This window comes from Aptenodytes patagonicus, unplaced genomic scaffold, assembly GCF_965638725.1.
Source record: "Aptenodytes patagonicus unplaced genomic scaffold, bAptPat1.pri.cur scaffold_43, whole genome shotgun sequence".
NCBI lineage: Eukaryota > Metazoa > Chordata > Aves > Sphenisciformes > Spheniscidae > Aptenodytes > Aptenodytes patagonicus.
Window position 1 is genome coordinate 806,838 of NW_027472001.1, and position 68,454 is coordinate 875,291.

The 68,454-nt window shown below is 56.8% G+C and overlaps 2 protein-coding genes and 2 long non-coding RNA genes across 4 annotated transcripts in view; 2 read left to right on the top strand and 2 right to left on the bottom strand.

The window, feature by feature from the left end:
- Positions 1-10,491: 10,491 nt before the first annotated feature.
- Positions 10,492-12,131, bottom strand: LOC143173277 (uncharacterized). Its single transcript, XR_012997507.1, has 3 exons — positions 12,070-12,131; positions 10,697-10,799; positions 10,492-10,594 (listed from the first exon to the last, which is right to left on the bottom strand). It is a non-coding gene; the product is annotated as an uncharacterized LOC143173277 (long non-coding RNA).
- A 3,145-nt stretch (positions 12,132-15,276) lies between these two features.
- LOC143173269 (adenylate cyclase type 10-like) lies at positions 15,277-33,655 on the top strand. The gene is given in 26 exon segments (XM_076363484.1): positions 15,277-15,429; positions 15,633-15,749; positions 15,751-15,907; positions 16,177-16,281; positions 17,146-17,184; positions 17,814-17,957; positions 18,721-18,926; positions 19,363-19,456; positions 19,774-19,862; positions 20,432-20,623; positions 20,738-20,859; positions 21,506-21,582; positions 21,886-22,075; positions 22,938-22,990; positions 24,461-24,614; positions 25,332-25,524; positions 26,073-26,159; positions 26,596-26,879; positions 27,518-27,654; positions 28,514-28,630; positions 29,620-29,874; positions 30,558-30,896; positions 31,685-31,893; positions 32,287-32,394; positions 32,553-32,731; positions 33,411-33,655. Coding segments are annotated over 26 exon segments (3,978 nt in total). The 3' UTR covers positions 33,589-33,655.
- Positions 33,656-50,206: 16,551 nt separating this feature from the next.
- LOC143173275 (uncharacterized) lies at positions 50,207-51,846 on the bottom strand. The gene is made up of 3 exons (XR_012997506.1): positions 51,785-51,846; positions 50,412-50,514; positions 50,207-50,309 (listed from the first exon to the last, which is right to left on the bottom strand). It is a non-coding gene; the product is annotated as an uncharacterized LOC143173275 (long non-coding RNA).
- A 3,145-nt stretch (positions 51,847-54,991) lies between these two features.
- Positions 54,992-68,454, top strand: part of LOC143173270 (adenylate cyclase type 10-like) — an 18,379-nt gene continuing 4,916 nt past the window's right edge. Inside the window, 20 exon segments of the mRNA XM_076363486.1 lie at positions 54,992-55,144; positions 55,348-55,464; positions 55,466-55,622; positions 55,892-55,996; positions 56,861-56,899; positions 57,529-57,672; positions 58,436-58,641; positions 59,078-59,171; positions 59,489-59,577; positions 60,147-60,338; positions 60,453-60,574; positions 61,221-61,297; positions 61,601-61,790; positions 62,653-62,705; positions 64,176-64,329; positions 65,047-65,239; positions 65,788-65,874; positions 66,311-66,594; positions 67,233-67,369; positions 68,229-68,345. Of these exon segments, the coding sequence (XP_076219601.1) occupies positions 54,992-55,144; positions 55,348-55,464; positions 55,466-55,622; positions 55,892-55,996; positions 56,861-56,899; positions 57,529-57,672; positions 58,436-58,641; positions 59,078-59,171; positions 59,489-59,577; positions 60,147-60,338; positions 60,453-60,574; positions 61,221-61,297; positions 61,601-61,790; positions 62,653-62,705; positions 64,176-64,329; positions 65,047-65,239; positions 65,788-65,874; positions 66,311-66,594; positions 67,233-67,369; positions 68,229-68,345 (2,710 nt within the window).

Consider the following 68,454-nt stretch of genomic DNA (forward strand, 5'->3'; position numbering starts at 1 on the left):
CACATACCAAATTAGGCTCAAGGCCACTGCTTTTATCGTCATTCTCCCAGGTAAAACACCGCCAAGTGCTACACAGCACAGCAAAGAAGGGAGCATGGCACGGATCAGATAACCGATGTCGGGAACAGGTAAGTCAACATCACGACCAGCAACTGTTAAACAGATGTAATCATTATAGGTTCCCTGCAATAGGCTCTGGTCAAATCTTTTGTTACTCCAGACCCTTTGAGCCCCACGTTGGCTTTAACTGCGGTAGGCAGCTGAGCACCACATAGCTGCTCAATCGCTTGCCAACCCGCAGTGGGATGGGGAGAGAATCGGAAGGGTAAAAGTGCAAAAACTTGTGACTTGAGATGAGGACAGTTTAATTAAAAGGGGGGGGGGGGGAGGGGCGGGGGGCGGGAAACAACAAAGAAAAACAAAACCAAGAAAAGTACGTGACGCAAAAAACCCCAGTTGCTCACCACCAACCAACTGATGCCCAGCCAGTTCCTGAGAAACAGCAGCCCCCCGCAAATATCCCCTCCCCACCCACCCCACCCCACCCCACCCCACCCCGATTTTATTGCTGAGCACAACATCATATGGTGTGGAATACCCCTTTGGTCAGCTGGGGTCAGCGGTCCCAGCTGTGTCCCCTCCCAACTTCTTGTGCACCCCCAGCCTGCCCGCTGGCGGGGCACTGGGAGAAGCAGAAAAGGCCTTGCTGCCGTCTAAGAACTGTTCAGCAGTAACTAACACGTCCCTGTGTTATTCACTGTTGTAATAACAAATCCAAAACATAGCACCGTACAAGCTGCCGTGAAGAACTTTAACTCTATCCCAGCTCAAACCAGCACACAGAGGCACCGTTACAATTAAAGACACACACACATTCAATTGCAGATACAGGCATAAACCCTATAGAATGACAGATACAGTTAGAGCCACAGACACCGTAACATGCACAACTGCAGGCACATGAACAGCCACACCAGTTATTACACGTACAGTTGCAGACACAATTACAGATAAGGATACAATTATATGTACAACTGCAGAGCCAAGTACAGTCACAGGCACAAGCACACATTCCATTACACCTACAACTACAGCTACCGCTTGTGACACCGTTACCAGTAGAGGTGCCGTTAAACAAACAGGTACTGCTCCACATGCAGTGTGTGAAGGTACACATACAGATACCAGTACGGACGCAGATACAGGTACAATTAGACATGCAGGTACCCATATAGATACCGTTACAGACACCGATACCAACAGAGGCAGAGACACCGATACTGATACCATGAGAGATACCACTGCCGATTCCATTGCAGATGCAGATGCCATTGGAGACGCCACGGCAGACACAGACGCCACTGCAGATGCAGTGTTGCAGAAACACGTAATATTTCAGATGCAACTGCAAATGGAGATGCCCTTGGAGAGACAGATGCCACTCCAGATACCCTTGCATACGCCGCTGCAGATGTTCACAAAACTGGAGGTGCAGAGAGCGTTGCAGATTCCCTTGCAGACAGAGGTAGCATTGCTGATGCCGATACCATTTCAGAGGAAGGTATCTCTGGGGATGCCGTTGCAGATGCAGATAACATTTAGGATGCCAATGCAGATGAAGATAACATTGCAGATGCTACTGCAGATGCAGTTAGCATGGCAGATGCAGCTACCAATGCAAATACCACAGCAGATGGAGACGCCAGTGCTCATGCAGATACGACTGCGCGTACAGAGACAATAGCGAATGCCAAAAAAGATGCAGAGATGGCTGGAGATGCAGATACCAGTACAGATGCAGATACAGGTACTCTCAGACATACAGGTACTCGTATAGATACCATTACGGACACCGATACCAACAGAGGCAGAGACACCGATACCGAGACCTTTCATTGCATCTGAAATTGTATCTGCATCTGCCATCGTACCTTCAATGGCACCTGCATCTCCTATGGCATCTGCCACGGCATCTGCAGTAGCATCTGCATCTGAAATGGCATGTGCATGCCGTTCCTGACAATGATGAAGATGCAGACACCAAACCAATGCAATTGCAGATACAGACGCCATTTCAGACGCTGCAGCTGCAGATTCTGCTGCAGCTGCAGCTACCATTGGAGAAATCACTGCAGACGCCATTGCTGAGGCAAAGTCAGGTGCAGAGACCTTTGCAGATGCAGATATCTTTGCAGCTGCAGGCAGCGTTGCAGATGCAGAGGCCATTGCAGATTTCATTGACAATGCCATTGCAGATACACCCACGGACAGAATACCATTTGAAAGACACCCATTCAATTGCAGATACAATGCCAGGTGCAATGGCAGACGCAATGGCAGGTACAGACACAATACACCCACCATAAGAGAGACCAGTACAGTCACAGACAGAATTACACCTACAATTACAGACACAAGACGAGCCACAGACACGAGTACACGTTCCATTACACCTATAAATACAGACACTGATCTCATTCCTGATAGGGGTACCATTACAGAGGGAGGAGCCGTTACACACCCAGGTAGTGCTGCACATGCCATTGAAGACACAGGGAGTACTGGCACCAGCGCTGCTATCTGCAATGGCATCAGCATCTGCAACAGCATTGGCAATGTTATCCACAATGGTACCTGCCTCCGCAGTGATGGCTGCATTGGAGACCTGCAGCCAACAGTAGAGTTGCACACATAGCTTTCCAGACGCAGAAACCTTTGCAGATGGCATCGCAGGTTCAAATACCACTGCAGGCACCATTTCAGATGCCCGTACCACTCCTGATACCTTTGCAGATGCCATTGGCAAAGCAAGTCACACTGCAGCTGCAGGTACCACTGCAGTTGAAGAAACTGTTGCAGATGCCACTGCAGATACTGATCCCGTTACAGACATCGATAACATTACACATACCGATACAGAGACCAAGGCCTTTACAGATGCCATCACCGATACCGTGACAGATCCTGGTACCAGGACAGAGACAGCGATACCATTACAGACAGTCACACCCATACCGAGACCGTGACTGGTAGAGTGGTACCGTTAGAGAGAGCCTTGCTGAGGCTATTTCAGCCAGCGAGGGAATTTGGCTTGCCCTTGCTCATCCCCATGGGACAGCTCAGACTCCAGCCCAGCAACTTGGTTTGGTTAAAACAGATTTTGCCAAACTTAGGCAAGCGGTCACGGCTCATGGACTTGCTTTGGGTTTGGACTCCAGTGTCTGGTATTCGGAAGGCTTGCAAACATTTCTGAAGTTGTGCCATGCCCCTTCAGAGTCTGACCGTCTTGTTAGTGTAATTATCCCCGCCAAGTCACCTGTAACCAGCAGCCAGAGCTTGATGGGGTTAGTTAGCAGCTCAAGCAGAGTGAAGGGACAGAGCTCTCACATCGATTAACAGCAGTCAAGATCAAACTGGAATGTAATAATATTGCCTTCTTCCTGGGAGTCAGGCCCGTGCAAGGCGGGTCAGCATGTCCTACACCATTACTTCAAGGCTGGAAGCTGCAAGCCAGATCATTAATTTCCCTCCTCGCTTTGCGGAAAAGATCAACATTTTGGGGCTTGCAGCTGGGATTGGCTCACAGAGCACACAGCTTACAAAATTAAAGGAAGCAAATGGGCAGTATTTTGGACACTTCTCTGATGCCAGTAATAGCACAGTAGGATGCAGTAAGCATCAGTGAAGGCTGCTCATGTTTGGCTGCTGTGCTCACCTGTACTTTTGCATCAGGAGAAAGCAGCACAAGCGTCAGTATGTCAAGGAGCAAAGAGCTGGTGTTTCCATGAGTGTCCAAGCAGTTGGGTGGTGTAAAAGCCAGTTCTTCGCTGGCCGAGGAGGGAGGCAAGGATGCTTAGCATAGAATTACCAAGGGAATTTACTCTTTAATATTTTAGCGATGTGCATAGCAGTGCCCCAGCCTAATGCATGGGGGACCCCAATACGGAAGAAAGCAGGGTTTACAGATGTTACAGTACAGTTGTGTAGACCAATCCAATTACTTACGTGAAGGGGTGGGCTAATCAATTACTATTGCTCACATAATTGGTATGTACTTGTCCCGTGCAGGACCAGCACATGCTTGTCCCGTGCAGGTGGTGCAGACTTATGGTCAGTGGTGTGTTAATCTTCGTTGCTCTAAACCGATGTCCCACGCGGGCAGGGGGGGGTTCTCCTGGATTTGGGTCGGTTGCAGTTCTGGCTGTGGTTTCCTCCCCCTTCTTGGTGATCCTTCACATTTGCGCACAATTTCATAGAATCGTAGAATAGTTAGGGTTGGAAGGGACCTCTAAAGGTCATCTAGTCCAACCCCCCTGCCGCGGGCAGGGACATCTTCAACTAGATCAGGTTGCTCAGAGCCCCGTCCAACCTGACCTTGAATGTATTATTTATTCTAAAAAAGCATCATCTTCTGACGTACAGTACCCCTGTTGGTCCTGGTAACAGGGACGCCGGAAGGGGTGAGGCTGAGGTGAGTCCAGAGAAATCCAGGTGTCCAGTGAAGAGGCATCGTCAGTGAGAGAGCAGCTGGGACAAGTGGGCAGAGGCGAGGCGTCTGCGCTCACGTTCCTGTACAGCTGGGCGAGCTCTGCTGCAAAGGTCCACGGGGATGGGCTGGAGCTGTTGTTGAAAATCTCATTTTCTTGGGCAATCTCACCCTTTCTTGTTCCTTCTCCTGACTCTGCTTTGCCTTTATCATTAGCTCGATCGTCACTTTTCCAGGCAGAGTCAGTATCGGCTTGTCCCAGTGCTTCTTCATCTCTCTGGGTCCTTCTGGACAAAGGGGTTTCAGAAAAGACTACTCGTTGATAGCAATTAGGAGGCCAGTTAAAAAATGGTACAGCAGAAATCTCAGCAGAGTACTGCCAGCAGCTGCCTTGGCACTCCAGGATACTCTAACTGCAAATACTTCATTGCCAACTGCAGCAATAACTCACTCTGGGGAAAAGCCAACTCACGGGTCTCTCTTCCTCCACCGTGAAATGACTATGCAAGACACCACTGTCCCAGGCAGCAGCACACCCAAGGCTGCTGCAGTCCCCGGGATATAGTACTTGCGCAGCTCTTCGTGATCAGCAGCCTCAGCCTTTTTCCCAGCATCCGCCCCTGGAGGAGGAGAAGAGGCAATGCCACACGTTACTGTGCTCTGCGCTACAGATAATCTCACAGGGTACTACTTCACATGCCCCGGAGAGTTTATTTGTCAGTGGTTGGTGCCTCTGGCTCTGGTGTCTTAGCACCTTAGAAGGATTGTTTAAACTTCTCGGGGAGAAGAGCCCGCATGCCAGTGAGCAGCTGCACCAGCGCTACCCCTGGCTGTTCCTCCGGGCTGCAGGCCAGGGCTGCGTGCTGGGGAGCTGCGGTTCATCCAAGGAGAGCACTGCAGGGACAGAGCAGAAATGCTCCTGTTCTCCCAAGCGGAAATCTCCCAAGCACTCCCCTCCAGGACGTCTCTGAGGCCGAAAGATGGGATCCAGCCCACGGGCTATTGCCTGGCTCCTGCGGTGCCGCTTGCTCGTCACCCCCAGCCCCGATGCACACGTTGGGGGAAGGCTGGCCCCGGGACAGCACGGCACAGGGCTGGGCTGTAGCCCTCAGACGGCCTCATTCCCAAAAGGGCAAAGTTCCCAGATTCCTAGGAACTGGGTGTGGTGGGAGGTGAGCAATCGCTAACCGCATCCAGAGAGGTCTACGACTGTCTCTCTGGCACGCTGCTGGCAATAACCTCCACACGCCAGAGGCAACAGTCGTCCTCAGAGAGCAGCTCCTGGCTTCGCTGACAACACCTTCTCTGCACTAACACTTCCAGCTTTGGCTGCTGGCATGATGTGCAAGAGCGGGCTCCGGGGGAAGAGCCTGCAGGCACACAGTGATTCTGACTGGTGATACCGGGTGACCACGGGACAGCAATTACCTGGCGTGCCGGTTTCTTGCATTGCCTCTCTTTCTTCATCTGAGACTGGCACTGTGTGACTGCTTCCCTTCCGAAAGGCCTCCTTCTGCACGGTCTCACGGTCCGTCTCTTTAGAAAGAAAGCGGGACAGTTTAAGGAGAAGGAACCGTTCCTCAGCAGGAACACGATACCTTCAGGGGGCGATACTCTCCAAAGACAATAATAAAGCTTAAAAACAAAGCCTGGGTGCATCTAGTCCAAACAATGTGTCATTCATCGTGAAAAAATTAAGCACGTGACGCTTTCCACTTTACCAGTACAGACAGCAAAACCTGACCTGCTGGGAAACCAGGAAATTGCATGGGACCTTCCTGTTCACGTTACATGTAGTGCATTTTTGGCAAACTGCAAAATGATGCTAAATTACATCCTTCAAAGAGGATGGGAAAAAGCCGCAGCCAGTTCAGCTGGGGAAAGAGCCCTTCTGAGAAGCACATCCCACCCTGCCAACTCCATCACACAAGAAGGATTACAGACAGACACGGTGGACTGAACCCCAAGCTCTTGCAACCATCTTCCGGGCACTTTCACAAGCGGCAGTGAAGAGCCCACTGTCCCCCAAAACAAGAAGAAAACCACAGCCAAGTTTTCTGAAATGTAATTAGAAACGGGGAGCTAAACCACCCAAGACTGAGTTAACCAAATGAACCACCCAAGGCCAGCCTCAAGCTGGGTGTCCAGCTCCGGCCCGCCCCTGAGCCCGCGGTGTCACCGAGAGTCCACAGACATCAAGGACAGCAACGAGGCCGGACCAGGCTGTGAAGCCTGGGCTGCTCTGATCCCAGCCGGGGTATCAATCCCGCCTGCAGCGCAGGCAAAGCCTGCCGGTCCCAGCCACTGAAATCTGCCTGCGCAGGCTCTCCACTGCCCAAGGGCCCTCTCCCCTCCAGCGACTGGCAGCGTGCTGGCCCTCTCATGCCTCGTGAGCAATTAGCTCCTCCGCAAGTCCCTCACGCACTCCGGGAGCACCACCAAGAGTCATACTCGTGCCACCACAGCTATCAGTCTGCAGGCTGAAAGTCCATCACAAACAGAAATGCCTGCAGAATCAGCATCTGCACCCGATTTCCAACATTAGGAAAGGGCAGCCAAGATTTCTGGGGATGTCATTCCTGCCTTCAACTTGCCCAGCTGCAAGCCGGGCTGTGCACGAGCTGAACACAAACGCAGCACACGCCGGTTCCGGACATCTGGAGACCAGCGTCTGCACAAAGCAGCTCTGACCAGTAATGCTACCACTGGGGCAGCAGCTGCCCCTGGCACTCAGCTTGAACCACAACTGGTAGCAGACGCTGTGCTGGACCATCTCTGGGGCTCACCAGCCCACTCCAGTTGTGAAATCGAGTGGCACTGCAGCCAGGCTCTGACTCATCCCTTCCTGCTGCGTAGGCTACAGCACGTCCACAAACGCATCTGAAACTTCAGCTTCCAAAGTCGTACGGTTAACAGCGTGAAACGTACCAACCAGGGGCTGCTTTCTCCAAGTCTTTCAGGATTTCCTTTGGAACTTGAGATATCTTTTGGGAATACTTCCCTATAGGAGCTTTATACTTTCCTCTTCGAGGACATCAACAGAAAGTATGAGGGCAAATGTCACATGAACAAAATATTGAAAAGGAGTGCTTGTTCTGTGAAGTCAATAAAGACTGACTACTCGCTCTTGGGCTGCCAGCTGGGATCCAGCCCGGGATCCAGCCAAGGAGCTGGAAAAGCCCTCCCTGTGGCCACATCTGCAACCAAACACCCATGAGAAGTTAACATCACATGTTCCGATCTACACCGTCATAACTGAATAGCGGAACATAGACGGGGGTCACGTAATGACATGGCACACACATGCAGGCGTGTGACATTCTCACACCTGCAGAGGCGCCTGCCTGACATTTGGGCTTTGAGCTGGCAGCTCTCAAAGGAAGTAGAAAGCCACGACGTGCCACTCAGGAGCATCTTGCAAACATTTACCAGGTGCCTGCCGTGGCCACTAACCAGGCACGGAGCTGTCGGGAGAAAGGACTCCCTGGAGCTCGCACCAGCTCTAAGCTCAACCCCAACATGCCTGCTGGCTTCGCAGTCAGCACTGGAAGCAGCACAGGGGCGGAGCAGCTGGCAAAGACAGCTTCACAAGGCAGAGCCCCCTGGGGCACATCACTGAGCCTGACCCTTTCCCTCTCTGCTCTTCTGCGTGCCCGAGCATCAGCCAAGAAAGTAGTAAGTTAAATTTCACGTGAACAGAAAATTAAAACGTAAGTGCTCATTCGTTCAAGGGACTTACCTGTGGGATCGCCCTGAGGCTCACGGACAGGCTCAAGTTGAGAAGTCAAGTAGCCGTTGTCTACAGGGCCAGCTCTAATCAAGCAGAGATGGAAGACGCTTCCATTGCGTGTTGTGATCTACCTCTTCCTTAGTGACCTGCTGTGACTGGAAGCGGGGCAGGCAACAACACGGGACCCAGATGCAGGCTGAGATTTCCAAAGCTCAGAGGGGCCTTGTGACCTCTTGGCTGGGACCTGGCAGCTTTCAAACTACTGTCTCCAGGCCACGTGCAACACCCCTCAAGGACCAGACGGACAAACACAGGGCCTCTCAGGGCCTTCTTACCAGGAGACCTCTCACCCACACAACAGGAAGCCCACACTACAGCGGGAGCATGGAGCACCAGAGGAAAAAATGATCATTCACCACTCTTGTAGAGAAGAGCCTGCTGGCCACTGGAAGGCTGAACTATCACAACAAAAGATTAACAAATAAGAAACCAAGTATTAACAAAGACAAAAGGCCAGTAACAAATGAAGACTGAATACTTACCTCCGGGATACCACCCGGGCTCAGGAACAGGATTCCACTGAGTGGCTTGATCAACAAGGACTGCAGGAACCAAACACACGTAATCAAACACAGGTGAGGAGAGTTTCCACTGCATGTTCTGATCTGCTTCTTCCTGAGTCACCTGCAGTGACTGGAAGGGGGTGAGGTAATGACATGGCACACATACCAAGGTGTTGGTTCCCACAGCTAAAAAGGAACATGGGTGACCTTTTCTCTGAGACCTAGCAGGTCTTCAGGCAAAGAAATATTCATGACTCATCTGGGCAACGCCCGCAAGGCACAAAAAGCTCTTGGAAGGCCTTAAGAGGATCTTAGGTAAAATTGCACATGAATAACCTATTGAAACATAAGTGTTTATTCCCTCAAGCAGACAGACATTGATAACTTACCTCTGGGACGCCCCCAAGGATCGCCTCCCCATAAGCAGGATCCAGCTGAGAAGCTCGATAAGCACTGCCAATGCCATCATCTGGAATCAAGCACAGATCAGAGAAGCTTCCATGCGCACAGAGGAAGCCCACGCTAAAGAACTGGAGGAAAAAGCAATTGTCTACGCTTCTCGTGGACAAGAGCCCGTGAAAGGCTGCACCAGTGCTACCCCTGCGTGTTCCTGTGGGCCAGGGACCTGCAGTTCGTCCAAGGGGAGCAGGGCTGCAGGACTAGAGCAGAAACGCTCCTGTTTTCCCGAGCAGACATCATCTGAGCACGCCGCTCCGGGACGTCCCCGAGGCTGAAAGCCACAGGGACTCAGTGCCCAGGTCTCTCACCCCGCACCACTGCTCCCGGCCCCCTCGCCTGCCCGGAAAACACCCCCAAAGTGGCCGCAGACCCTCCACACCTCCCCGCGGGGTGTCTGCCCCCCCTGCCCGCACCATGGTGCCTGCCTGGCTTGCCTGGCCCAGCCCGGCTCAGCTGCTCTCCCGGACCCAGCCCTAGCCCTGGCCCCACTGCCACCCCGCTGAGGTGCGGTGGGTGCCACGCCGCACTGCTTGGGGCTGGGTGCTGTCCCCCTGCCCGCCTACCTGCTCCCTGTGCTCGTCTCAGAGCAGCCTGGGTGTCCTGGGCTTGCAGGGCCACCAGGAGGAGGAAGAGGAGGAGGCGGGTGAGGACCACGGCCCCCCAACTCTCACACCGTGCTGCTGCTGCTGCGGCCACGGGCTCTGAGACCTCACGGCCCCGTTGGGCCACGCCTTACGCCAGGCCTCCCCAGCGAACACCCGTTGCCAGCAAATTACTGAATCTGCACACTCCTGCATTTCCTTGTTCCATACGAGCGTGGAAGGAGCAGAAGTGGAAGAGGGTCGGCCTATTTTGGGAGGCAGCACTGCGTATGAGAGTGCACAGGAACTCAGGTCTTACTTCCCAGAAGTCAATCCATACCAAAAGCTCCGTAGGAAGATTGCATAAAAAAGCCAATTGCAAGGGCCTTTACTTGCTACTGTTTTTTCTCAGACAGCACTCTAGGAAGAAACTAGCTTTTCCTGCTAGTTTTGCTACAGCTTCGTTACCTTGAAAGATGAAACTTCTTACTTCTGCTACTCCCAAACAGCCTCGCAGCCCAGCAAAACCATACTGCAGGGAGGAAACCTTCACCATGCAAAGATGGGCACGCCACGGGAATACGTTACTCTCAAAGAACAGACTCTTTCAACCACTCTTCCTCTTGCTTACCAAAGTTCTGACACTGTTAGAAAACAACAACAACAACAAAGCGGGGTTCTCATTCACATTTTATTGAGCCCGTTATATCAGCCATTCAACGGTAGGTCCAACTCCAGCCCGAAGCCCAGAATAAGAAATGCCATCTTGAAGTTTCTGGAAGAAGGAAGGGCTTTGAAGCGGCAAGACCAGAGAACATTCATGAAGGCACTGTCGTGCAGGTACGCATCCCTGATCACAGACCAACTGCACCGTTACCTGAGTAAGTGATGCGCTCAGCTAACTTGCAGCCAGTGACGTCTGGAAAAGTAGCGCACGGTCTCTTGTTCATTAGCGCCGAGCACGTTGGTTGGAATTGGGTCTGCGAAGAAAACCATATGCAGTTAGTCTGGTTTATTCGAGTACATTAGGACAAGCCCAGTTCACGTTTACGAGGAATCACAGCAGGTCCCACCTGTCCCTGCAGACCCCAACACCACTCCTGTGCAGCATCCCGAGGAGCAGTAAGCGCAGAACAAGAAACCTTCCTTCAAAATAAGGCCCACAGCCTGCTCGAAATTTCAACAAGAGGCACAGAGCACCAGCTGAGAATAACCTCTGCTTTAACTATGCCGAGCTCCGCCGTCTCCATAAGGAGATCAGCTTCCAAATGAGCCCTAGCCCTAAAAACACACATCTTCCCTAGGGCAATGCAAGGTAAACACCAGAGCACAGGGACACCTGCTCATTCCGTTTAAGCTGATGGGGAGAAGGACAGAGGACTAGAAAGAGAAAAATAAGGCGAGAGAGGAGACAGGGGAGCCGAGAGAGAAAGACAGGTACAGGGAAAAGGCTAGAGAGATGGAGAAATCAAGAGAAATCGGGATGAGGAGCCCTGCAGAGAGATGGAGGAAGAAAAGGTACGGTCGGGGAGCAGGACAGAGGCATGGGGGGGCGGCGGGAAGGAGAAGCAGAAGGAAGGGGGGATAGAGAAAGACAGGGACAGGGAGTGGGGCATACAGGTGAAGAGTGACAAAGAAGGACAGAGAGCAGGACAAAGGGACTGAGAAATAAAGAGAGGGTCAGATTCGGACAAGGAGACCGAGAAGGGGGAAAAAAATGGCAATGGGCTGGAGCACAGAGATGGGCAGCAGAACAAAAGGAAAGAGAGACAGGGACAGGGGCAGGGAGCAGGACAAAGGGATGGAAGAGGGAAAAAAAATAGCGATGTGCTGCAGGACTGAGATGGCGGCATTAAAGAATTGACACGGGGAGCAGGCCAGAGTGACAGAGAGAGAAAAAAGGAACGGGGAGCAGGACAGCACTGGAAGAAAACAAACTGTGACGGGCAGCGGGACAGAGAGACGGCCGGGGCAGCTGCAGGGGGCGAGCGGGGCTGGGGCGGCTCTGGGAGTCGGGGAGCCCGGTGCCTGTGCCTGGGGGGGCGGCGGTCTGTCTCCGTCTCCTTCCCCGCCACAGTTCTCGGGTCACTCCCAGGGCTGCCCCGGCTGGGCCCGGCTCCAGCTGACCGGGAGCCCGTCGTACCGGGCAGTTTGGAGCTCCCCCACCATCCCCGGGCAGCCAGCGGGCAGCAGACATCCCCGCACCCGCACAAGGGCCTCGGTCACCTCACCGGTGGCCCCAGCCCTCACCTCAGCTGGGCCACTGCTGGAGCACAGACTGCACCTCCCGTCACCAACAGGGCTGCCGGGAAGCTGAGGCGGGGGGAATGACAGCTCCCGGCATGCCCCGGGACGGAACATGGTCGCCCGGCAGCCCCGTGCCCCAGGACTACAGCTCCCGGCATGCCGCGGGATGGAACATGGTCGCCCGGCAGCCCCGTGCCCCAGGACTACAGCTCCCGGCATGCCCCGGGACGGAACATGGTCGCCCGGCAGCCCCGTGCCCCAGGACTACAGCTCCCGGCATGCCGCGGGGCACGCCTTCCTGCTGCCTGACCCTGCGGGGACACCGTCCCCCGGCTGGGCCCCGCCCCCCCGCAGGCCCCATGGCTGCCACCTCCGCGGGGCTGCCCAGGCCCTGGAGCCCTGGTGGAGCAGGGAGGAGGAGGAGAGAGGGACAGAGCGGCAGAGAGGGGTGGGGCAGGGCGGTGGGGTGCCCGGAGAGGGACGGGAGACGGACAGAGGGACAGGAGCAGGACAGAGGGACGGGAGCAGGACAGAGGGACGGGGAGAGCAGGGGGAGCTGGGCAGGGAGTGGAGAAAGGCAAACTACTGGTGAGGAGCGGGCAGAGGGATAGAGCGGGGAGGAGATGGAGGGGGAGGGGACAGGAGGGTGCAGGAATAAAAGTAGTGGTAAGCAGCAGGAGAGGGGGACAGAGAAGAAGAAGGGCAGGAAGGAGGACAGAGGGACGGACTGTCACAGGCAGGGTGAGGGAGCGGGCCAGGGGTCAGAGAGAGGGAAAAGGCACGAGGAGAGCGGAGTGAGAGAGATGGGGCAGGGAGCAGGACAGAGGGGCAGAGGGGAGAGAGAAAGGGAGAGGCAGAGACAGAGAGCGGGACAGAGAGCAAGAGAAGGATGGGAAACAATCCAGAGAGACTGAGAAACAGAGGGATGTGGATGAGGACAAGGAGGCGGAGAAGGACAGAACAGCGATGGCCTCCAGGATGGAGACGGAGGAAGAGCAAAAGGCGATGGGGAGCAGGACGGAGGCCCAGAGGGGAGAATTCGCCAGTGAGCTCCTGCCCATCTCAGTGAGCACAGCGGTAGCTATGCCCGCAATTTTGAGGTCTGCCACAAACCTACAGGTGCCTCAGTGCGAAGCGCGGAAGGTAACCTCCGGATGCAAACCCTTCTCCTGCCCAAGCCCTTGGTAGGCAGCCAGAGGGGACGAGCCTGAGGAATTCTGCCACTAGAAGGAGTGCTGCCAGCTGGCCGGGAGGGAGGAGCGGATGTATGACCTGCCTGCGTGCTGTGTCCCCACATTGTTCCCCAGTGTCTGCGGCGCTGCTTATACACCGTAATTGTAGAGTTTTGCTGCAGACGCTGACTTGGGGGCAATGCTAGGCAGAAGGGCGTGTTGTTTCCAGTCCCCCGATGGGTTCAGACAAGGCAAAACCTTTGGCGATAGCTGTCCCAAGTCCCCTCGGCGTCTGGGGCTTTTCCTGTCACCCCCTGCCTTTTTATACAGGTTTCTCCTCCCCTTTAGCTGGGGAAAGATAGGGAGCAGCAGTCGCTGGCTGACCGTACGTGGGTGGTGAGGAACAAGAGCAACAGAGAGGGCCTCTGGTTTTAGAGGGCCTCTGGTTTTAACGTGACCTAAAATCAGAAGCGTCTTCAATCACGAGTCCGCACCGGGACCTGCAAGAGAGCTGTAGCCATCACTGCTGGAGCAACAGTAGCCCTCCACAGCAACGAAAGACAGCGTCTCTTTCCGTGCCTCAGAAAGAAAGGCCCGACAACAAAGGCCATCACTGCTGGAGCAACAGTAGGCCTTGGTGCAGGCCGGTGGTGAGGGCACTGCCTGCGCTGGGCAACTCCCCGCTCCCCTTCCCCTAGGGACCAGCCAGCCCTTGCTGCTCCTCACAGGAGGGACTGTTGGCTGGCCGCCTGCATGCTGCCGCATGCTCTTCAGATATGGCCCAGCAAGCGTCCCTGGTCCCTCTCCACCTCCTGTCTCCAGAAGAGAGAGCTCTGTCCCTTCCTTTTGCTGCAGCAGCAGCTCCCAGGCCCTTCTGTCCCAGCTCTCTGGTGTGAGAGCTGGGCAGGCAGGCACACAGAAACCTTCCTGGCTTTTTTTTGTGCGTGTCGGAATGTCACGGGCAGGCACCGGGTGTAAGTGTTTTGCACGAGTCACTTCTGCTTGCTTTTAAGACCCTTTTTTGGTACTGGTCTTTCAGGGAAGGCTTATGCAGGCGAGAAGACAACCTCTCCTGTAGTGCTGAGGAAGGGAGAGAAGGCGGCAGGCAGGTTTCCAGCATCATGTGCTCGGCTGTGAGCCGTCAGCAGCAGGATGGCACGGGCTGGCCTGAAGCCCCTTCCCGGGGCTGGTGCTCGCTTCCCCATTCACTTCCCAAGGCAGAGGCCAAGTCAGAGGGGCACTGAGGGGGCTGCGCAGACCACTGTCCCCCCCAGCATCACTGTCTCCCTGGCACCCAATCTCATCCACCCCTTGCTTTGACTGAACAGGGAGAAGAAGAGCTTTGGCCTCCGCGGGACCTGGTGGTGCTGGCTGGTAGCCCTCCTCCCCTTCACAGTCCTGCTCTTGGCAGTGCTCGTGCTTCTCCGGTAGCACGCTGCCTGGCCCATGGCGACAGCTGACGGGACCGTGGAGCCCGGTGGAGGAGGGCTGTTTGTGAGCCAGGGTTCCCAGCCCGGGGAGGTTTCCTCGCCACACGAGAGGCTGCACAGCTCTCGTGCCAGTCCCAGGAGGCGCAGCACCTCCTGCTGACTCGCTGCGAATGACCCCTGCCTCCTCTGGCATCGCCCTGGGAGAGTGGTGGCACTTGGGCCTAGTGCTTCGGCACAACCGAGAACGCGGTCGTGCAGCTGCGTGAGGCTTGATTGCTGCTCCACCACGGTCTCTCTGATGGCTTCCGCTCTGCCACCTGGCAGCTGTGGGGCAGCCTAGGTATGTGCCCTGGCCTCCCTTTCCATTGGGAAACCCCGGCTGCCGCCAGGGATGAGAGGCCTGGCTCCACGTGCTGGAGCTCTCGCACAGCCCAGGGAAGAGGGCAGCTCAGGAGCCGCTGTCTCTGCCAGAGGCAGGCCACCGTCCATGACAGGCACTGTGTGGATGGAGGGATGGGAGAGCTGGAGGGCTCCCCTGTCTGAGCTGGGGCAGCGGGGGGCTTGGGGAGGGATCAGGGGAGCAAGAAAGGAGCGAGCCTGCTGGGAAGATGGCGACAGGCTGTGTAGCTGCAGGGGAAGGACCAGTGGTAGCAAAGAGCTGTGTGTGCCGGCGGCAGCTGGTCCTTGGGAACGGGGGAAGCAGCTGGAAATTCAGCAACAGGTCGCTGCAGGAGCCTCCCTTCGGCACTGTCCTCGAAGAAGTGGGGTGGCGCTGGCCGCCTCTGAGTCGGTGGCTCAGCGTCAAGGAGGGAGCCTGGGTCACGGTGGCAGCTGCTCAGCAGGCGATGACATATGGAGGATGTCACTGTTAGCTGATTGTGTCGCTTGAGGACAGCTGACGGGTAAGCGATGAGCTAGAGAGGAGGCCACTGCTGGGTGACTGTGAGCACTCCCGTGAGGGCAGAGGGCCAGTCGTCCCGCACAGAGGCCCCGGGCTCACTGTGCAACTCGCACTGTGCGGTGAGGTCCTCGTCCTCCTCCCAGCGGGGCACGGCCATCTTCTCCTGAGGTACCCCGTGTGCCACAGGGCGCTGACAATGGCTTCTGCCTGGGAGAGGAAACATCACCGCTCAGGCCTGGAGAAAGCAGCAGTTTTCCTCCCCAGACTCCTTGCTGAGGTCTCCCCCAAGAGCGACAGTCAGACTGTCCACGGAGTGTTGCTCTTTGCAGATATTTCAGGTGGGGTGACACGAGCCGTTTTGGGACACACCGGGCCCTTTGGAGCCCCGCCCCTGCCCCTCAGGCAGAGTGGCCATCTTGTCACTGCTGGGATGCCCAAAGAGAGCGGGATGGGTTATCTTGGGTGGTCAACCACAGCTGCCACCAGCACTGAGCCGGGGCATGGGAAGGTGTGACCTACAGGCTCTCGGGCCAGGCAGCGTGGAACTGGCTGCCAGGTCCTTTGGCCCACGTGGGCATTTCCTGACTTCTGGGTGTCCGTGTTACAGGTTTCACTGCTCTGACGGAGAAATTCATCCAGAGGAGCGGCGCAGACAGAGGCACCGATGAGCTGGCGCAAACCCTCAATTACTACCTGTGTGACATTTTGGAGGGTAAGAGCCATGCTGCAGGACTGTCTGGCATCGGGCCGTGAGGCTGCTCATGGAGGGTGGAGGCAGACCTGCTGGGCAGCCTGGTCCTGCCTCCTTTGAAGGGCTGGAGCTTTCTGTGGCCCGGAGGAACAGGAAGAGCAGCCAGGGTCTCCTGGCGAGTCAGGACCAGCGCAGGTCCTTTCTGCTCCCCACTGTGGCTGAGGAGGCACCCGCTTTCTCAGCAGCCACCTCTGTGTCTCTGGCGTGAACACCCGGCTCAGTGATGCGTTAGGGCCCAGAGCAGGCTGAGGGCATCCAGCAAGTGCCAGCGCGAGAGTGACCTGAGGGTGCTGGCACTGACGTGTGTGTGCGTGTGCGAGACCCTCACGAGCCCCTTTTCACAGGGCACATCTTGACCCTTCCGAGCTGACCGTGAGCACATTGTGGCCACCCCTTTGGCAGCACTTGTAGAGCAAAGCAAGAGAGTCCTCAGGGATGATGAAGGGTGTGGAGCATCTCTCCTGTGAGGAAAGGCTGAGAGAGCTGGGACCGTTTAGCCGAGAGAAGAGAAGGCTCAGGGGGGATCTTAGTAATGTGCCTAAAACCTGAAGGGAGGGTGCAAAGAGGACAGAGCCAGGCTCTTTCCAGCGGTGCCCAGTGTCGGGACCAGAGGCCACGCCACGGGCACGCACTGAATCACAGGAGGTTCCCTCTGTACGTCAGGAAACGCTTTGACTGTGAGAGTGACTGAGCGCTGGCACAGGTTGCCCAGGGAGGTTGCGGAGTCTCCCTCCTTAGTGCTCCTCTCTGGGCAGAGGGGCTTGCTCCGTGGCTTCTGGAAGAAGGTGTCCACATGACTCTTCCTTTCCTTCCCTCTGTCCACAGAGATGCTGATTTTTGGAGGAGACATCTTGAAGTTTGCTGGTACGTACTTAGGACGACGATGCCCACGTCTAGTCATCTGCAGCATTTAACTGTTGTGGCGGCCATTTGCTCTGCTCTCCTTCTCAGGAGGCTCTGTGCAGCACCTTGAGCCAGCTTTCTGGCCAGGCATGCACGCCGCCCTTTCTCCAGGCTTCTCTTTCCCCCCGGGCCTGCCTGCGGTTTGGCTTTGGCAAGGGCTGTGGCTCCCCTCACTCTGCCCCCACTTGTAGGGCCCTGGGCTGGGGGTGGGGGCAAAGAAGCGCTGAGAGGAGGAGACCGCCTAGAAAGCGCAGCCCAAAGGTGTGTGTTGGGGTGGTGGTGAGGGGCAGGGAGGCCCTGGTGGTGGCGGAGCTCGGGCTGCCAGGCTGCGAGGCGGGGAGGATTCCCTGGTGTGCTGCAGCTGCAGAGGAGCGCTTGGGGCAGGGGGTGCCACCGCTGCCGGCTGGCTGCTGCTGTGGCTGGCCCGGGAGAGGAGAGGTGTCCCGGTGCCATCGTCCTGGAGGACCATGCCCTCCCACAAGCCCATCTTCCTCAGCACATTGGCCGGTTTCTGCTGTCCCTGCCACTGAGCGTAGGTCGGGGAGAGTCAGGTCTCAGCAGAGCCTTTACCTTCCCCTCGCTTTCCCCAGGGGATGCTGTGCTGGTGCTGTGGAGAACAGGACCCCAGGAGCTGGCTAAGACCATCAGCCTGGTGCTGCAATGTAGCTGGCAGATCCAGAAGAAGTGTGGGAGTCGTGACACGCACGTGGGTCAGAAGGTCCAACTGAAGATAGGTACGGGCGCTGTGCCAGGCGCAGATCCGTGGCACTCTCCCGTGCCATAGGGTGCTTCTCACGGGCAGGGAACGCGGGGATCCCTACTGGGGCTAGTGCCAAAGGAAAGCATGTCCTGCGAGCATTCAAGGGGCCAGCTGTAGTTGGAGTGGGGATGGGAGACCAGGACTGCTGGCTTTGCGTGCGTTTGCAGATGCAGAGGAAGCTTAAAGGCAGAGCGGGTGTCAGATCAAGTATTAGGGTCTTTGAATGCCTGCTTTAGCACAGACGTCTGCGGGAGGTAGTTCTCCTTTCCTTTTTTTCAGGTGGGGGCGGCTTTGCATCCTTTCCCCTGCTGGATTCTCCCCTGCCTTTCACAAAGAGCAAAGGGGAACTGCTTTGCATACGGCTGTGAGAAGGGCTTTGGCAGGCTGTTGTGTTTTCTCAAGCAGACAGCTCCAACCTGCCTGCACGTAAACGGAGCAGGCGGTGATCAAGCCCGCTGGTTTGCTGGGCTTCTGGGGCAGGCAGCTGGGCAAGATGCCCGGCACTCTCAACACATTGTCAATGTCACCTTTGCTTGTCTCTTTCTAGACACCCGTTTCAGGGACCTGTGTCAGTATCCCCCCGAGTAGGACGGAGGACGCCCTCCCCTTCCATAAAGCCCGTCTCCCCACTGGGCTTCAGATTAGCTTCTGACCAGCGGAGATGCTGGGGACTGTAGAGCTCAAAATGTTCCCTGTGTCAGTTCTGCTTCTCCCTCTCTCTCTCTCTCTCTCACCAGGGATCTCTGCAGGGTCCATGAGCCTCCTGACTGTCGGAGACAAGAGGCGGCAGTACTTCTTGATCTGCGGCCAGGCCCTGGGTGAAGTTTGTGAGGCTGAACAGCTTGCGAATGCAGGTGAAGTTATCCTCTCAGCCACCTCCTGGGAGCTCTGTGAGCAGCACCGGCTCAGGACCAAGCGTCTTGCAGGCAAAAGAGCTGTGAAGGTAGGTGGATGGGACGGCCTCTAGAGCGATTCCGAGGGCCCGGACCTGGGCATGAATGAGGGAGGTGTCAGAAGGCCGAGGAGCTGAATGTGGAGAGAGCTGTAGCTGTGAAAGCGGGCAGGCAGCTGAAGCTCTTGTCCTTCCATCTCGGGGGTAACGGTGGGCTGGGCTCGCTTGGTTTGAGGGGTCGGGAGGCACTGGAAGGGTTTTGGCCCCACCAGCAATGTCCTCTGTGGGTCATGGAGCTGTTGTTGACAGCTGGGGGATGCTTGGGTGATACCTGCCCAGCTCCGGTGCTTCTGAGGAAGTACTTGTGTCCCATCCAGCCAGGTGGGCTTGTTGTGCCCTTTTCTGGGCAGTGACGGTGGAGGGCAGGCTCTGTCCCCTGGACTCCTGGGGAGGCCAGTGGCAGTGCTTTCATTCTGTGTGTCTCCAGGTTACAGGCATGGATTGGATGTCTTGGTCAGAATGCCAAGACGCTTTACGCAAGCTTGTACAACGCTCAGTGAGCCACGGCTTGGAAGGGGAAGGTGGGTGCCAACTTCACCTTGTTCTGTGATTGCCCGGAAAGGTGGGGCCTGGCTGCTTCAGGGGCCAGAGAGGAACCACCTCCGCCCTCTCCCCCCTTTCGGATAGCACTCCTGCTTTTGGCCCTCCTGTGCCTCAGCTGGGGCAGTCGCTGCTGCTGCCTCCTCCTTCCAGGGGACAGCTCTGCCCCGAGCATCTGGAGGTGGCAACATGAGCAAACGCAGAAGACTCTTTCTCCCCTGTTTCCAGCGCCAGCCCCTGCTTTCCAACACCTCGTAGTCCCATCCTCCCAGCGACCAGCTGCATTTTCTCTCCTCAGGCGCCATGAGGCCTGCTTTTCTCTTGCCCAATGATTATGATGCGGAGGAGGTGCTTAGGCAGTACATACCAGAAGCTGCTCTCAGGAAGGTACGGCCAGGCCGCCACTGCTGGGGGCTGCATTTTTGGAGGGTAGAAGAAGTGGTGCATTGCAGAGATGGAGTCTTCACGAAGACAGACAAACAAAAGAAAATGCACCCTGAGACAACAACGCGGGGAAACTGAGCCAAGGAGCACCGGTGCTGCACCATTGTGTGCGTTGTCCTCAGAGAGACACGGGTGGCGGGAGGCGGACTTCTGTCTCTCTGTCTTTTCCGTGGGTATGGTGCTGGAGGTGCTGCGGACATGATGGTGGCATAAAGGGGAGATTCCACTGAAGTCCCTAGAGCATCCCTGAGGGTCGGCCCTCATGCCCATACCTGTCCCAAGATGGGGTGTTACCGGAGCACCTTTCTCTCCTTTGTCATTTGTGTTATGATTCGGCATCTGCCTGCCACAGGCTGGGCAGCCTGCCGGCCGTTTGCACTGAGAGGAGGATTTATCCCTTCCTCCGGTAGTACCTGCTATTGCCAGTACGCCTGCCGTCCCTCGGTATCTGGTGTGGGCAGTAAGCCCCCAGGAGAGCAGGCTGGTGAAGCCGTCGTGCTCTTGTCTTCCAGCTTGATGACAGCGTGCCGCTGGACCTCTTCTCTGAGCTACGGCCAGTCACCAGCCTCTTCATCCAGCTGCGGCTGGCTGAGGATAAAACCACAGTGGAAGTCTACACGATCCTCCGCAATGCCAGCAGGATGATGCGAGAAATCCTCTGTCCTCACAAGGGCGAACTCAACAAAGTCCTCCGGTTTGATAAAGTGAGTGTGGGGGAGCAATCGCCTCCCCCCACGCTGAGAGGGTGGGCAGTGAGCAAGAGGGAGAGACTCCCTCTTAGGCATTGTAGCAAGATGTGCTGCATCTGTCCTTGGCAGGGCTGCACGTTCCTCTGTGTGTTTGGACTCGCTGGAGAAAAGCTGCCCTACGAGAGCCTTCACGCCTTGCAGAGTGCTATTCAGATCTTCAACTCGTGCTCCACAATGCTCGGGGAAAGAGAGTGAGTGTGTGGCGGGGGTGAGGGGGGTGCATGCTGGCTGGGACGGCGCAAGGGGGCTTACCAGGAAGAGACGTGCCTTCCAGCTTGCCCTCCCTTGTCCCTGGCAGGAAGGAGGCAGTGCCCTGAGAGGTGGCAGGTGACCCCTGGGCTTAGCCCACGGCAGCCAGGCCGAGTCCCTCCGAGCACACCCTGCTAGCCACCGCGCTGGAACGAGCCCTCGCAAGGGCGAGAGGCTCCTTGGTGTCAGAGGCAGGCCCTTCTGGGCGACTGGCCCATGACCAGGGATGGGGCCCAGCCACCTGATCTCAAGATGCTGTCATGGCAGGCGGTGCCATCGTGGGCGCCTTCCTCCCTCCCTCCCTCTTTGCTCACGAGAGGGCTGTGGCCTTCTGCAGGTCGCAGCTCAGGGAATGTGGCCTCAGGGGAAGTGTCCAAAACTTGCTGCATGCGCTCTACCCCTGTCCCTTGTCCCTTGCAACCCGGGTATGTTGCGCCCCTGAGCTCTCCAAGTCCCCGAGACCCGTGCTGGCAGGGCAGGATGGCAGGTGGCCCAGGCTAGCGCCGAGGGGAGGTGCGGGAAGGGATGAAGCCGGGCGGGCTTCATGAAGGGGCGCTGCTGAAGCCGCACTCTTTCCCCGTGTGCCAGGGCAGTGTCTGTTGCAGTTACCAGCGGGACGGTGTTCTGCGGACTCACTGGCCACCCTGTGAGATATGAATACACAGGTACGAGGCGTGTGTCTGAGGTGCGGGAGGCTGTCGTGGGCCTGCTTAAGCATAGCAGTCTGGAAGAGGAAGGTGGGCTGGGAGAGGGCTTGCCCAGCAGCCCGTCAGGAACGGCCCAGGCAGCTCTGGTCCTGGCCTGGGGCGGGAGAATGGGCTCCGTGGCCGGTTGTTCCCCTGAGTTCTCCTGACCCCGCCGTGGGGTTGGCCTGTGCCAGAGGTGAGGCAGCCATTGGCCTGGAAGGGTGCCGTGGGGCTGGTGGCACCGGCACACCAATGCGTGCTCTCTCTTTCTCTCCCTGGCAGTCATTGGCCAGAAGGTGAATTTGGCAGCCCGGATGATGGTGCACTACCCCGGGCTGGTGTCCTGTGATGCAGTGACCTACGCCACCTCTCGGCTGCCCCCTTACTACTTCAGGGAGCTGCCGGCGAGAGAGATGAAAGGCCTTAGGCATCCTGGCACTGTCTACCAATATGTGGGGATCCCCGAGGAGAGGTGAGTGTCCTCTGAGAGGGCTGGATGAGGGGACGGTGGCACTGAGGGTGCAGCCTTGGCCAGCAAAGAGGAGTTCTGCAGAGAGAGACCAAGCTGGTCTCCCTTCCCTGTGGCTGAGAGGGTCGGAAGCCCTCGCGTGGGAGGCTTTTTGCCTTTCTCCCCTGCTGTCTCCTGCTGGCTCTGTCCAAATGGCTTTCGACTGTGCTTTCCGTGCTGTGCTTGCTCCAGCCCATGCCCTGGTAACGCTGACCCAAGGAGGTTTTTGTCCCAGCTGCTTCTGAGCAGGAAGCTTTGGGCCAGTCCGGTTCCCATGGGGAAACGTGGACCATCGGGACACTCTTCCTCATGTCTTCCTGCTGAAATCTCAGCTCTTCCCCCGGGCCAGGAGTTGACCCCCTCTTTGGATGAGGGTTTGAATGTTAACATTGCCGTCTCTTTGAAACTACGGGAAGACTTGAGCCAAAGGTGCCAGGTGCTTGGCATCCCAACCCGTTCAGTGACACAAGTCCTCCTTTCCAAGGCACTTGTTTTTCTTGGCCAACGTGGTAAATGTCTGCTAGCCAACAGCACACCCTGGCTTCTCTCGCGTGTCTCCGATTTCTCTGGGTATGGCCTCTGGTGATGGACTCTCGATACGTTCTCCTGCCGCGCCGTGGCCATTGGGCTTCTTTATGCTTGCAGCTGTCCTAGCGTGCAGCTCGAACGTTGGCTAGGGGAGCGTGCAGGGGCTAACACGCTGCTCGAAAGAAAAGCAGGTACCCGAGGAGCAGCACGTCCTGCCCCTCCCTGCCAGGCTGCTTCTCTACGTCCCTTGGCTTCTCACCAGCTAATTGACTTGTGTTTTCTGTTCCCCTGTTTCTAGCATATTTGGCATGGCTCTTACCAAGAAGAGGTCCGAGTACGTCCCATTGCTGGGTAGGTGGAGAACGCCTTGCTCTTCTGAAGCCGTTTCTTCCCCTTGGTAACTTTTAGTGCCACGCTGGGAAGGGAGAAGCTTTTGCCAGGGACGGTGTTGCCTGCAGCGGCCCTAAGGAAGTGCCGCCTGTCTTGGTCACTACTTGGCTGATATCTTTGGGGTGGAAAGCAGGGTGAGGCGCCTGGTGCTCCCTGCCGTGCTCCAGACCTGGTAGGAAGGTTCCGTTCAGCTATGGAGCTGCTCACCCCCTGGGGGCTAAACTGATCCCTGTCTTTGGGATCAGGAAAGAGATTTCCTTCTGCCAGACTGACAGAGAGTTTGGGTGGTAGGTTCTCCCCCTGGTAATCCTCAGCGTTCCTTTCTTGGCAGCATCTGGGTGTAGATATGGAAATGCCAGGACACACGGGATGCCTTTAATCACTCGGTGTCTTGCCGGATGCTTTGGGCCTTGTTATGGGTTAGGCCTGGTAGGCAGCTCAGCCCCACAGAGCCGCTCGCTCCCCACAGTGGGATGGGGAAGAGAATCGGAAGGGTAAAAGTGAGAACACTGGTGGGCTGAGATACAGGCAGCTTAACAGGTAAAGCAAAAGCTGCGCACGTGCGCAAGGCAGAATCGGGCACTCGTTCACTGCTTCCCATCGGCAGGCAGGTGTCTAGCCATTCCCAGGAAAGCAGGGCTTCATCATATGTAATGGTGACTTGGGAAGACAAGCGCCATAACTCCGAATGTCCCCCCTTCCTCCTTTTTTCCCCCAGCTTTCCTTGCTGAGCACAGCATCATATGGTATGGCAATAGGCCTGTGGTCAGTTGGGGTCAGCTGGCGCAGCTGTGCCCCCTCTCAGCTTCTTGTGCACCCCCAGCCTGCTCGCTGGCGGGGCGGCGTGAGAAATGGAAAAGGCCTGGACGCCGTGCAAGCGTTCTTCAGCAATAACTAAAACATCGTTGTGTTATCGACACCAATGTTTGGTCGCAAATCCAAAACACAACACCATACGAGCTATTCCTGAAGAACATTAACTCTAGCCCAGCCAAAACCAGTACAGGCCTGAAGACGCTGCCTTAACTCCCGGGAAGCGCTCTGTGGCTCGTGGTACAGCAAGGAGATGCTTTGAGCCTCTTTGGGACATAGCTGCCTGCAGCGACTCAAATCATCCCTTCCAGTCTTGTGCTGGATCACTGTGGGGAGTTGCATGGGGCCGGCTGAATCTCTGTGCCTGTGGGAGGGGAGGGGTGCGGGGCAGGGAAGAGGGCATGGGAGCCGCGCGGTGGGGCAGGCGGGCCCACTACTGCTCTGAGGAAGGCAGAGGTGCAAAAGCTGGGATGAGCGGGCGGGAAGGAGGCCTGGGTGCAGGCAGGCTGGCGGATGTAGTGGCGGGGAGGGAAGCTGTGGTGGAGGGTGCCAGCAAAAGGGACGGCTCTTTGCTTTTCAGCACGCGCCAGCAGCTCGTTTTCTTGTTTGTCTTCCCAGGTCGGGAGAAGGAGATTGACCTCTTTGTCAGCTGCTTGAAAGCCTATAAGGCTTTAGGAGAAAGGCACATCCTGGCATTTGAGGGCCCGATGGGCTCCGGAAAGAGCCACTTACTTACTGAACTGGCCTATTTAGGCCAGGCTGCTGGCCACAGGTACAGGTTTTTGACCTGCAGCTTTGGGACACTGCCCCTGCCCGTCCCCTGGCAGCCATGGAACACTCCAGCCCCTCTGCCAGTGCGCCTGGCCCTTGGGCTGCAGCCTCCCGAAAAAGCCTCCTGGAGACACTCGCTAGGAGCTCCTGCGTGCTCTGCTCCCGCCTCTGCCTCTTTGGGGAGTTGGAGGTGGCTTCTTGAGCCATGGCCTTTCCTCCTTCACCTCTGGGCCAGGCACAGACAGAAGGAAAGAGCTCAAGCTCAGTGCTTTTCATCTGACTCCAGACCCAACAGACAGCAGGGCGGCCTGTCTCAGAAGCCCTGCTTGCCCTCTGCGTGTTTCCCAGAAGGAGCACTGGGGCAGAAAAGCCTTCCCGTGGTCTGGGAGGCAGACTGCTAAGGTCTGGAGCCCAAAGGCAAACTCACCGCTTGCTCCATCCTTGCCTCTTAGCCCCGTGAGTTCCTCTGCAGGGGGGACGTAACGAGACCTGGGCTGGCGCTGCGGAGACACAGGGCCTGGACCTGGCTCTCCCAGTGGCTTGGCAGCAAGTGCCCCTCTGTGCCCTTTCTCGTAGGAGGAGTGAAAAGCTTGGCCTTCTCTGGGAAGCACTTTGAGATGGGTGGCTGAAGAGCTCCCCCCAAGGGCATCTCCACCCCTTTTGTCTTAGAAGGCTTGGGCTGTTGGGGATCTCAGTCCCTTTTGCTTTTGCACGGCAGGGTAGTTGCCATGGAACTGCTAGAGGTCAACGTGAGGCAGTCCTTCTCTGCCATCCGTACGCTGACGGCCAGGGCCCTGGGCCTCCAGGACTGTGAACTGTGCAGTGACAGGCAGTGCATGCTGCAGACGAAGCTCCGAGGGACAATCGAAGAGAGCAGCTATTGCCTCCTCAATGACGTTTTCCTTGTCAAGGTGAGCGCGAGAGGCCTCTCTGGCCCTGGAGAAGGCCTTCTCACGAGCTTTTCTGGGTCTGGCGTCGGGTGGGCACGCTGCTGGGAGTGCCTTAGCTCAGGGGTGGGAATCGCAAGGGTCCTAGCACACGTTTCCCATTCCTGGGCCCGGGGGGCTCCCTGACTGTGGTGAGATCATGTCCCGTGCTGCATCTGGCAGTGCCCGGTGCCTTGTTCGGCACCCTGGAAGTGGCATTGGAGAGAGGCTGGTGCTGACCTCGTGCTGAGGTCACTGCTGTGTGAGTGCTCTGCTCCAGTCAGCCCAAGATTCCCACAGCCAGAGAGCCAGCTCTTCAGCCCACCCCCAAGCCCCAGCTCTGCCAGAGACCCTCAGCAGAGGGCCTTCGCTTTAGGCTCCAGGTGAAGTCCCCCCTGTGGCTCCTTGCGCCTGTGTTGGGGAGAGGGAAGGTGCTGAGGCCAGCAGAGGCGGTTTGCTCTGTGGTCTTGCTCGGTGGGTAGGTGTGCCCTAGCCCCGGAGTGATCTTTCTCCCTGACTCCTTTTCTGGCCAGTTTCCCGTTTCGGACAAGGTTCGCGAGATGCCTGAAAGTCAAAGGAAAACGGAATTGCACTCGACTTGGGCAAAAGTGCTAGAGAAGGTGAGCATTTCTCCTCCTTCCTCCTGGGTCGGAGAAGGAAAACAACCCTGCCGGCTGTGGGCTCTGCACCACAGCGTGTGAGCGGGTGAGAGGACCAGGCATCTGGGTTATCGCCATTCAGGGCCTGAGAAACCCCCCACCTCCTCCCCGCAGCCCCACAAGCACACCCAATAACTTTCCTCCCGCAAGGTGTGCCCTGGAGGAGGAACGATGTCTTCTGCATTCCCTTGCCCAAGCTCCCTCCTTCTGCAGGGCAAGTGATGTTAGGTGTGACCTTAAAGTCTCCAAGAAATTAAGAGTCAGTAAGCTTCTGAGCAGGGAAGTGGTTGGGGAGAGACATCAGAGCATCCTCTCAAGAGACAGAGGCTAAATCTCCTCCCCGGAAGACACTTGAGAATCCACCGGACTGCCCTCAGAACACCCTGCTTTTTTTCAGGCCTTTGGAGCAGAATTTGGCATATTTGTCATCGACAATGCCCATTTCATCGACCCTGCCTCCTGGAGTATCATGTCACCCCTGCTCCAAGACGTCTCCCTCTTCACGGTCATGAGCTTAGCTCCAGGCTACGCGCGAACAGAGAGCTTTTGCAAAGCCGCAGCAGAGAACACAACATCCCAGCAGATCACCTGTCTTCACCTGGACGAGCTGAAACCTTCAGCCATGGTGCAGAAAGTCTGCCAGGGCCTTGGAGTGGTCAGCATCTCCAGGGATCTAGCGAGGTAAGTTCGAAGCAGGGGAGCTCTTCCTGAGGGCTTGAACCTATGCAGACCATGGAAGGGACTCACCTCCCCAGGAAAGGGAGCGCAGGGCCGCTAGAAGCATCAGTGCCTCTAGCAAGTACTGGGCGCGGGTTGCTTTTTATGCCTCGCCCTGGCAGGTGGGAGCCGAGAGTGGGCAACTCCCTCGGCACAGAGCGTGGGAGGTGTCAGCCCTTCGCTGTTGCACAGGGAGGAAGGGAGGAAGGGAGGAAGGGAGGAAGAGTCCCAAGCCCAAGCGTGGCTGGGGTGTGAAAAGGCCTTGGTCTAGGTGGCCAGGCTGTGGGGGAGATTCCCCGGGGCAGAGGTCTGCCCTGCTGCCAGAGAGGATCTAGGCTCCCGAGGAGAGGAAAGGCAGGGCTTGCTGCTCTGTGCTTTGGGCATTGTCCGCAATTCTTTTCCGATGGACTTCCGTGAAGGCTGGGGGTTCAGGGGGGCCCAAAAGCTCAAGCCAGCGGGAGGACCGTCCCTTTCAAAAGTGAGGTGTAGCTGTGACGAAGATGCTGGCTACCCTGCTATGCCCGAGTTACTCGCCGCCCACCTGAACTGTGTTTCACCTTACTTTCCTTGTGGGGGTCACTGCCGGGTCTGCTCCTGTCCAGGTTCCTGATCCAAAGAAGCTTGGGGGTCCCCTATTACTGCGAGGAGCTGCTGCGCTGCCTTTGTTGCAACGACATGCTCTTGTTCCGCAACCGGAGGCGGGGTGAAAAAGCAGAGGACAACTGGGAGAACCTGATCAGTAAGCACCTTTGCTGCTGACTAGAGAGTCGCTGTGGCGCGTTGTCTGCAGCACAGTCTTGCCCTGTCGTTCCCCCATGGATCTGGGCAGAGTCAGATCTTGCAGCAGTGCAGAAGTTGGTCTGGCGGAGGTTGTGGGCTCCTGTGTGCCTCGCTGTTGGGACAGCCAAAGCAGGGGCTAGCGAGTTCTGGTGGCTTGGAGGGGCCTAAATTCTTGGGGCGGGGGTTGGGGGGCTAAACCAGAGGGGAAATTGTTCCGGAGCACATGTGTTTCTGGTGTTCCTTAGGCATTCTAATGGGCACGTAATTTACCTTGCCCAAACGCCAGCTCGCTTGAGAACAAACCCCAGCTTGGGGTGAGGGACAGGCCCGGGAAACTTGAATCCAAAACCATAAATCCCCACAAGGGTGCTGGTAACGGAAGAAAACGGTGGTAATGCCACCGAGAGAGCAATGCCAGCCAGAGTGCCGTGGCCTTGGGAACAGCCAGGACTGACGCTCCGTTTTGCATGACCACCGGCAATTTCCCTGGCTGCGGACGTAGCGCTGTTGAAGGCAGCAATGCTGCTGCTTTCTGTCCCAGGGCGTTCAGTCGCCCCCTGGGAAGTCTGGAAGCTTTGACTGAGGGACTGTTTGGGAAAGCTGGTCTGAAGGCAGAACATCTTTGGGAGGGCTGTGCAAGGAAACTGTTTTGCTCTGCTTAATGACCCACGTTCAGCGCAGGCAGGTCAGCGCGCCCACACTGGCCCGTGTAAGGTGGGACTTGTCCCATCTCAGGTGAAGTTTGAAATGTTTGCAAGCTGCAAGTCACTTTGCAAATTGCCTTATTCGTGCTCTCCTGCTCCACCCAGCTTCTGCAGTCGAGGCTTCAGCCCTCGCAGCAACCTCGAGCTCCAGCGCGGGGAATGATGGCAGGGTCTGCATCATCAGACCAGACGTGAACCTGGAGAACACCATGCTGCCCGCCAGCTTGAAAGGTGAGGGGCCGAGCGCCGCTCTGCCGGCTCGCGGCTGTGCTGGGGCCCCTTCCCGGGGCATCGGCTAGAGGGAGGCTGGGCATCTGTGTGCTGCAGAGTCACCCTCTCAGCTTGGGGGCTCTGCTGGGAAGGTGGCTCCAGTCCAACCAGGAACAGGCCTGGGGTTGCGGGCAGCCCTTTCCCCCTCCTGGGCGTGGACCAGCCGTGAGCGTGCTGCCTGCTTTCCAACAGCGGGTAGGAGAGAAAAGCTTACTGGTGCAGCACTAAAATGGCTCCCTTTTCTCACAGAAGCAAAGCCTTTGCTGGGAAAAATCTTTGACTTGCCTCTGACTCGACTTTGAACGTGGCTTCTACCTCGCTATTCTCTTTTTAAGTTCCCCAGCTAGCGCTGGTCTCAGGGCACTTAATCCAAACCAAACCCGTTTTTTTTCTGTGGATTGCCACGGAAATTCCCCCGTAGCCAGGGGAGCTGGATGGGGGAACTGTCAATGAGTGTCTCTCCTCTCTAGCCATAGCCATTTGTATGAACCTTGGAGAAGCGTCATGCTAAAAAGTTGTTTTGTCCAAAAAAAAAAGACGACAACCAAAAGAAAGGAATAGTATCGTCTGGCCAAGTTAAGACAACTGTTGTGGGGAGCTCTGAGTCCACCTCTGATGTGGGGAAAGTTCTCTGTTCTCTCTGCGCACTACTCCAGATCTGGTAGGGCGCATCATGGGATGCGTGTACCTGCTGGATCCTGCCCTCCTCACCCTTGGTGGAGGAGCGTGCGTTTGAGCGTCTTGCTCTTCCCCAGGCCTTGTGGCCTGTGATTCCAACAGGAGCGGAGCCATTTTGAAGACGCCTACCCTGGGTTGCGATTGCCCAGCAGGTGCAGTCCCGAGGAGAGGAGGCCAAAGTCGACCCCGTTTCATGTGTTGAAACTTTCCAGCCTCTCCAGCCTCAGCATGGGGAACAGGCAAGAGAGAGACGTGTTGCTGCTTTTTGACAGAGATTGCGCTGGCTCAGCTGGACCGGATAAAGCCGCTGAAGCAGATGGTTTTGAAGTTTGCAGCTGTCATCGGGCCAGTGTTTACCACCCAGCTGCTGTCGCACATCCTTCCCACTGGCGTCAGGCCCAAGATGAACTGCTTGTTGAACACGTTGGTGAGCGACAACATCCTTAAGCGGCTGAAAAGCACAGAGGTGCCAGAAGATGTCCAAGATCCTACCAAGGGGCCAGCCACCTCTCTGCGGGCAGAGCGCGGTAAGTGGTAGCAGTAAGGCGGACAAGGGAGCTCCCAGCTGTGTCCCGGCGGGGCTCCCCAGGGCATGGTGCGCTTCCCCCCGCCAGTGATGGGTGGGTGGAGCTCAGGCAGGCATGGCTGTTCGGGATGGGTTGTTCAAAGATCTTACAAGTCAATCTCAAAGCACACTAGCTTTGCACCGGAGGGAAGTCCGCACCAGCCGTCCCAAGTGCCTCTGCTCCCCTGCCTCCAAGCACTGCTCACAGCGCAGGCATGGGAGGGCTTGTGGAATCCCTGACATCCTCTCCCAGCCGCCTGCAGCGTCCAGATCAAAGATGCCCTCCAGAGTGCCCCGGGGCCTTTGACAGGCTTTTACTCGGCTTTGATTCCCCTGTGGCCCAGGGCGGGAAGCTCAGGAGGCTGGGAACCGCCTTGCCAAGAGCGGGGAGAAAGCGCTGGCCGGGGCTTGCTTCGGCTGGCGGCAACATCCCCAGCTCCTGCCTGGAGTGCAGCTGAGCACTGTGTCCCCAGGGCTGTGCTAGCGTCAGCAAGGCGAGCGGGCCCTTTCTCCCCGTGCTGCAAGGCTCGGTGTGCAGCAGCACTGGTTCTCTGCCGAGGATGTGCATGACTTTCATACCCCGGCTGGGACGGCCCTGAGCCCTGGCCCCAGCTCGGGCTGCCGCAAAGGCCCTTTGCCTTGCAGGTGTGGAGAGGCCCTCTCTGAGCAAGACGACTGTGGAGCAGCAGTCTGGCGTCCTGGCCTTCTGTGTCCTGCTGCTGCGAGAGGCTGCCTATGAGCTGTGGCCCGAGAGACAGCGGGTCGCCTTGCACTGCAAGTGTGCCGCCTTCCTGGAGCAGCACGCGCACAAATGCAAGAGCTGCAGCCAAGGGGACTTTGTTGCCTTCCACCGCTTCGCCGTCACCAGCACCCAGGACGGAGGGAGCCTTCATGGCCCTGCTGCCCAGGGCGACTCCCGCAGCTGGGAGGCCTTGGTGCTTGCAGGAGAACAGCTGAAGAGGGCTAGGACCCACGGCACTGAGGGTATGCTGTGTACCATGCTCTGCAGCCCGGGCCCTCCTGGAGGCCAGGGGTGTGTGCTGGGGATCGGGTGGGAGTAGATCTGCTAGGGATGAGCCCAGGAGGTGAGGACGACCACTGCAGACTTTCCTCAGTCTGTTGGGACCCTTGCAAGGATCCTTGCAAGCCCGCTGGGAAGAGCAGCTCTTACCCCCGGGGTACGCGAGGAGGTGTCTAACCCCCTGTTTTCTTTCCAGATGCTGCAGATGCTCTGCAGCAGCAGCAGGCTTTCAGGGAGGAGGATTTTGGGTGAGCAGACAAGGTTTTGATTATTTTTGAAGCCAGTGAGCTCAGGGTCTCCAGAGGAGACAAAGGAAGCGGCAGCATTTGGCTGCCGGTTGTGACTCTAGCTTAGGGGAGAGGCTTTCTGTGCGGTGGGAGCTGGGAGGAGATGGCCACGGCGATGAGAGAGTGCTTGAGGAAGCCCGTGGGCTCAGAGTGATCGTCACCCTCCACTGGAGCAGCCCTTGCTTTGCAGTTCCTCCAGAGTAGCGCTGCAAACTCTGCAGGGGAGACGCCGCCCCAGGGACTAGAGTGCTTTGCCTGTGGGAGGTGACAGAAAGCCCAGCTTGTCTTTTTCTCCCTACCTACAAAGCACCTGTATGAGTCCTGCCTGCCCGTGGCCTCGTGCTCTGCTTTGAACAAAGGGCTTTTGATGCCGTCTCTGTGGGGAGAAGGACCAGTATAGGTGATGCCCGTGTATTCTGTGCTCTCTTCTTCCCCTGGGAACTGTCCTCTGACTAGTGTGGCAGGGCGGTTTCTGGCAAAGAGCGAACAGACAACTGAGCTGCCCAGCAAGACCGACGGGAAGCACAACGGCACATGTGAATGCAAAGCCATCGTGGAATCGGTGCTTGTGCCTTTGGCTCGCCACTACATGGCAATGGGCGATGCTGCCAGAGCCTTTTACTACCTTCTGGAGTGCGCGGCTGCCTACCTGCATGTCTCCAACAGCTACATGGTGAGTTGCCCTGCTTGCCAGGACCCACTGTGCACGGAGTCCTCTCAGTCGCCTGGCTCTGGGCAGGACAACTTCCCCGTTGCAAGAGGGCATGCCTTCGCGGGGCCTTGGAAGGGAAATGCTGGGTCAGACCCTGACTTCTTCCTCCGGTTTGCCTCTTCTGCGGCAAGAGACACAGGGCACTGTGCCCTTAGCACGAGGAGCATTAGCAGGGAGGCGGTCTGAAGGATCACTGGTGCCTGTGCTCTGAGTCAGGGTGATTGTGTTTGAGCGGGCATCACCAGGGAGAGAAGCAGGCTCTCTTAAGACAGATGCCAGAGGCAACGGGGGAGGACAAGGCTGGCCATGGGCTCTGCACCCACGCTCACCTGCTCTCTGTGTGCTTGCGCAAAGGCCCTCATGAAGCTGAACGAAGCGGAGGTCCTGAGGAGCTCGGTAGAGAAGAAAGTGAATGTGATAGCCCGCTTTGAAGAGGCCACCTTCTTCAGCCTCAAAGGGGAGGTAAAGAGACGGGGAGGTCTGGAGGGACCGCCTGGGGGACGCAGCTGGATGCCTTCCCCAGTTGCAGTGGATATCCCTGGCATCTCCAGCCACTGGCAGATTCCTGCAGTCTCTTGGGCAACTACTCCATATCGGGATGATTCCCTTTTCCTGTGCAGGTCTGCTGTCATATGGGACGCCTGAAGCTGGCAAAGAAAATGATCAGGAAGGCGCTGAGCCTGCTCAAAAGGCAGTTTCCCCGGACCTCCGTTGGAGCCTTTGTCAAGCCGCAGCTGGAAAAGTTTCAGTGTGCCGCTTATGTTGCCAGAAGAGCATCCTCCCTTCCGCAGGAGGCCCGGTAAGAAGCAGAACTGAGAACCCGGGAAGGAAGAGCCATTTCCTACCTGGTCCCAGGCATCTGGGCCCAGACCTGCCTAGACTTGAGGCCACACCTAACCTGACACATAGGCCTTAGCAGGACCGAGGCGTTAAGGACCGATGTGCGGGTAAAACAGGCAACGACAGAGCCCCACGCTCCCTCCCCTCCCTGCGCAGTCATAGGAACAAAGCACGCCTTTTGGTAAAAAGCAGCTTGCAGCTGGGGATGTGGCTGCTGACACGTGTTGGCTGCGGCAGGGGGTTGGTGGTGACTGGGAAGAGAGCGCTGTAAAGAGGGAGTAGAGGCTGAAGAGGGGCAGGGGTCTGGAGGCAGGACCGGGACATGGGGAAGGAGCAGTAGGTGGAGGTGAGGTGTGAGAATCAGGAAGCTCAGGGGCCGATACCCCTTTTCCTGCTGGTTCCCGGCTTTGCTTGGCCCCCCCCCGGCGCTGTAGTGCCAACGTGCCCTCTCGAGCGGTCAGCTTCCCCCGGCAGCACTTCTTTGCCCCCTTCCGCTCTGGCAGCCCTCTCTCCATCAGCTCCCTTTCCTCCGAGGAGGTGTAACTGGCTTGTCCGCCGCCCTGCTTTCCCCCGGCCCTGTCCGATTTAGCACTGTACAGCTAGAGCCTCTGGGCCCAGCAGTTTCTCTTGTGTGGCAGGAGGAAGAGGCTAGCCTGGCTGCTGCGGCAGAGCTGCTGCCTTTCCTTACTGGAGCACCTCTTCAGCCTGGAGGGCACTTCCAGCGGACGGACGTTCTCCCGCCTGGCAGCGCGCATGAAGGCCAACACGGACAGGGCGGCAGACTCCTATCGGGCAGCAGACTCCCGCCACAGATAGACTTAAACCAGAAGGGTGGAGCTGAAGTCAGCTAATTACACATCTCCTCCATGATGACCTTTGTTGTTGGGCCTTTCTTTCTGAGGCACGGAAAGAGACACTGTCTTTCGTTGCTGTGGAGGGCTACTGTTGCTCCAGCAGTGATGGCCTTTGTTGTTGGGCCTTTCTTTCTGAGGCACGGAAAGAGACGCTGTCTTTCGTTGCTGTGGAGGGCTACTGTTGCTCCAGCAGTGATGGCTACAGCTCTCTTGCAGGTCCCGGTGCAGACTCGTGATTGAAGACGCTTCTGATTTTAGGTCACGTTAAAACCAGAGGCCCTCTAAAACCAGAGGCCCTCTCTGTTGCTCTTGTTCCTCACCACCCACGTACGGTCAGCCAGCGACTGCTGCTCCCTATCTTTCCCCAGCTAAAGGGGAGGAGAAACCTGTATAAAAAGGCAGGGGGTGACAGGAAAAGCCCCAGACGCCGAGGGGACTTGGGACAGCTATCGCCAAAGGTTTTGCCTTGTCTGAACCCGTCAGGGGACTGGAAACAACACGCCCTTCTGCCTAGCATTGCCCCCAAGTCAGCGTCTGCAGCAAAACTCTACAATTACGGTGTATAAGCAGCGCCGCAGACACTGGGGAACAATGTGGGGACACAGCACGCAGGCAGGTCATACATCCGCTCCTCCCTCCCGGCCAGCTGGCAGCACTCCTTCTAGTGGCAGAATTCCTCAGGCTCGTCCCCTCTGGCTGCCTACCAAGGGCTTGGGCAGGAGAAGGGTTTGCATCCGGAGGTTACCTTCCGCGCTTCGCACTGAGGCACCTGTAGGTTTGTGGCAGACCTCAAAATTGCGGGCATAGCTGCCGCTGTGCTCACTGAGATGGGCAGGAGCTCACTGGCGAATTGCAGCTCGGTTCGGGAACGGCAGGATGGCAGGGGCTTCATTCAAGGAGCTTCCAGTTGCCTGCAGGAGCTCTGCATATGCAGATTTTCCTCTGGCACCCTCCTTAGCACACAAGTTCCACGGCCACCACAGAAACATCGGGCATGCTGAGCTTACAGCTGTGCCACGCCTTCTGGCCCAGAAGCTTCCATTTCGTCACACAGGTGTTAAGCAGGACTGGGGTCCCTCTGGCTGCAGGTAACGGCCTCCCTGCTGCCAGCTGGGACCGTCAGTATGTGTGGCATCTACTACAGTGGCCAGTTATGCCTTCAGCTAGGAAGGCTGTGGCTGTGCCGCAAACAACTGCCTTCCTCCTTACGTTTCTGTCTTACAGAGTATGGAAATAGATGTCCAGCTGGCTGTTTGAACGGTGCAGGTTTTCACCGGCACTGGCGTGCACTGCTGGCCTCAGACTAGCTCCTTGCAAACTCCACCATCTTTTCCGTCCTTTCACAATGGTATATATATTGCAAACGGACACCTGCAAACGCCTGAGAGTAACATAAAGGCTTGGTGGAAAAGTAAAATGAAATGAAATAAAATAATCATATCTATTTGTCCATAGCCGCTTCTTCTTCTTCCTCCCTCTTTTTCCTCTCACCCATTCTTTCTTCTTTAATTTCTGCTCGGCTTCTGTTTCCAGCTACGCTGTGCCTGGTCTCTCTCTGAAGCCCACCCTTGCAAACCACCCACCTCAGAGCAGTTCTCAAATTTTTCCCATTGATCTTTGCCTGTCTCAGTAGCTGGAAGCAAAACAAACTCCAAAGCTTCTGTTAAACTCTGGGTGCATGGCCGCATGGATGTGAAGAGACTGAAAGTTGGTACTGAGTCAAGCCAGAGCCGGGAGGAGCGTTCAGTCGAGATTTTTGCAGTGGGCTTGCAGAGGACGCAGACCCAGGTAGACGCGCTTCTGGATAGGCTCCCCCTTGACATCCAAGCCCTCGCACATGGGAAGCGAATCTTTGTAGGCCAGCTGTTATTCTTGTACGGTTTCGATCTAGCGGAGGCAGTGGGGCTTCCTGCCTTTGTGCTGGTGGTGGGTCCACCCCTCGCTGGTGCTGGGCAAAACAAAATCTGGAGGGGAGCAAGAGGTGGCGATGTTGTAATGGGCTCAGACTGGCAGCAGGCAGCTGTCTCTTCTCGAAATGAGCGGCTTAGCTTAACTGCAATAACGGGCCGGCTGGATTATTGTGGTGATTCCACCTCATTTTGTTGTATCTTTGGGGGGGGAACAGTCCCCCAGGCTGAGCCCATGGCGTTGCCCCGTGCTCCAGGCCCTGTTCCAGGCCGTGAGGGCTCCCTGTGGCCGCAGCAATGGGACACTGTGGCCACGCCCCCCAGGGCGCGGCCCCGCCCTCAACCACCACCCATGGGGCATGCCCTGCTGCACACCTGTCTGTCACCTCGGGAGGGCGGGGCCCTGTGGGGGCTGCCCACAGGGGAGGGAGAGAGAGAGAGAGAGACTGCTCCGCCCTGCCCCATCCCAGGACAGGGCCGTGTGCAGCAGAGGCCCTCCCCCACGCCCCCGCAGGGCCGTGTGCAGCGCAGCGCCCTCACCTCGTGGGGCCCTCTCTGATGCTGGTTCCCTGGTCATGGCTGTAGTGGGTTGACCCTGGCTGGATGCCAAGGTGCCCACCAAAGCCGCTCTATCACTCCCCCTCCTCAGCTGGGCGGGGGAGAGGAAATACAACAAAAGGCTCCTGGGTCGAGATAAGGACAGGGAGATCACTCATCAATTACCGTCACGGGCAAAACAGACTCGACTTGGGGAAACTAAATTAATTTATTACCATTCAAATCAGAGTCGGGTAATGAGAAATAAAACCAAATCTTAAAACACCTCCCCCCCACCCCTCCCGTCTTCCCAGGCTCAACTTCACGCCCGATTTCCTCTACCTTGTCCCCGCCCCGAGCGGCGCAGGGGGACGGGGAATGGGGGTTGCAGTCAGTTCATCACGCGTTGTCTCTGCCGCTCCTTCCTCCTCACGCTCTTCCCCTGCCACATCCCTCCCACGGGAGACAGTCCTCCACGAACTGCTCCAATGTGGGGCCTTCCCACAGGCTGCCGTTCTTCACAAACCGCTCCAGCGTGGGTCCTTTTCACTTGTCCTTCCCACGGGGCGCAGTCCTTCAGGAACGGGCTGCTCCAGCGGGGGTCCCCCCACGGGGTCACAAGTCCTGCCAGCAAACCTGCTCCATTGTGGGTTCCTCTCTCCGCAGGTCCACAGGTCCTGCCAGGAGCCTGCTCCAGCGCAGGCTTCCCACGGGGTCACAGCCTCCTTCGGGCACCCACCTGCTCCAGTGTGGGGGTCCTCCGCAGGCTGCAGGTGGATATCTGCTCCACCGTTAACCTCCATGGGGACAACCTGCCTCACCATGGTCTTCACCACGGGCTGCAGCGGTATCTCTGCTCCGGTGCCTGGAGCACCTCCTCCCCCTCCTTCTGCACTGACCTTGGTGCCTGCAGGGTTGTTTCTCTCACATAGTCTCACTCGAGTCCCTCCCGGCTGCTGTTGCGCAGCAGTTTTTTCCCGTTCTTAAATATGTTATCACAGAAGCGCTACCACCGTCGCTGATTGGCTCAGATTTGGTCAGTGGCAGGTCCATCCTGGAGCCGGCTGGCATTGGCTCTGTCGGACACAGGGGAAGCTTCTAGCAGCTTCTCACAGAAGCCACCCCTGTAGCTCCCCCCGCTACCAAAACCTTGCCACGCAAACCCATTGACCCATCTGGCGAGTCTCCCAACCGGGTATCGTGGACCTGTCGGTGAAGGAAGGTTTTTCCCTTTGGGTTTTAATCCTTTCTCTGAAAACAGGGTGATTCATGTCCTAGAAATGACAGTTCTTTCTGTTTTATGAAGCGTGGGGGAGTTGGTCAGACTAAAATGCCTACGTGGGATACGTGTGAACCTGAGCAGACTACTTGCCTCCCACCTGACCATGACCGAGTCCTGAGGACATCAACTCCACGAGGCATTTACTTGCACTGGTGGTCCATCATAAGGACCGTAACATCCATCTCTCTGGATGCCCTGGTAAGTCCTCTTCGTCCCTGTCTGCCTATGTTTCTGTGTTTCTTCCTTCAAAGGCTGTGTCACACACCCAAGCTCCAAGACTTAAAAGGAATTAAAGGGCCAGAAGTGCAAGCCAGGCCAACAATAACTCTCTATCAAAGTTTAAACCGTAACAAACATGTCAAGCAGCAGTCGTCTCTGAGACTAAAGATATCCTACAGCATGAGTCCTACAGACTCAATGATTCTATGACTCTATTTAAAAGACGTGTAGATGAGGCGCTTAGGGACATGGTTTAGTGGGCATGGTGGTGTTGGGTTGACGGTTGGACTCGATGATCTTAGAGGTCTTTTCCAACCTCAATGATTCTATGATTCTATGATTCTATGATTTGAGTGTAGATCACCTGAAGGATGCCTCAAGACTCTTCAGATGCATCCAGTCATCGGGAGGTGGTTTCAGATCCTCTCCACAGTTGTGCTGCAACTGTGAAGAGTTACAGAGATCCTCCAGAGGGTAGAATTAGTGCCGCTTCATGCTGTGGTGGGTTGACCTTGGCTAGCCGCTAGCTATCCACCAAGCTGCTCTATCACTCCTGCGCCATCCGCCGGACAGGGGGAGAAAATGTGGTGAAAAGCTCATGGGTCGTGGTAAGGACAGAGAGATCACACCAATTACAGTCACGGGCAAGACAGACTCGACTTAGGGCAATTCAATTTATTGCAAATTAAACAGAGTAGGATAATGAGAAACACGAACACATCTTAAAACGCCTTCCTCCCACCCCTACCGTCTTCCCAGGCTCAACTTCACTCCCGACTCTTCTACCTCCGAGCGGTGCAAGGGGACAGGGAGTGGGGGTTGCGGTCAGTTCATAATGCTTTGACCCTGCCGCTCCTTCCTCCTCACGCTCTTCCCCTGCTCCAGTATGGCATCCCTCCCACAGGAAACAGGCCCGAACTTCTCCAGGGTGGGTCCTGCTCGTGGGCTACAGTTCTTCAAGAACTGCTCCAGGAAGGGTCCTTGCCACAGGGTGCAGTCCTTCAGGAACAGACTGCTCCAGTGGGGGTCCCCCGCGGGGCCACAGGTCCTGCCAGAAAACCTGCTCCTGCCAGGAGCCTGCTCCAGCATGGGCTCTCTATGGGCTGCAGCTTCCTTCAGGGCACATCCACCTGCTTTGGCGTGGGGTCCTCCACAGGCTGCAGGGTGGATATCTGCTCCACCGTTAACCTCCGTGGGCTGCATGGGGACAACCTGTGTCATCATGGTCTTCATGACGGGCTGCAGGGGAGTCTCTGCTCCGGTGCCTGCAGCTCCTCCTCCTCCTCCTCCTCCTCCTCCTCCTCCTTCTTCATTGACCTTGGTGTCTGCAGAGTTGTTTCTCTCACATATTCTCACTCTTTTCTAACAGCTGCCGCCCAGCATTTTTTACCCTTTCTTAAATACATCATCACAGAGGCGCTACCAGCATCGCTGGCGGGCTCAGTTTTGGCCAGCTGGGGCTCCAGCTTGGAGCCGACTGGAACTGGCTCTGTCCGACACGGGGGCAGCTCCTGGTGTCTTCTCATAGAAGCCAGCCCTGCACCCCCACCCTGCCCCCACCCGCTACCAAAACCTTGCTACGTAAACCCAAGACGCCAGGTTGCTGCAGATCACCTCCGCCTCAGCTGATTCCCTCCAGCACACTGGATTGCCCCAGCACACTGCAACAATTTGTGTCTCTTTGGCATAGCCAGGGCCAGGATACCCTTTTTTCAAACATTCTGTCACTTCATCAGGATCCCACACTTGTTCGGGGGTGAAGTCCCAGGCCACCGGCGGTGACAACCCTTCCGGGTACCTGCCCATATTCTCCCACACACCTTGCCACCCATAACCACACCGCCTTGCGTCATATCCCTGTGCTGATCTTTTTAAAGAGTTGGTTAACCTTTGCAAAAGCAGAAACAATAGTCTGGGGAAGTACCAACAGGAGTATTGTGGTTACCCAAGGCTGTTCAAGATACTGAAGAGCTATTGTAACAAGAGAGAAAACATCTACTCCACAGGAGAAAAAGGGGAAGGTGCCATTCTGTGTTTCTTCCACCGACTGGCTCTCGGAGGAGAAAAAGGACAAAGTGTAAGTAAGTGTTAATGGTCTCCATCAGATGGTTCCCAAAATACAGGGAAGGCATCAGTGCAGGGCCCACATACCAAATTAGGCTCAAGGCCACTGCTTTTATCGTCATTCTCCCAGGTAAAACACCGCCAAGTGCTACACAGCACAGCAAAGAAGGGAGCATGGCACGGATCAGATAACCGATGTCGGGAACAGGTAAGTCAACATCACGACCAGCAACTGTTAAACAGATGTAATCATTATAGGTTCCCTGCAATAGGCTCTGGTCAAATCTTTTGTTACTCCAGACCCTTTGAGCCCCACGTTGGCTTTAACTGCGGTAGGCAGCTGAGCACCACATAGCTGCTCAATCGCTTGCCAACCCGCAGTGGGATGGGGAGAGAATCGGAAGGGTAAAAGTGCAAAAACTTGTGACTTGAGATGAGGACAGTTTAATTAAAAGGGGGGGGGGGGGAGGGGCGGGGGGCGGGAAACAACAAAGAAAAACAAAACCAAGAAAAGTACGTGACGCAAAAAACCCCAGTTGCTCACCACCAACCAACTGATGCCCAGCCAGTTCCTGAGAAACAGCAGCCCCCCGCAAATATCCCCTCCCCACCCACCCCACCCCACCCCACCCCACCCCGATTTTATTGCTGAGCACAACATCATATGGTGTGGAATACCCCTTTGGTCAGCTGGGGTCAGCGGTCCCAGCTGTGTCCCCTCCCAACTTCTTGTGCACCCCCAGCCTGCCCGCTGGCGGGGCACTGGGAGAAGCAGAAAAGGCCTTGCTGCCGTCTAAGAACTGTTCAGCAGTAACTAACACGTCCCTGTGTTATTCACTGTTGTAATAACAAATCCAAAACATAGCACCGTACAAGCTGCCGTGAAGAACTTTAACTCTATCCCAGCTCAAACCAGCACACAGAGGCACCGTTACAATTAAAGACACACACACATTCAATTGCAGATACAGGCATAAACCCTATAGAATGACAGATACAGTTAGAGCCACAGACACCGTAACATGCACAACTGCAGGCACATGAACAGCCACACCAGTTATTACACGTACAGTTGCAGACACAATTACAGATAAGGATACAATTATATGTACAACTGCAGAGCCAAGTACAGTCACAGGCACAAGCACACATTCCATTACACCTACAACTACAGCTACCGCTTGTGACACCGTTACCAGTAGAGGTGCCGTTAAACAAACAGGTACTGCTCCACATGCAGTGTGTGAAGGTACACATACAGATACCAGTACGGACGCAGATACAGGTACAATTAGACATGCAGGTACCCATATAGATACCGTTACAGACACCGATACCAACAGAGGCAGAGACACCGATACTGATACCATGAGAGATACCACTGCCGATTCCATTGCAGATGCAGATGCCATTGGAGACGCCACGGCAGACACAGACGCCACTGCAGATGCAGTGTTGCAGAAACACGTAATATTTCAGATGCAACTGCAAATGGAGATGCCCTTGGAGAGACAGATGCCACTCCAGATACCCTTGCATACGCCGCTGCAGATGTTCACAAAACTGGAGGTGCAGAGAGCGTTGCAGATTCCCTTGCAGACAGAGGTAGCATTGCTGATGCCGATACCATTTCAGAGGAAGGTATCTCTGGGGATGCCGTTGCAGATGCAGATAACATTTAGGATGCCAATGCAGATGAAGATAACATTGCAGATGCTACTGCAGATGCAGTTAGCATGGCAGATGCAGCTACCAATGCAAATACCACAGCAGATGGAGACGCCAGTGCTCATGCAGATACGACTGCGCGTACAGAGACAATAGCGAATGCCAAAAAAGATGCAGAGATGGCTGGAGATGCAGATACCAGTACAGATGCAGATACAGGTACTCTCAGACATACAGGTACTCGTATAGATACCATTACGGACACCGATACCAACAGAGGCAGAGACACCGATACCGAGACCTTTCATTGCATCTGAAATTGTATCTGCATCTGCCATCGTACCTTCAATGGCACCTGCATCTCCTATGGCATCTGCCACGGCATCTGCAGTAGCATCTGCATCTGAAATGGCATGTGCATGCCGTTCCTGACAATGATGAAGATGCAGACACCAAACCAATGCAATTGCAGATACAGACGCCATTTCAGACGCTGCAGCTGCAGATTCTGCTGCAGCTGCAGCTACCATTGGAGAAATCACTGCAGACGCCATTGCTGAGGCAAAGTCAGGTGCAGAGACCTTTGCAGATGCAGATATCTTTGCAGCTGCAGGCAGCGTTGCAGATGCAGAGGCCATTGCAGATTTCATTGACAATGCCATTGCAGATACACCCACGGACAGAATACCATTTGAAAGACACCCATTCAATTGCAGATACAATGCCAGGTGCAATGGCAGACGCAATGGCAGGTACAGACACAATACACCCACCATAAGAGAGACCAGTACAGTCACAGACAGAATTACACCTACAATTACAGACACAAGACGAGCCACAGACACGAGTACACGTTCCATTACACCTATAAATACAGACACTGATCTCATTCCTGATAGGGGTACCATTACAGAGGGAGGAGCCGTTACACACCCAGGTAGTGCTGCACATGCCATTGAAGACACAGGGAGTACTGGCACCAGCGCTGCTATCTGCAATGGCATCAGCATCTGCAACAGCATTGGCAATGTTATCCACAATGGTACCTGCCTCCGCAGTGATGGCTGCATTGGAGACCTGCAGCCAACAGTAGAGTTGCACACATAGCTTTCCAGACGCAGAAACCTTTGCAGATGGCATCGCAGGTTCAAATACCACTGCAGGCACCATTTCAGATGCCCGTACCACTCCTGATACCTTTGCAGATGCCATTGGCAAAGCAAGTCACACTGCAGCTGCAGGTACCACTGCAGTTGAAGAAACTGTTGCAGATGCCACTGCAGATACTGATCCCGTTACAGACATCGATAACATTACACATACCGATACAGAGACCAAGGCCTTTACAGATGCCATCACCGATACCGTGACAGATCCTGGTACCAGGACAGAGACAGCGATACCATTACAGACAGTCACACCCATACCGAGACCGTGACTGGTAGAGTGGTACCGTTAGAGAGAGCCTTGCTGAGGCTATTTCAGCCAGCGAGGGAATTTGGCTTGCCCTTGCTCATCCCCATGGGACAGCTCAGACTCCAGCCCAGCAACTTGGTTTGGTTAAAACAGATTTTGCCAAACTTAGGCAAGCGGTCACGGCTCATGGACTTGCTTTGGGTTTGGACTCCAGTGTCTGGTATTCGGAAGGCTTGCAAACATTTCTGAAGTTGTGCCATGCCCCTTCAGAGTCTGACCGTCTTGTTAGTGTAATTATCCCCGCCAAGTCACCTGTAACCAGCAGCCAGAGCTTGATGGGGTTAGTTAGCAGCTCAAGCAGAGTGAAGGGACAGAGCTCTCACATCGATTAACAGCAGTCAAGATCAAACTGGAATGTAATAATATTGCCTTCTTCCTGGGAGTCAGGCCCGTGCAAGGCGGGTCAGCATGTCCTACACCATTACTTCAAGGCTGGAAGCTGCAAGCCAGATCATTAATTTCCCTCCTCGCTTTGCGGAAAAGATCAACATTTTGGGGCTTGCAGCTGGGATTGGCTCACAGAGCACACAGCTTACAAAATTAAAGGAAGCAAATGGGCAGTATTTTGGACACTTCTCTGATGCCAGTAATAGCACAGTAGGATGCAGTAAGCATCAGTGAAGGCTGCTCATGTTTGGCTGCTGTGCTCACCTGTACTTTTGCATCAGGAGAAAGCAGCACAAGCGTCAGTATGTCAAGGAGCAAAGAGCTGGTGTTTCCATGAGTGTCCAAGCAGTTGGGTGGTGTAAAAGCCAGTTCTTCGCTGGCCGAGGAGGGAGGCAAGGATGCTTAGCATAGAATTACCAAGGGAATTTACTCTTTAATATTTTAGCGATGTGCATAGCAGTGCCCCAGCCTAATGCATGGGGGACCCCAATACGGAAGAAAGCAGGGTTTACAGATGTTACAGTACAGTTGTGTAGACCAATCCAATTACTTACGTGAAGGGGTGGGCTAATCAATTACTATTGCTCACATAATTGGTATGTACTTGTCCCGTGCAGGACCAGCACATGCTTGTCCCGTGCAGGTGGTGCAGACTTATGGTCAGTGGTGTGTTAATCTTCGTTGCTCTAAACCGATGTCCCACGCGGGCAGGGGGGGGTTCTCCTGGATTTGGGTCGGTTGCAGTTCTGGCTGTGGTTTCCTCCCCCTTCTTGGTGATCCTTCACATTTGCGCACAATTTCATAGAATCGTAGAATAGTTAGGGTTGGAAGGGACCTCTAAAGGTCATCTAGTCCAACCCCCCTGCCGCGGGCAGGGACATCTTCAACTAGATCAGGTTGCTCAGAGCCCCGTCCAACCTGACCTTGAATGTATTATTTATTCTAAAAAAGCATCATCTTCTGACGTACAGTACCCCTGTTGGTCCTGGTAACAGGGACGCCGGAAGGGGTGAGGCTGAGGTGAGTCCAGAGAAATCCAGGTGTCCAGTGAAGAGGCATCGTCAGTGAGAGAGCAGCTGGGACAAGTGGGCAGAGGCGAGGCGTCTGCGCTCACGTTCCTGTACAGCTGGGCGAGCTCTGCTGCAAAGGTCCACGGGGATGGGCTGGAGCTGTTGTTGAAAATCTCATTTTCTTGGGCAATCTCACCCTTTCTTGTTCCTTCTCCTGACTCTGCTTTGCCTTTATCATTAGCTCGATCGTCACTTTTCCAGGCAGAGTCAGTATCGGCTTGTCCCAGTGCTTCTTCATCTCTCTGGGTCCTTCTGGACAAAGGGGTTTCAGAAAAGACTACTCGTTGATAGCAATTAGGAGGCCAGTTAAAAAATGGTACAGCAGAAATCTCAGCAGAGTACTGCCAGCAGCTGCCTTGGCACTCCAGGATACTCTAACTGCAAATACTTCATTGCCAACTGCAGCAATAACTCACTCTGGGGAAAAGCCAACTCACGGGTCTCTCTTCCTCCACCGTGAAATGACTATGCAAGACACCACTGTCCCAGGCAGCAGCACACCCAAGGCTGCTGCAGTCCCCGGGATATAGTACTTGCGCAGCTCTTCGTGATCAGCAGCCTCAGCCTTTTTCCCAGCATCCGCCCCTGGAGGAGGAGAAGAGGCAATGCCACACGTTACTGTGCTCTGCGCTACAGATAATCTCACAGGGTACTACTTCACATGCCCCGGAGAGTTTATTTGTCAGTGGTTGGTGCCTCTGGCTCTGGTGTCTTAGCACCTTAGAAGGATTGTTTAAACTTCTCGGGGAGAAGAGCCCGCATGCCAGTGAGCAGCTGCACCAGCGCTACCCCTGGCTGTTCCTCCGGGCTGCAGGCCAGGGCTGCGTGCTGGGGAGCTGCGGTTCATCCAAGGAGAGCACTGCAGGGACAGAGCAGAAATGCTCCTGTTCTCCCAAGCGGAAATCTCCCAAGCACTCCCCTCCAGGACGTCTCTGAGGCCGAAAGATGGGATCCAGCCCACGGGCTATTGCCTGGCTCCTGCGGTGCCGCTTGCTCGTCACCCCCAGCCCCGATGCACACGTTGGGGGAAGGCTGGCCCCGGGACAGCACGGCACAGGGCTGGGCTGTAGCCCTCAGACGGCCTCATTCCCAAAAGGGCAAAGTTCCCAGATTCCTAGGAACTGGGTGTGGTGGGAGGTGAGCAATCGCTAACCGCATCCAGAGAGGTCTACGACTGTCTCTCTGGCACGCTGCTGGCAATAACCTCCACACGCCAGAGGCAACAGTCGTCCTCAGAGAGCAGCTCCTGGCTTCGCTGACAACACCTTCTCTGCACTAACACTTCCAGCTTTGGCTGCTGGCATGATGTGCAAGAGCGGGCTCCGGGGGAAGAGCCTGCAGGCACACAGTGATTCTGACTGGTGATACCGGGTGACCACGGGACAGCAATTACCTGGCGTGCCGGTTTCTTGCATTGCCTCTCTTTCTTCATCTGAGACTGGCACTGTGTGACTGCTTCCCTTCCGAAAGGCCTCCTTCTGCACGGTCTCACGGTCCGTCTCTTTAGAAAGAAAGCGGGACAGTTTAAGGAGAAGGAACCGTTCCTCAGCAGGAACACGATACCTTCAGGGGGCGATACTCTCCAAAGACAATAATAAAGCTTAAAAACAAAGCCTGGGTGCATCTAGTCCAAACAATGTGTCATTCATCGTGAAAAAATTAAGCACGTGACGCTTTCCACTTTACCAGTACAGACAGCAAAACCTGACCTGCTGGGAAACCAGGAAATTGCATGGGACCTTCCTGTTCACGTTACATGTAGTGCATTTTTGGCAAACTGCAAAATGATGCTAAATTACATCCTTCAAAGAGGATGGGAAAAAGCCGCAGCCAGTTCAGCTGGGGAAAGAGCCCTTCTGAGAAGCACATCCCACCCTGCCAACTCCATCACACAAGAAGGATTACAGACAGACACGGTGGACTGAACCCCAAGCTCTTGCAACCATCTTCCGGGCACTTTCACAAGCGGCAGTGAAGAGCCCACTGTCCCCCAAAACAAGAAGAAAACCACAGCCAAGTTTTCTGAAATGTAATTAGAAACGGGGAGCTAAACCACCCAAGACTGAGTTAACCAAATGAACCACCCAAGGCCAGCCTCAAGCTGGGTGTCCAGCTCCGGCCCGCCCCTGAGCCCGCGGTGTCACCGAGAGTCCACAGACATCAAGGACAGCAACGAGGCCGGACCAGGCTGTGAAGCCTGGGCTGCTCTGATCCCAGCCGGGGTATCAATCCCGCCTGCAGCGCAGGCAAAGCCTGCCGGTCCCAGCCACTGAAATCTGCCTGCGCAGGCTCTCCACTGCCCAAGGGCCCTCTCCCCTCCAGCGACTGGCAGCGTGCTGGCCCTCTCATGCCTCGTGAGCAATTAGCTCCTCCGCAAGTCCCTCACGCACTCCGGGAGCACCACCAAGAGTCATACTCGTGCCACCACAGCTATCAGTCTGCAGGCTGAAAGTCCATCACAAACAGAAATGCCTGCAGAATCAGCATCTGCACCCGATTTCCAACATTAGGAAAGGGCAGCCAAGATTTCTGGGGATGTCATTCCTGCCTTCAACTTGCCCAGCTGCAAGCCGGGCTGTGCACGAGCTGAACACAAACGCAGCACACGCCGGTTCCGGACATCTGGAGACCAGCGTCTGCACAAAGCAGCTCTGACCAGTAATGCTACCACTGGGGCAGCAGCTGCCCCTGGCACTCAGCTTGAACCACAACTGGTAGCAGACGCTGTGCTGGACCATCTCTGGGGCTCACCAGCCCACTCCAGTTGTGAAATCGAGTGGCACTGCAGCCAGGCTCTGACTCATCCCTTCCTGCTGCGTAGGCTACAGCACGTCCACAAACGCATCTGAAACTTCAGCTTCCAAAGTCGTACGGTTAACAGCGTGAAACGTACCAACCAGGGGCTGCTTTCTCCAAGTCTTTCAGGATTTCCTTTGGAACTTGAGATATCTTTTGGGAATACTTCCCTATAGGAGCTTTATACTTTCCTCTTCGAGGACATCAACAGAAAGTATGAGGGCAAATGTCACATGAACAAAATATTGAAAAGGAGTGCTTGTTCTGTGAAGTCAATAAAGACTGACTACTCGCTCTTGGGCTGCCAGCTGGGATCCAGCCCGGGATCCAGCCAAGGAGCTGGAAAAGCCCTCCCTGTGGCCACATCTGCAACCAAACACCCATGAGAAGTTAACATCACATGTTCCGATCTACACCGTCATAACTGAATAGCGGAACATAGACGGGGGTCACGTAATGACATGGCACACACATGCAGGCGTGTGACATTCTCACACCTGCAGAGGCGCCTGCCTGACATTTGGGCTTTGAGCTGGCAGCTCTCAAAGGAAGTAGAAAGCCACGACGTGCCACTCAGGAGCATCTTGCAAACATTTACCAGGTGCCTGCCGTGGCCACTAACCAGGCACGGAGCTGTCGGGAGAAAGGACTCCCTGGAGCTCGCACCAGCTCTAAGCTCAACCCCAACATGCCTGCTGGCTTCGCAGTCAGCACTGGAAGCAGCACAGGGGCGGAGCAGCTGGCAAAGACAGCTTCACAAGGCAGAGCCCCCTGGGGCACATCACTGAGCCTGACCCTTTCCCTCTCTGCTCTTCTGCGTGCCCGAGCATCAGCCAAGAAAGTAGTAAGTTAAATTTCACGTGAACAGAAAATTAAAACGTAAGTGCTCATTCGTTCAAGGGACTTACCTGTGGGATCGCCCTGAGGCTCACGGACAGGCTCAAGTTGAGAAGTCAAGTAGCCGTTGTCTACAGGGCCAGCTCTAATCAAGCAGAGATGGAAGACGCTTCCATTGCGTGTTGTGATCTACCTCTTCCTTAGTGACCTGCTGTGACTGGAAGCGGGGCAGGCAACAACACGGGACCCAGATGCAGGCTGAGATTTCCAAAGCTCAGAGGGGCCTTGTGACCTCTTGGCTGGGACCTGGCAGCTTTCAAACTACTGTCTCCAGGCCACGTGCAACACCCCTCAAGGACCAGACGGACAAACACAGGGCCTCTCAGGGCCTTCTTACCAGGAGACCTCTCACCCACACAACAGGAAGCCCACACTACAGCGGGAGCATGGAGCACCAGAGGAAAAAATGATCATTCACCACTCTTGTAGAGAAGAGCCTGCTGGCCACTGGAAGGCTGAACTATCACAACAAAAGATTAACAAATAAGAAACCAAGTATTAACAAAGACAAAAGGCCAGTAACAAATGAAGACTGAATACTTACCTCCGGGATACCACCCGGGCTCAGGAACAGGATTCCACTGAGTGGCTTGATCAACAAGGACTGCAGGAACCAAACACACGTAATCAAACACAGGTGAGGAGAGTTTCCACTGCATGTTCTGATCTGCTTCTTCCTGAGTCACCTGCAGTGACTGGAAGGGGGTGAGGTAATGACATGGCACACATACCAAGGTGTTGGTTCCCACAGCTAAAAAGGAACATGGGTGACCTTTTCTCTGAGACCTAGCAGGTCTTCAGGCAAAGAAATATTCATGACTCATCTGGGCAACGCCCGCAAGGCACAAAAAGCTCTTGGAAGGCCTTAAGAGGATCTTAGGTAAAATTGCACATGAATAACCTATTGAAACATAAGTGTTTATTCCCTCAAGCAGACAGACATTGATAACTTACCTCTGGGACGCCCCCAAGGATCGCCTCCCCATAAGCAGGATCCAGCTGAGAAGCTCGATAAGCACTGCCAATGCCATCATCTGGAATCAAGCACAGATCAGAGAAGCTTCCATGCGCACAGAGGAAGCCCACGCTAAAGAACTGGAGGAAAAAGCAATTGTCTACGCTTCTCGTGGACAAGAGCCCGTGAAAGGCTGCACCAGTGCTACCCCTGCGTGTTCCTGTGGGCCAGGGACCTGCAGTTCGTCCAAGGGGAGCAGGGCTGCAGGACTAGAGCAGAAACGCTCCTGTTTTCCCGAGCAGACATCATCTGAGCACGCCGCTCCGGGACGTCCCCGAGGCTGAAAGCCACAGGGACTCAGTGCCCAGGTCTCTCACCCCGCACCACTGCTCCCGGCCCCCTCGCCTGCCCGGAAAACACCCCCAAAGTGGCCGCAGACCCTCCACACCTCCCCGCGGGGTGTCTGCCCCCCCTGCCCGCACCATGGTGCCTGCCTGGCTTGCCTGGCCCAGCCCGGCTCAGCTGCTCTCCCGGACCCAGCCCTAGCCCTGGCCCCACTGCCACCCCGCTGAGGTGCGGTGGGTGCCACGCCGCACTGCTTGGGGCTGGGTGCTGTCCCCCTGCCCGCCTACCTGCTCCCTGTGCTCGTCTCAGAGCAGCCTGGGTGTCCTGGGCTTGCAGGGCCACCAGGAGGAGGAAGAGGAGGAGGCGGGTGAGGACCACGGCCCCCCAACTCTCACACCGTGCTGCTGCTGCTGCGGCCACGGGCTCTGAGACCTCACGGCCCCGTTGGGCCACGCCTTACGCCAGGCCTCCCCAGCGAACACCCGTTGCCAGCAAATTACTGAATCTGCACACTCCTGCATTTCCTTGTTCCATACGAGCGTGGAAGGAGCAGAAGTGGAAGAGGGTCGGCCTATTTTGGGAGGCAGCACTGCGTATGAGAGTGCACAGGAACTCAGGTCTTACTTCCCAGAAGTCAATCCATACCAAAAGCTCCGTAGGAAGATTGCATAAAAAAGCCAATTGCAAGGGCCTTTACTTGCTACTGTTTTTTCTCAGACAGCACTCTAGGAAGAAACTAGCTTTTCCTGCTAGTTTTGCTACAGCTTCGTTACCTTGAAAGATGAAACTTCTTACTTCTGCTACTCCCAAACAGCCTCGCAGCCCAGCAAAACCATACTGCAGGGAGGAAACCTTCACCATGCAAAGATGGGCACGCCACGGGAATACGTTACTCTCAAAGAACAGACTCTTTCAACCACTCTTCCTCTTGCTTACCAAAGTTCTGACACTGTTAGAAAACAACAACAACAACAAAGCGGGGTTCTCATTCACATTTTATTGAGCCCGTTATATCAGCCATTCAACGGTAGGTCCAACTCCAGCCCGAAGCCCAGAATAAGAAATGCCATCTTGAAGTTTCTGGAAGAAGGAAGGGCTTTGAAGCGGCAAGACCAGAGAACATTCATGAAGGCACTGTCGTGCAGGTACGCATCCCTGATCACAGACCAACTGCACCGTTACCTGAGTAAGTGATGCGCTCAGCTAACTTGCAGCCAGTGACGTCTGGAAAAGTAGCGCACGGTCTCTTGTTCATTAGCGCCGAGCACGTTGGTTGGAATTGGGTCTGCGAAGAAAACCATATGCAGTTAGTCTGGTTTATTCGAGTACATTAGGACAAGCCCAGTTCACGTTTACGAGGAATCACAGCAGGTCCCACCTGTCCCTGCAGACCCCAACACCACTCCTGTGCAGCATCCCGAGGAGCAGTAAGCGCAGAACAAGAAACCTTCCTTCAAAATAAGGCCCACAGCCTGCTCGAAATTTCAACAAGAGGCACAGAGCACCAGCTGAGAATAACCTCTGCTTTAACTATGCCGAGCTCCGCCGTCTCCATAAGGAGATCAGCTTCCAAATGAGCCCTAGCCCTAAAAACACACATCTTCCCTAGGGCAATGCAAGGTAAACACCAGAGCACAGGGACACCTGCTCATTCCGTTTAAGCTGATGGGGAGAAGGACAGAGGACTAGAAAGAGAAAAATAAGGCGAGAGAGGAGACAGGGGAGCCGAGAGAGAAAGACAGGTACAGGGAAAAGGCTAGAGAGATGGAGAAATCAAGAGAAATCGGGATGAGGAGCCCTGCAGAGAGATGGAGGAAGAAAAGGTACGGTCGGGGAGCAGGACAGAGGCATGGGGGGGCGGCGGGAAGGAGAAGCAGAAGGAAGGGGGGATAGAGAAAGACAGGGACAGGGAGTGGGGCATACAGGTGAAGAGTGACAAAGAAGGACAGAGAGCAGGACAAAGGGACTGAGAAATAAAGAGAGGGTCAGATTCGGACAAGGAGACCGAGAAGGGGGAAAAAAATGGCAATGGGCTGGAGCACAGAGATGGGCAGCAGAACAAAAGGAAAGAGAGACAGGGACAGGGGCAGGGAGCAGGACAAAGGGATGGAAGAGGGAAAAAAAATAGCGATGTGCTGCAGGACTGAGATGGCGGCATTAAAGAATTGACACGGGGAGCAGGCCAGAGTGACAGAGAGAGAAAAAAGGAACGGGGAGCAGGACAGCACTGGAAGAAAACAAACTGTGACGGGCAGCGGGACAGAGAGACGGCCGGGGCAGCTGCAGGGGGCGAGCGGGGCTGGGGCGGCTCTGGGAGTCGGGGAGCCCGGTGCCTGTGCCTGGGGGGGCGGCGGTCTGTCTCCGTCTCCTTCCCCGCCACAGTTCTCGGGTCACTCCCAGGGCTGCCCCGGCTGGGCCCGGCTCCAGCTGACCGGGAGCCCGTCGTACCGGGCAGTTTGGAGCTCCCCCACCATCCCCGGGCAGCCAGCGGGCAGCAGACATCCCCGCACCCGCACAAGGGCCTCGGTCACCTCACCGGTGGCCCCAGCCCTCACCTCAGCTGGGCCACTGCTGGAGCACAGACTGCACCTCCCGTCACCAACAGGGCTGCCGGGAAGCTGAGGCGGGGGGAATGACAGCTCCCGGCATGCCCCGGGACGGAACATGGTCGCCCGGCAGCCCCGTGCCCCAGGACTACAGCTCCCGGCATGCCGCGGGATGGAACATGGTCGCCCGGCAGCCCCGTGCCCCAGGACTACAGCTCCCGGCATGCCCCGGGACGGAACATGGTCGCCCGGCAGCCCCGTGCCCCAGGACTACAGCTCCCGGCATGCCGCGGGGCACGCCTTCCTGCTGCCTGACCCTGCGGGGACACCGTCCCCCGGCTGGGCCCCGCCCCCCCGCAGGCCCCATGGCTGCCACCTCCGCGGGGCTGCCCAGGCCCTGGAGCCCTGGTGGAGCAGGGAGGAGGAGGAGAGAGGGACAGAGCGGCAGAGAGGGGTGGGGCAGGGCGGTGGGGTGCCCGGAGAGGGACGGGAGACGGACAGAGGGACAGGAGCAGGACAGAGGGACGGGAGCAGGACAGAGGGACGGGGAGAGCAGGGGGAGCTGGGCAGGGAGTGGAGAAAGGCAAACTACTGGTGAGGAGCGGGCAGAGGGATAGAGCGGGGAGGAGATGGAGGGGGAGGGGACAGGAGGGTGCAGGAATAAAAGTAGTGGTAAGCAGCAGGAGAGGGGGACAGAGAAGAAGAAGGGCAGGAAGGAGGACAGAGGGACGGACTGTCACAGGCAGGGTGAGGGAGCGGGCCAGGGGTCAGAGAGAGGGAAAAGGCACGAGGAGAGCGGAGTGAGAGAGATGGGGCAGGGAGCAGGACAGAGGGGCAGAGGGGAGAGAGAAAGGGAGAGGCAGAGACAGAGAGCGGGACAGAGAGCAAGAGAAGGATGGGAAACAATCCAGAGAGACTGAGAAACAGAGGGATGTGGATGAGGACAAGGAGGCGGAGAAGGACAGAACAGCGATGGCCTCCAGGATGGAGACGGAGGAAGAGCAAAAGGCGATGGGGAGCAGGACGGAGGCCCAGAGGGGAGAATTCGCCAGTGAGCTCCTGCCCATCTCAGTGAGCACAGCGGTAGCTATGCCCGCAATTTTGAGGTCTGCCACAAACCTACAGGTGCCTCAGTGCGAAGCGCGGAAGGTAACCTCCGGATGCAAACCCTTCTCCTGCCCAAGCCCTTGGTAGGCAGCCAGAGGGGACGAGCCTGAGGAATTCTGCCACTAGAAGGAGTGCTGCCAGCTGGCCGGGAGGGAGGAGCGGATGTATGACCTGCCTGCGTGCTGTGTCCCCACATTGTTCCCCAGTGTCTGCGGCGCTGCTTATACACCGTAATTGTAGAGTTTTGCTGCAGACGCTGACTTGGGGGCAATGCTAGGCAGAAGGGCGTGTTGTTTCCAGTCCCCCGATGGGTTCAGACAAGGCAAAACCTTTGGCGATAGCTGTCCCAAGTCCCCTCGGCGTCTGGGGCTTTTCCTGTCACCCCCTGCCTTTTTATACAGGTTTCTCCTCCCCTTTAGCTGGGGAAAGATAGGGAGCAGCAGTCGCTGGCTGACCGTACGTGGGTGGTGAGGAACAAGAGCAACAGAGAGGGCCTCTGGTTTTAGAGGGCCTCTGGTTTTAACGTGACCTAAAATCAGAAGCGTCTTCAATCACGAGTCCGCACCGGGACCTGCAAGAGAGCTGTAGCCATCACTGCTGGAGCAACAGTAGCCCTCCACAGCAACGAAAGACAGCGTCTCTTTCCGTGCCTCAGAAAGAAAGGCCCGACAACAAAGGCCATCACTGCTGGAGCAACAGTAGGCCTTGGTGCAGGCCGGTGGTGAGGGCACTGCCTGCGCTGGGCAACTCCCCGCTCCCCTTCCCCTAGGGACCAGCCAGCCCTTGCTGCTCCTCACAGGAGGGACTGTTGGCTGGCCGCCTGCATGCTGCCGCATGCTCTTCAGATATGGCCCAGCAAGCGTCCCTGGTCCCTCTCCACCTCCTGTCTCCAGAAGAGAGAGCTCTGTCCCTTCCTTTTGCTGCAGCAGCAGCTCCCAGGCCCTTCTGTCCCAGCTCTCTGGTGTGAGAGCTGGGCAGGCAGGCACACAGAAACCTTCCTGGCTTTTTTTTGTGCGTGTCGGAATGTCACGGGCAGGCACCGGGTGTAAGTGTTTTGCACGAGTCACTTCTGCTTGCTTTTAAGACCCTTTTTTGGTACTGGTCTTTCAGGGAAGGCTTATGCAGGCGAGAAGACAACCTCTCCTGTAGTGCTGAGGAAGGGAGAGAAGGCGGCAGGCAGGTTTCCAGCATCATGTGCTCGGCTGTGAGCCGTCAGCAGCAGGATGGCACGGGCTGGCCTGAAGCCCCTTCCCGGGGCTGGTGCTCGCTTCCCCATTCACTTCCCAAGGCAGAGGCCAAGTCAGAGGGGCACTGAGGGGGCTGCGCAGACCACTGTCCCCCCCAGCATCACTGTCTCCCTGGCACCCAATCTCATCCACCCCTTGCTTTGACTGAACAGGGAGAAGAAGAGCTTTGGCCTCCGCGGGACCTGGTGGTGCTGGCTGGTAGCCCTCCTCCCCTTCACAGTCCTGCTCTTGGCAGTGCTCGTGCTTCTCCGGTAGCACGCTGCCTGGCCCATGGCGACAGCTGACGGGACCGTGGAGCCCGGTGGAGGAGGGCTGTTTGTGAGCCAGGGTTCCCAGCCCGGGGAGGTTTCCTCGCCACACGAGAGGCTGCACAGCTCTCGTGCCAGTCCCAGGAGGCGCAGCACCTCCTGCTGACTCGCTGCGAATGACCCCTGCCTCCTCTGGCATCGCCCTGGGAGAGTGGTGGCACTTGGGCCTAGTGCTTCGGCACAACCGAGAACGCGGTCGTGCAGCTGCGTGAGGCTTGATTGCTGCTCCACCACGGTCTCTCTGATGGCTTCCGCTCTGCCACCTGGCAGCTGTGGGGCAGCCTAGGTATGTGCCCTGGCCTCCCTTTCCATTGGGAAACCCCGGCTGCCGCCAGGGATGAGAGGCCTGGCTCCACGTGCTGGAGCTCTCGCACAGCCCAGGGAAGAGGGCAGCTCAGGAGCCGCTGTCTCTGCCAGAGGCAGGCCACCGTCCATGACAGGCACTGTGTGGATGGAGGGATGGGAGAGCTGGAGGGCTCCCCTGTCTGAGCTGGGGCAGCGGGGGGCTTGGGGAGGGATCAGGGGAGCAAGAAAGGAGCGAGCCTGCTGGGAAGATGGCGACAGGCTGTGTAGCTGCAGGGGAAGGACCAGTGGTAGCAAAGAGCTGTGTGTGCCGGCGGCAGCTGGTCCTTGGGAACGGGGGAAGCAGCTGGAAATTCAGCAACAGGTCGCTGCAGGAGCCTCCCTTCGGCACTGTCCTCGAAGAAGTGGGGTGGCGCTGGCCGCCTCTGAGTCGGTGGCTCAGCGTCAAGGAGGGAGCCTGGGTCACGGTGGCAGCTGCTCAGCAGGCGATGACATATGGAGGATGTCACTGTTAGCTGATTGTGTCGCTTGAGGACAGCTGACGGGTAAGCGATGAGCTAGAGAGGAGGCCACTGCTGGGTGACTGTGAGCACTCCCGTGAGGGCAGAGGGCCAGTCGTCCCGCACAGAGGCCCCGGGCTCACTGTGCAACTCGCACTGTGCGGTGAGGTCCTCGTCCTCCTCCCAGCGGGGCACGGCCATCTTCTCCTGAGGTACCCCGTGTGCCACAGGGCGCTGACAATGGCTTCTGCCTGGGAGAGGAAACATCACCGCTCAGGCCTGGAGAAAGCAGCAGTTTTCCTCCCCAGACTCCTTGCTGAGGTCTCCCCCAAGAGCGACAGTCAGACTGTCCACGGAGTGTTGCTCTTTGCAGATATTTCAGGTGGGGTGACACGAGCCGTTTTGGGACACACCGGGCCCTTTGGAGCCCCGCCCCTGCCCCTCAGGCAGAGTGGCCATCTTGTCACTGCTGGGATGCCCAAAGAGAGCGGGATGGGTTATCTTGGGTGGTCAACCACAGCTGCCACCAGCACTGAGCCGGGGCATGGGAAGGTGTGACCTACAGGCTCTCGGGCCAGGCAGCGTGGAACTGGCTGCCAGGTCCTTTGGCCCACGTGGGCATTTCCTGACTTCTGGGTGTCCGTGTTACAGGTTTCACTGCTCTGACGGAGAAATTCATCCAGAGGAGCGGCGCAGACAGAGGCACCGATGAGCTGGCGCAAACCCTCAATTACTACCTGTGTGACATTTTGGAGGGTAAGAGCCATGCTGCAGGACTGTCTGGCATCGGGCCGTGAGGCTGCTCATGGAGGGTGGAGGCAGACCTGCTGGGCAGCCTGGTCCTGCCTCCTTTGAAGGGCTGGAGCTTTCTGTGGCCCGGAGGAACAGGAAGAGCAGCCAGGGTCTCCTGGCGAGTCAGGACCAGCGCAGGTCCTTTCTGCTCCCCACTGTGGCTGAGGAGGCACCCGCTTTCTCAGCAGCCACCTCTGTGTCTCTGGCGTGAACACCCGGCTCAGTGATGCGTTAGGGCCCAGAGCAGGCTGAGGGCATCCAGCAAGTGCCAGCGCGAGAGTGACCTGAGGGTGCTGGCACTGACGTGTGTGTGCGTGTGCGAGACCCTCACGAGCCCCTTTTCACAGGGCACATCTTGACCCTTCCGAGCTGACCGTGAGCACATTGTGGCCACCCCTTTGGCAGCACTTGTAGAGCAAAGCAAGAGAGTCCTCAGGGATGATGAAGGGTGTGGAGCATCTCTCCTGTGAGGAAAGGCTGAGAGAGCTGGGACCGTTTAGCCGAGAGAAGAGAAGGCTCAGGGGGGATCTTAGTAATGTGCCTAAAACCTGAAGGGAGGGTGCAAAGAGGACAGAGCCAGGCTCTTTCCAGCGGTGCCCAGTGTCGGGACCAGAGGCCACGCCACGGGCACGCACTGAATCACAGGAGGTTCCCTCTGTACGTCAGGAAACGCTTTGACTGTGAGAGTGACTGAGCGCTGGCACAGGTTGCCCAGGGAGGTTGCGGAGTCTCCCTCCTTAGTGCTCCTCTCTGGGCAGAGGGGCTTGCTCCGTGGCTTCTGGAAGAAGGTGTCCACATGACTCTTCCTTTCCTTCCCTCTGTCCACAGAGATGCTGATTTTTGGAGGAGACATCTTGAAGTTTGCTGGTACGTACTTAGGACGACGATGCCCACGTCTAGTCATCTGCAGCATTTAACTGTTGTGGCGGCCATTTGCTCTGCTCTCCTTCTCAGGAGGCTCTGTGCAGCACCTTGAGCCAGCTTTCTGGCCAGGCATGCACGCCGCCCTTTCTCCAGGCTTCTCTTTCCCCCCGGGCCTGCCTGCGGTTTGGCTTTGGCAAGGGCTGTGGCTCCCCTCACTCTGCCCCCACTTGTAGGGCCCTGGGCTGGGGGTGGGGGCAAAGAAGCGCTGAGAGGAGGAGACCGCCTAGAAAGCGCAGCCCAAAGGTGTGTGTTGGGGTGGTGGTGAGGGGCAGGGAGGCCCTGGTGGTGGCGGAGCTCGGGCTGCCAGGCTGCGAGGCGGGGAGGATTCCCTGGTGTGCTGCAGCTGCAGAGGAGCGCTTGGGGCAGGGGGTGCCACCGCTGCCGGCTGGCTGCTGCTGTGGCTGGCCCGGGAGAGGAGAGGTGTCCCGGTGCCATCGTCCTGGAGGACCATGCCCTCCCACAAGCCCATCTTCCTCAGCACATTGGCCGGTTTCTGCTGTCCCTGCCACTGAGCGTAGGTCGGGGAGAGTCAGGTCTCAGCAGAGCCTTTACCTTCCCCTCGCTTTCCCCAGGGGATGCTGTGCTGGTGCTGTGGAGAACAGGACCCCAGGAGCTGGCTAAGACCATCAGCCTGGTGCTGCAATGTAGCTGGCAGATCCAGAAGAAGTGTGGGAGTCGTGACACGCACGTGGGTCAGAAGGTCCAACTGAAGATAGGTACGGGCGCTGTGCCAGGCGCAGATCCGTGGCACTCTCCCGTGCCATAGGGTGCTTCTCACGGGCAGGGAACGCGGGGATCCCTACTGGGGCTAGTGCCAAAGGAAAGCATGTCCTGCGAGCATTCAAGGGGCCAGCTGTAGTTGGAGTGGGGATGGGAGACCAGGACTGCTGGCTTTGCGTGCGTTTGCAGATGCAGAGGAAGCTTAAAGGCAGAGCGGGTGTCAGATCAAGTATTAGGGTCTTTGAATGCCTGCTTTAGCACAGACGTCTGCGGGAGGTAGTTCTCCTTTCCTTTTTTTCAGGTGGGGGCGGCTTTGCATCCTTTCCCCTGCTGGATTCTCCCCTGCCTTTCACAAAGAGCAAAGGGGAACTGCTTTGCATACGGCTGTGAGAAGGGCTTTGGCAGGCTGTTGTGTTTTCTCAAGCAGACAGCTCCAACCTGCCTGCACGTAAACGGAGCAGGCGGTGATCAAGCCCGCTGGTTTGCTGGGCTTCTGGGGCAGGCAGCTGGGCAAGATGCCCGGCACTCTCAACACATTGTCAATGTCACCTTTGCTTGTCTCTTTCTAGACACCCGTTTCAGGGACCTGTGTCAGTATCCCCCCGAGTAGGACGGAGGACGCCCTCCCCTTCCATAAAGCCCGTCTCCCCACTGGGCTTCAGATTAGCTTCTGACCAGCGGAGATGCTGGGGACTGTAGAGCTCAAAATGTTCCCTGTGTCAGTTCTGCTTCTCCCTCTCTCTCTCTCTCTCTCACCAGGGATCTCTGCAGGGTCCATGAGCCTCCTGACTGTCGGAGACAAGAGGCGGCAGTACTTCTTGATCTGCGGCCAGGCCCTGGGTGAAGTTTGTGAGGCTGAACAGCTTGCGAATGCAGGTGAAGTTATCCTCTCAGCCACCTCCTGGGAGCTCTGTGAGCAGCACCGGCTCAGGACCAAGCGTCTTGCAGGCAAAAGAGCTGTGAAGGTAGGTGGATGGGACGGCCTCTAGAGCGATTCCGAGGGCCCGGACCTGGGCATGAATGAGGGAGGTGTCAGAAGGCCGAGGAGCTGAATGTGGAGAGAGCTGTAGCTGTGAAAGCGGGCAGGCAGCTGAAGCTCTTGTCCTTCCATCTCGGGGGTAACGGTGGGCTGGGCTCGCTTGGTTTGAGGGGTCGGGAGGCACTGGAAGGGTTTTGGCCCCACCAGCAATGTCCTCTGTGGGTCATGGAGCTGTTGTTGACAGCTGGGGGATGCTTGGGTGATACCTGCCCAGCTCCGGTGCTTCTGAGGAAGTACTTGTGTCCCATCCAGCCAGGTGGGCTTGTTGTGCCCTTTTCTGGGCAGTGACGGTGGAGGGCAGGCTCTGTCCCCTGGACTCCTGGGGAGGCCAGTGGCAGTGCTTTCATTCTGTGTGTCTCCAGGTTACAGGCATGGATTGGATGTCTTGGTCAGAATGCCAAGACGCTTTACGCAAGCTTGTACAACGCTCAGTGAGCCACGGCTTGGAAGGGGAAGGTGGGTGCCAACTTCACCTTGTTCTGTGATTGCCCGGAAAGGTGGGGCCTGGCTGCTTCAGGGGCCAGAGAGGAACCACCTCCGCCCTCTCCCCCCTTTCGGATAGCACTCCTGCTTTTGGCCCTCCTGTGCCTCAGCTGGGGCAGTCGCTGCTGCTGCCTCCTCCTTCCAGGGGACAGCTCTGCCCCGAGCATCTGGAGGTGGCAACATGAGCAAACGCAGAAGACTCTTTCTCCCCTGTTTCCAGCGCCAGCCCCTGCTTTCCAACACCTCGTAGTCCCATCCTCCCAGCGACCAGCTGCATTTTCTCTCCTCAGGCGCCATGAGGCCTGCTTTTCTCTTGCCCAATGATTATGATGCGGAGGAGGTGCTTAGGCAGTACATACCAGAAGCTGCTCTCAGGAAGGTACGGCCAGGCCGCCACTGCTGGGGGCTGCATTTTTGGAGGGTAGAAGAAGTGGTGCATTGCAGAGATGGAGTCTTCACGAAGACAGACAAACAAAAGAAAATGCACCCTGAGACAACAACGCGGGGAAACTGAGCCAAGGAGCACCGGTGCTGCACCATTGTGTGCGTTGTCCTCAGAGAGACACGGGTGGCGGGAGGCGGACTTCTGTCTCTCTGTCTTTTCCGTGGGTATGGTGCTGGAGGTGCTGCGGACATGATGGTGGCATAAAGGGGAGATTCCACTGAAGTCCCTAGAGCATCCCTGAGGGTCGGCCCTCATGCCCATACCTGTCCCAAGATGGGGTGTTACCGGAGCACCTTTCTCTCCTTTGTCATTTGTGTTATGATTCGGCATCTGCCTGCCACAGGCTGGGCAGCCTGCCGGCCGTTTGCACTGAGAGGAGGATTTATCCCTTCCTCCGGTAGTACCTGCTATTGCCAGTACGCCTGCCGTCCCTCGGTATCTGGTGTGGGCAGTAAGCCCCCAGGAGAGCAGGCTGGTGAAGCCGTCGTGCTCTTGTCTTCCAGCTTGATGACAGCGTGCCGCTGGACCTCTTCTCTGAGCTACGGCCAGTCACCAGCCTCTTCATCCAGCTGCGGCTGGCTGAGGATAAAACCACAGTGGAAGTCTACACGATCCTCCGCAATGCCAGCAGGATGATGCGAGAAATCCTCTGTCCTCACAAGGGCGAACTCAACAAAGTCCTCCGGTTTGATAAAGTGAGTGTGGGGGAGCAATCGCCTCCCCCCACGCTGAGAGGGTGGGCAGTGAGCAAGAGGGAGAGACTCCCTCTTAGGCATTGTAGCAAGATGTGCTGCATCTGTCCTTGGCAGGGCTGCACGTTCCTCTGTGTGTTTGGACTCGCTGGAGAAAAGCTGCCCTACGAGAGCCTTCACGCCTTGCAGAGTGCTATTCAGATCTTCAACTCGTGCTCCACAATGCTCGGGGAAAGAGAGTGAGTGTGTGGCGGGGGTGAGGGGGGTGCATGCTGGCTGGGACGGCGCAAGGGGGCTTACCAGGAAGAGACGTGCCTTCCAGCTTGCCCTCCCTTGTCCCTGGCAGGAAGGAGGCAGTGCCCTGAGAGGTGGCAGGTGACCCCTGGGCTTAGCCCACGGCAGCCAGGCCGAGTCCCTCCGAGCACACCCTGCTAGCCACCGCGCTGGAACGAGCCCTCGCAAGGGCGAGAGGCTCCTTGGTGTCAGAGGCAGGCCCTTCTGGGCGACTGGCCCATGACCAGGGATGGGGCCCAGCCACCTGATCTCAAGATGCTGTCATGGCAGGCGGTGCCATCGTGGGCGCCTTCCTCCCTCCCTCCCTCTTTGCTCACGAGAGGGCTGTGGCCTTCTGCAGGTCGCAGCTCAGGGAATGTGGCCTCAGGGGAAGTGTCCAAAACTTGCTGCATGCGCTCTACCCCTGTCCCTTGTCCCTTGCAACCCGGGTATGTTGCGCCCCTGAGCTCTCCAAGTCCCCGAGACCCGTGCTGGCAGGGCAGGATGGCAGGTGGCCCAGGCTAGCGCCGAGGGGAGGTGCGGGAAGGGATGAAGCCGGGCGGGCTTCATGAAGGGGCGCTGCTGAAGCCGCACTCTTTCCCCGTGTGCCAGGGCAGTGTCTGTTGCAGTTACCAGCGGGACGGTGTTCTGCGGACTCACTGGCCACCCTGTGAGATATGAATACACAGGTACGAGGCGTGTGTCTGAGGTGCGGGAGGCTGTCGTGGGCCTGCTTAAGCATAGCAGTCTGGAAGAGGAAGGTGGGCTGGGAGAGGGCTTGCCCAGCAGCCCGTCAGGAACGGCCCAGGCAGCTCTGGTCCTGGCCTGGGGCGGGAGAATGGGCTCCGTGGCCGGTTGTTCCCCTGAGTTCTCCTGACCCCGCCGTGGGGTTGGCCTGTGCCAGAGGTGAGGCAGCCATTGGCCTGGAAGGGTGCCGTGGGGCTGGTGGCACCGGCACACCAATGCGTGCTCTCTCTTTCTCTCCCTGGCAGTCATTGGCCAGAAGGTGAATTTGGCAGCCCGGATGATGGTGCACTACCCCGGGCTGGTGTCCTGTGATGCAGTGACCTACGCCACCTCTCGGCTGCCCCCTTACTACTTCAGGGAGCTGCCGGCGAGAGAGATGAAAGGCCTTAGGCATCCTGGCACTGTCTACCAATATGTGGGGATCCCCGAGGAGAGGTGAGTGTCCTCTGAGAGGGCTGGATGAGGGGACGGTGGCACTGAGGGTGCAGCCTTGGCCAGCAAAGAGGAGTTCTGCAGAGAGAGACCAAGCTGGTCTCCCTTCCCTGTGGCTGAGAGGGTCGGAAGCCCTCGCGTGGGAGGCTTTTTGCCTTTCTCCCCTGCTGTCTCCTGCTGGCTCTGTCCAAATGGCTTTCGACTGTGCTTTCCGTGCTGTGCTTGCTCCAGCCCATGCCCTGGTAACGCTGACCCAAGGAGGTTTTTGTCCCAGCTGCTTCTGAGCAGGAAGCTTTGGGCCAGTCCGGTTCCCATGGGGAAACGTGGACCATCGGGACACTCTTCCTCATGTCTTCCTGCTGAAATCTCAGCTCTTCCCCCGGGCCAGGAGTTGACCCCCTCTTTGGATGAGGGTTTGAATGTTAACATTGCCGTCTCTTTGAAACTACGGGAAGACTTGAGCCAAAGGTGCCAGGTGCTTGGCATCCCAACCCGTTCAGTGACACAAGTCCTCCTTTCCAAGGCACTTGTTTTTCTTGGCCAACGTGGTAAATGTCTGCTAGCCAACAGCACACCCTGGCTTCTCTCGCGTGTCTCCGATTTCTCTGGGTATGGCCTCTGGTGATGGACTCTCGATACGTTCTCCTGCCGCGCCGTGGCCATTGGGCTTCTTTATGCTTGCAGCTGTCCTAGCGTGCAGCTCGAACGTTGGCTAGGGGAGCGTGCAGGGGCTAACACGCTGCTCGAAAGAAAAGCAGGTACCCGAGGAGCAGCACGTCCTGCCCCTCCCTGCCAGGCTGCTTCTCTACGTCCCTTGGCTTCTCACCAGCTAATTGACTTGTGTTTTCTGTTCCCCTGTTTCTAGCATATTTGGCATGGCTCTTACCAAGAAGAGGTCCGAGTACGTCCCATTGCTGGGTAGGTGGAGAACGCCTTGCTCTTCTGAAGCCGTTTCTTCCCCTTGGTAACTTTTAGTGCCACGCTGGGAAGGGAGAAGCTTTTGCCAGGGACGGTGTTGCCTGCAGCGGCCCTAAGGAAGTGCCGCCTGTCTTGGTCACTACTTGGCTGATATCTTTGGGGTGGAAAGCAGGGTGAGGCGCCTGGTGCTCCCTGCCGTGCTCCAGACCTGGTAGGAAGGTTCCGTTCAGCTATGGAGCTGCTCACCCCCTGGGGGCTAAACTGATCCCTGTCTTTGGGATCAGGAAAGAGATTTCCTTCTGCCAGACTGACAGAGAGTTTGGGTGGTAGGTTCTCCCCCTGGTAATCCTCAGCGTTCCTTTCTTGGCAGCATCTGGGTGTAGATATGGAAATGCCAGGACACACGGGATGCCTTTAATCACTCGGTGTCTTGCCGGATGCTTTGGGCCTTGTTATGGGTTAGGCCTGGTAGGCAGCTCAGCCCCACAGAGCCGCTCGCTCCCCACAGTGGGATGGGGAAGAGAATCGGAAGGGTAAAAGTGAGAACACTGGTGGGCTGAGATACAGGCAGCTTAACAGGTAAAGCAAAAGCTGCGCACGTGCGCAAGGCAGAATCGGGCACTCGTTCACTGCTTCCCATCGGCAGGCAGGTGTCTAGCCATTCCCAGGAAAGCAGGGCTTCATCATATGTAATGGTGACTTGGGAAGACAAGCGCCATAACTCCGAATGTCCCCCCTTCCTCCTTTTTTCCCCCAGCTTTCCTTGCTGAGCACAGCATCATATGGTATGGCAATAGGCCTGTGGTCAGTTGGGGTCAGCTGGCGCAGCTGTGCCCCCTCTCAGCTTCTTGTGCACCCCCAGCCTGCTCGCTGGCGGGGCGGCGTGAGAAATGGAAAAGGCCTGGACGCCGTGCAAGCGTTCTTCAGCAATAACTAAAACATCGTTGTGTTATCGACACCAATGTTTGGTCGCAAATCCAAAACACAACACCATACGAGCTATTCCTGAAGAACATTAACTCTAGCCCAGCCAAAACCAGTACAGGCCTGAAGACGCTGCCTTAACTCCCGGGAAGCGCTCTGTGGCTCGTGGTACAGCAAGGAGATGCTTTGAGCCTCTTTGGGACATAGCTGCCTGCAGCGACTCAAATCATCCCTTCCAGTCTTGTGCTGGATCACTGTGGGGAGTTGCATGGGGCCGGCTGAATCTCTGTGCCTGTGGGAGGGGAGGGGTGCGGGGCAGGGAAGAGGGCATGGGAGCCGCGCGGTGGGGCAGGCGGGCCCACTACTGCTCTGAGGAAGGCAGAGGTGCAAAAGCTGGGATGAGCGGGCGGGAAGGAGGCCTGGGTGCAGGCAGGCTGGCGGATGTAGTGGCGGGGAGGGAAGCTGTGGTGGAGGGTGCCAGCAAAAGGGACGGCTCTTTGCTTTTCAGCACGCGCCAGCAGCTCGTTTTCTTGTTTGTCTTCCCAGGTCGGGAGAAGGAGATTGACCTCTTTGTCAGCTGCTTGAAAGCCTATAAGGCTTTAGGAGAAAGGCACATCCTGGCATTTGAGGGCCCGATGGGCTCCGGAAAGAGCCACTTACTTACTGAACTGGCCTATTTAGGCCAGGCTGCTGGCCACAGGTACAGGTTTTTGACCTGCAGCTTTGGGACACTGCCCCTGCCCGTCCCCTGGCAGCCATGGAACACTCCAGCCCCTCTGCCAGTGCGCCTGGCCCTTGGGCTGCAGCCTCCCGAAAAAGCCTCCTGGAGACACTCGCTAGGAGCTCCTGCGTGCTCTGCTCCCGCCTCTGCCTCTTTGGGGAGTTGGAGGTGGCTTCTTGAGCCATGGCCTTTCCTCCTTCACCTCTGGGCCAGGCACAGACAGAAGGAAAGAGCTCAAGCTCAGTGCTTTTCATCTGACTCCAGACCCAACAGACAGCAGGGCGGCCTGTCTCAGAAGCCCTGCTTGCCCTCTGCGTGTTTCCCAGAAGGAGCACTGGGGCAGAAAAGCCTTCCCGTGGTCTGGGAGGCAGACTGCTAAGGTCTGGAGCCCAAAGGCAAACTCACCGCTTGCTCCATCCTTGCCTCTTAGCCCCGTGAGTTCCTCTGCAGGGGGGACGTAACGAGACCTGGGCTGGCGCTGCGGAGACACAGGGCCTGGACCTGGCTCTCCCAGTGGCTTGGCAGCAAGTGCCCCTCTGTGCCCTTTCTCGTAGGAGGAGTGAAAAGCTTGGCCTTCTCTGGGAAGCACTTTGAGATGGGTGGCTGAAGAGCTCCCCCCAAGGGCATCTCCACCCCTTTTGTCTTAGAAGGCTTGGGCTGTTGGGGATCTCAGTCCCTTTTGCTTTTGCACGGCAGGGTAGTTGCCATGGAACTGCTAGAGGTCAACGTGAGGCAGTCCTTCTCTGCCATCCGTACGCTGACGGCCAGGGCCCTGGGCCTCCAGGACTGTGAACTGTGCAGTGACAGGCAGTGCATGCTGCAGACGAAGCTCCGAGGGACAATCGAAGAGAGCAGCTATTGCCTCCTCAATGACGTTTTCCTTGTCAAGGTGAGCGCGAGAGGCCTCTCTGGCCCTGGAGAAGGCCTTCTCACGAGCTTTTCTGGGTCTGGCGTCGGGTGGGCACGCTGCTGGGAGTGCCTTAGCTCAGGGGTGGGAATCGCAAGGGTCCTAGCACACGTTTCCCATTCCTGGGCCCGGGGGGCTCCCTGACTGTGGTGAGATCATGTCCCGTGCTGCATCTGGCAGTGCCCGGTGCCTTGTTCGGCACCCTGGAAGTGGCATTGGAGAGAGGCTGGTGCTGACCTCGTGCTGAGGTCACTGCTGTGTGAGTGCTCTGCTCCAGTCAGCCCAAGATTCCCACAGCCAGAGAGCCAGCTCTTCAGCCCACCCCCAAGCCCCAGCTCTGCCAGAGACCCTCAGCAGAGGGCCTTCGCTTTAGGCTCCAGGTGAAGTCCCCCCTGTGGCTCCTTGCGCCTGTGTTGGGGAGAGGGAAGGTGCTGAGGCCAGCAGAGGCGGTTTGCTCTGTGGTCTTGCTCGGTGGGTAGGTGTGCCCTAGCCCCGGAGTGATCTTTCTCCCTGACTCCTTTTCTGGCCAGTTTCCCGTTTCGGACAAGGTTCGCGAGATGCCTGAAAGTCAAAGGAAAACGGAATTGCACTCGACTTGGGCAAAAGTGCTAGAGAAGGTGAGCATTTCTCCTCCTTCCTCCTGGGTCGGAGAAGGAAAACAACCCTGCCGGCTGTGGGCTCTGCACCACAGCGTGTGAGCGGGTGAGAGGACCAGGCATCTGGGTTATCGCCATTCAGGGCCTGAGAAACCCCCCACCTCCTCCCCGCAGCCCCACAAGCACACCCAATAACTTTCCTCCCGCAAGGTGTGCCCTGGAGGAGGAACGATGTCTTCTGCATTCCCTTGCCCAAGCTCCCTCCTTCTGCAGGGCAAGTGATGTTAGGTGTGACCTTAAAGTCTCCAAGAAATTAAGAGTCAGTAAGCTTCTGAGCAGGGAAGTGGTTGGGGAGAGACATCAGAGCATCCTCTCAAGAGACAGAGGCTAAATCTCCTCCCCGGAAGACACTTGAGAATCCACCGGACTGCCCTCAGAACACCCTGCTTTTTTTCAGGCCTTTGGAGCAGAATTTGGCATATTTGTCATCGACAATGCCCATTTCATCGACCCTGCCTCCTGGAGTATCATGTCACCCCTGCTCCAAGACGTCTCCCTCTTCACGGTCATGAGCTTAGCTCCAGGCTACGCGCGAACAGAGAGCTTTTGCAAAGCCGCAGCAGAGAACACAACATCCCAGCAGATCACCTGTCTTCACCTGGACGAGCTGAAACCTTCAGCCATGGTGCAGAAAGTCTGCCAGGGCCTTGGAGTGGTCAGCATCTCCAGGGATCTAGCGAGGTAAGTTCGAAGCAGGGGAGCTCTTCCTGAGGGCTTGAACCTATGCAGACCATGGAAGGGACTCACCTCCCCAGGAAAGGGAGCGCAGGGCCGCTAGAAGCATCAGTGCCTCTAGCAAGTACTGGGCGCGGGTTGCTTTTTATGCCTCGCCCTGGCAGGTGGGAGCCGAGAGTGGGCAACTCCCTCGGCACAGAGCGTGGGAGGTGTCAGCCCTTCGCTGTTGCACAGGGAGGAAGGGAGGAAGGGAGGAAGGGAGGAAGAGTCCCAAGCCCAAGCGTGGCTGGGGTGTGAAAAGGCCTTGGTCTAGGTGGCCAGGCTGTGGGGGAGATTCCCCGGGGCAGAGGTCTGCCCTGCTGCCAGAGAGGATCTAGGCTCCCGAGGAGAGGAAAGGCAGGGCTTGCTGCTCTGTGCTTTGGGCATTGTCCGCAATTCTTTTCCGATGGACTTCCGTGAAGGCTGGGGGTTCAGGGGGGCCCAAAAGCTCAAGCCAGCGGGAGGACCGTCCCTTTCAAAAGTGAGGTGTAGCTGTGACGAAGATGCTGGCTACCCTGCTATGCCCGAGTTACTCGCCGCCCACCTGAACTGTGTTTCACCTTACTTTCCTTGTGGGGGTCACTGCCGGGTCTGCTCCTGTCCAGGTTCCTGATCCAAAGAAGCTTGGGGGTCCCCTATTACTGCGAGGAGCTGCTGCGCTGCCTTTGTTGCAACGACATGCTCTTGTTCCGCAACCGGAGGCGGGGTGAAAAAGCAGAGGACAACTGGGAGAACCTGATCAGTAAGCACCTTTGCTGCTGACTAGAGAGTCGCTGTGGCGCGTTGTCTGCAGCACAGTCTTGCCCTGTCGTTCCCCCATGGATCTGGGCAGAGTCAGATCTTGCAGCAGTGCAGAAGTTGGTCTGGCGGAGGTTGTGGGCTCCTGTGTGCCTCGCTGTTGGGACAGCCAAAGCAGGGGCTAGCGAGTTCTGGTGGCTTGGAGGGGCCTAAATTCTTGGGGCGGGGGTTGGGGGGCTAAACCAGAGGGGAAATTGTTCCGGAGCACATGTGTTTCTGGTGTTCCTTAGGCATTCTAATGGGCACGTAATTTACCTTGCCCAAACGCCAGCTCGCTTGAGAACAAACCCCAGCTTGGGGTGAGGGACAGGCCCGGGAAACTTGAATCCAAAACCATAAATCCCCACAAGGGTGCTGGTAACGGAAGAAAACGGTGGTAATGCCACCGAGAGAGCAATGCCAGCCAGAGTGCCGTGGCCTTGGGAACAGCCAGGACTGACGCTCCGTTTTGCATGACCACCGGCAATTTCCCTGGCTGCGGACGTAGCGCTGTTGAAGGCAGCAATGCTGCTGCTTTCTGTCCCAGGGCGTTCAGTCGCCCCCTGGGAAGTCTGGAAGCTTTGACTGAGGGACTGTTTGGGAAAGCTGGTCTGAAGGCAGAACATCTTTGGGAGGGCTGTGCAAGGAAACTGTTTTGCTCTGCTTAATGACCCACGTTCAGCGCAGGCAGGTCAGCGCGCCCACACTGGCCCGTGTAAGGTGGGACTTGTCCCATCTCAGGTGAAGTTTGAAATGTTTGCAAGCTGCAAGTCACTTTGCAAATTGCCTTATTCGTGCTCTCCTGCTCCACCCAGCTTCTGCAGTCGAGGCTTCAGCCCTCGCAGCAACCTCGAGCTCCAGCGCGGGGAATGATGGCAGGGTCTGCATCATCAGACCAGACGTGAACCTGGAGAACACCATGCTGCCCGCCAGCTTGAAAGGTGAGGGGCCGAGCGCCGCTCTGCCGGCTCGCGGCTGTGCTGGGGCCCCTTCCCGGGGCATCGGCTAGAGGGAGGCTGGGCATCTGTGTGCTGCAGAGTCACCCTCTCA